Source organism: Mytilus galloprovincialis, chromosome 14 (assembly GCF_965363235.1).
Source record: "Mytilus galloprovincialis chromosome 14, xbMytGall1.hap1.1, whole genome shotgun sequence".
Classification (NCBI taxonomy): domain Eukaryota; kingdom Metazoa; phylum Mollusca; class Bivalvia; order Mytilida; family Mytilidae; genus Mytilus; species Mytilus galloprovincialis.
Window position 1 is genome coordinate 15,969,787 of NC_134851.1, and position 72,089 is coordinate 16,041,875.

Here is a 72,089-nt window from a genome sequence, read left to right on the forward strand (position 1 = left end):
GTTTCATGTCAAAGATCATATACATAATATTGTTATACATTTCATCTTAATTTTTCTTTGTAGTGCACACCTCATATACCCATCAATCTATTTAAAACTAGGGTTTTTGTGACTGACTAGACAAATTTTTTTCTAAAGATTTACTACTACTTTTTTCTAAGGTTATTATAATCGTCACACATTTTTTTCTCTGGTCAATTAAAAACCATGGTACTAGTAACAAATATACGGAAGCGTATTAGCGCCACACATTTTTTTTTATTTTTCTTCCTATGTTTGCGTTATAACGCAAACCTTTGCGTTATAACGCAAACATTTGTTTTATCTTATTTCTTATTTAAGATTCAAAGGAAACAGTAGTTTTTAATGGAGGAGGCTGGATATAATAAAATTGATCACCTTTGTAGTAATTGCAAAGTAAACTGCTTGAATAATTAGATCATATCAATGACTAATAATGAGCAGAATAATATAAGAAGATGTGGTATGAGTGCCAATAAGAAAACTCTCCATCTAAGTCACTATTCGTAAAAGTAAACCATCATAGGCCGAATTACGGTCTTCAACACGGAGCATTGGCTCACACTAAACAACAAACTATAAAGGTCCCCAAAAACGATATCCAAGTTACTACTAGTATATATATTACAAAGAAAATTGAGTAAATTGAGGTTATACCTAAGAAAAAAATCAACCCTGCTAATATAGCTATAACCGAATATAAATATACTTCCAAAGTAAGCTCTCGTTTGAGAACTGTGTAAAGTAGGTTACATTCAAACAAGCTACCCTTTGGCAATAAATGTATAGAATGAAGATGTTTTATTAATAAAATTATGTTCTCTCTATTCAAATTGCTACCCAAGCATCTTAAAAATACTTCATTATATTGAAATGAAAATTCAATGACTTTCTATCAAAGAATCTTGGTCATATTCTGAGATTTTAAAAAAAATGTTTCCTTATTAATAATTCATTTTAAAGCAGAAAGATCATTTTGTCTATTTAACTTGGAGGTTTCACAATTGTATGACATTATTTTTGATCTTTCAATTTTAATATGACTATATACTATATCTATTTTCTTGTTAAATTATATACTTTTCTGATGAACAAATCAGTCTTAATTTATGTATAATTGCACTTCAATTATTCCATTATTCCTATGCATATTTATTATAATGATTTGGCCTTGTATGTATGTTTCTTTTTTTATCTACTAGTAAATCACACCCGAAATGAATGACAGACGGACATATATACAAAACTTAATGAATAATTGAAATAAAGATGTTTGCGTTATAACGCAAAGGTTTGCGTTATATCGCAAAGGTTTGCGTTATAACGCAAAGGTTTGCGTTATAACGCAAAAGGTTTGCGTTATAACGCAAATGTTTACCTTTGCGTTATTTCGCAAAGGTTTGCGTTATAACGCAAACATAAGAAGAAGAAAAAAAAAAAAATGTGTGGCGCTAATACGCTTCCGACCAAATACGCCAATTGAAGTCTTTTTTGTGTGAAACGCTCCTGACTCAAAACTCGGGATGACAGAATATTTAAAATAAAAACAGTAAGGGAAAAAAGTGGTAATTGCCGTCGAAATTTGAATAAATGGAAATATCCTATTGTTGAAAATGAAGGAATAAGAAATAAAAGTATTTTTATGCATAATATCCTGGCTACTTTTAAAGATTGAGCAACATGCACGCAAAATGCTACGGAAAGGGGCATCAAATACTTCTCCATTGTATAAATAGTGACACGCGTTGTAATGTTAAAGCAGTTTGAATTGCATTTGATTTTGTCACATGATAGTTGCTACAATAGATGGAACATGTCAACAGTCATCTGCGACACAGATATGTCAAAGCGTTCGAAATTCCAATCATCAACTTAATTAATAATCCTTTATTAATAGATTCCATATAAGCTTCAGCTCCTTTTCACCGTAATTCGAATTGGAAACGCAAACCCTGGAATATCTTATAAATTAAGAACATATATAGTAAAGTAAGCTTAAGTCATTCCTCATAGACTGAAAGTAAGATTCTGACGTTATCATGTTACTAGAAATTTACAGCGCAAGCAAATAGTATCCGTATTTTAAAATTAAAATGTTGTTAATTTTTATGCCATTTATCATACGACTTGCAATGGACATTTTAAAAACTAATTATAGATACGATTCCCATGTATTTGTTCCGTTAACTATATATTCTCAACTAATAACATATGAATTATCTATTATGACATGTTTTTTTATTGTAATACAATTTAGGGAAAAGTTTTTTTTGGATGACCTGTTTGCATTTTACAATAAAGAGACTGTTTTTGGTAAAAAGCGCGTGAACTGTTTATGAAGATATAACATGTATAATGAGTTTTACATGTTTTATGCTCTTACACACACAACTCTCCTCCCCATTAAAACACACACAACAAACGTTGAAATAAAAACTATCGAAATTCATTAAGACGAACCGATTGATATTATAATATATTCTTTAATAGCTAATCAATCAAAATTGAAACATAGTTATTTCTAAAACTTAATAAGAAGAAAAGTTTATTGATTGACAGTGACAGTGACAGTAAACAAGTAACATCAAAAACCATAATACATCTTTTTTTTTTAAACCTACAGATAATGACATTGGACAAAACATCGAGTTACATGGAAGTCGACAAATGAGTAAAAATTGCTCAAACATCAATGACAGGACTTACAAAAAAATAATTACGTACTAAAAAAAATATTACTAAAATAGTCAACAAAAAACGGACGTTTTCGTAGCAACATTATACTATACCGAAACAAAGGAAATGAACTAGGATTGTGAAAACACTCAACTAAAACATGGTTGATAATCTAAGATGGTTTGGAAGAATAAGCAGGTAATTTTCCCATGAATAGATTACCTAAGCTAAACTGTATCTCTCCTCAATGCTCTTTAACATCATAATTTATTTGGCTTTTTTGACTTTTTTGATTCGAGCGTCACTAATGAGTACTCTTTAGACGAAACGCTAGTCCGGCGTACAGAACTTATATCCGACCTTCTATAATGACTTTTTGTCCCAATTTGACAGATACTACAGAGGTGTTGGTTTTATCAACTTATCGAGTATATTTAATGACTCTACTATTTAAAACTTTATACCTCCCTATTTTGATAATACAGTACCACCTATTATTCCGTACACATACAAAAAAACAAACAGAAGTTAAATTTTTGATTATACGTTAGTAACATCAGTCGTTAATGTAAAAAATAATTCGAAACTGTAAGTTGACGAATTTAGATATGATCCCTATGGCCATTGTATTACGGGGGACCTCAATATAGTCCAAGACAGAGAAGTTAAAAACGTTTTGAAAACAGGACCACAATATCGTCCTACCTCAAGACAATTTGCTTTCAGAACACCATACACATCTCTGAAACTTGATTTTAAACGAAAATGGATACTTTTAGGACTTCGTTTCGTCTAAGTCAATCTTCAGATATAACTCCGGTTATTTTGTTCCCGTCGAGGAGACCGATGGGGCCCTCGGATTACCTTGTTTTCCAACACCATAATAACATACTTTCCAGTGTCCTAATACTCCCTTTGTATTGGGTTGGTGACTATCCGTGGTGGTCGGTTGAATATGAGTAGTACAAATTTTCTACTAATCCTTATAGGGAGTATACACGGATTACACTGTACCCTGGTATTTCCCGATAGGACTATCAAAAAAACAGAAGCAGTCACGCTAAAAAAATGTACATTAAACAAGGCATTTCATGATGCAAATTATTGAACTTATTTGTTTTTATGTGACCAACATATGCTTTTTTTCATGAACATATAATTTATTTCATGAAAACGTATTTTGATTTGTTATGTACAAATTTTGTTTTTGTAAATACAAATATAATGTTTATGGACAACTACAGTAAAATCTGTTTAAACTAAACATGTTCTTAAGTCCAGTCATATCAAATTATATGCGTTGTGAACCTGATCAAACCGAACATATATTTATCTTTTATGCATTCATATTTCATTTTATGAACAAATTGTTTACTTAAGGGGGTTCGCGGGTCTAAATCATTTATATAGGATTTCTCTATATTTTTCAATAAATTAACTTTATCTTATAGTTAATAGAAAAATAAAATAAAATAATGGGGCCACCGTTCATTTGCGCTCACAATCTGCCTTCGAAAGAAACATACATCTTTGAAAAAGTTTTTTTTCTGTTGAACTTATAGGAGAAATAAAGGTATTATCGAAATAAAAAAAGAAATTTATTTCAGAAATCGCTCAAATTTTACAATAATTTAGTTTAAGTACAGCATATATCGAAATTATATTAAAAAATATAGGTCACCGATGAGTTAAAAGAGATATTTCAATTTTAAAGCCAAAAAAATGGCATTTTTCAACCAAAGGGAGATAATTTGGAACTTTTTCAATGATGTTTACATTTTAAAATTCATCTGGGGCCAACACAAATTAATTGTTTTGAATGTTTTTTGTACCATATGATTAAGTAACAACTACAAAAGGTAATTAATAAAATTTGTAATGAAAAACAAATGTTTAATTTTTTCTGAAATTTTTATACCCTCGAGCCTCCTTAATGAATATATCTATAGTTTATTTTTTGGAACACATATTTAATTTTTATGGAAATACATATTGTTTATGTACATATATGTCATTTTTTGGTGATATTACAATGTTTGACACGCCATACCTGACAATGTTGTTGAAGAAATATCTCATGTTATATTATTGTTGATAGTAATATAACGTTGTCTTAGCAACGTGTGTCTTTCTTCCTCATTTTCAAGAAAGACTGCACATGTTATATACAAAAATATACCACATTCTTATTCAGTTTACAATTATTTTTGATAATAATTGTATGATGTTTAATTCACCACATTGTGCCATTATTCGCATTGACAATTTGTTTGACCTCGAACGTCGCTGAAGAGACATGTATTGTCGAAATACGCATCAGGTGTAGTAAGTTTAAGTCAAATACATATTTGTTAAAATCGTTTCCTTATCATCTTTTTTACATACAATTTCAAGCACAAATACATTTATGTACATCCAGTATGGCCATGAGAGTAGGATATTTGTTCAGATTTAATATCTGTGTGATGTATCACTATAACTGTGACACAAAGGCCTTTTCCATTTTGATTGAGTGTAATTTTAATGAATCATTGATAATTATGCATCCTATTTGTCTTGCCTGTCAAAATATCTGTTAGAAACACAACCAGCATTCTTCAAATGCACATAGATCATTCATAAAAAAAACAAACTTTTTTCTAATCAAAAGAGATTTAATGAAATACAATTTTAAAGTAAGATATGAAAAGAAAGCTTTTATAATACACCAAAACTTATGTTTAGTATTAAATTTAAATTGAGATCCATTTTGTTACATCTTGTGATCAATTTTATTTGGCAATCGCCAATGGCAGTCAGCAGGGTAAAAGAACATCAGTTGTTCGACCTATTAGTCAAATGCGTTTTGTTTAAATATACTTTTTCATTTTTTTTATCTTTTGGAAAATGATGTTTGTGCTGTATTTAAACCCTTCTACAACGAAATTTGTTCTACATGCACACATATAAAAATTGCGGTTTTTATCCAACACAATCATAGGTTTGAACGTAGTTTTCAATTTAGACTTGTTATATTTTTTCGTTAGGGCTTGTATCATATTTTCCCTCCGGGTATATTATCCGTTCATCCTATATTGACTCTTAAAATTCAAGAGTCTATCTAAAATTGAGGGTAAATTATATGGCCTTCCAATAACCGTTTCGATCCCTAATATCACTGAAGAGACATGTATTGTCGAAATCCGGATCTGGTGTACAAAAAAGATATTGACATGTTTGCGGCATAACATAATGTTCAAACTTATGATTGCGTTGGATAAAAACCACAATTTTTATACGTGTACATGAACAAATTTCGTTGTAGAAGGGTCTACAGCACAAACAACATTTTCGAAAAGACCAGCACAAACATTATTTTCCAAAATATATTATATATATATATATATATATATATATAATATGTACGTCTGAGTCAGTGACAACCCTACAACAGATGTGTCCATCGGATCCCCATCAATGATGGTGATACATGGCTGTGTACATAATGTATATACAACTCGTCTAAACATCAACCCAACAATGTTAGATCTGTAAATTTGCTTTCGCAAATTTTTGGTTCTTCCCTCGCCGGGATTCGAACCCATGCTACTGTGATATCGTGACACCACATCGCCTGCACTGCAGCCGTCCCGCTAGACCACACGACCACCTGGGCTCTCATAATAAAGAGCTTTCGCTGGCCGTGTGTTACCTTTCCACGTCAGTTTTAATCTAGCGGCGTACTGCAGTACATGATATATAAGGCATGAAGATGTTATTGTTACAGATCAGCTAAATTATCTATAGTAAAGGATCCTACAAATTAATGTAAGATACAGTCACAGAAAATAATTATATTTATTCATTGATGGGGATCCGATGGACACATCTGTTGTAGGATTGTCACTGACTCAGACGTACTTATAAATATAATTATTTTCTGTGACGGTATCTTACATTAATTTGTAGGATCCTGAAACTCATTAGCCTGAACAACGCATTTGTTAGTTTACAAATGACGTCATTAAATACTCACTCACTAATTGAGATATACATGTATCAGTTGTGTAGATTGAGATTGAATATTATCACACAAAAAAATCAACGGAAAATTAATGGAAAAGGCGAAAACAACACATAATAGTTTAGTTACTTCTCAAGGTACTAAATATTAACACAATCATTGATTATTAGTTCAACTGTATTATTCTCCTGAAATTTTGACTGAAATAATGTGCTACTTACGTCTGTGCGATCCAGATTCTTACATAAGAATGTGTTGTATTCGATGTCTATATCTATCACAGTTTCATGTCAAGGATCATATACATTATATTCTTATACATTTCATCTTAGTTTTGCTTTGCAGTGCATACCTATTCATCAATCTATTTAAAACTAGGTTTTGTTTGTGACTGACTAGACAAACTTTTTTCTTTAAAGAATTACTACTGCTTTTTATTATAAAGGTATCTTAATCGTCACATATTGTTTCTCTAGAAAACCATTGTACTAGTGACAAATATGCCATTTTTAAGTGGTTTTGTGTACAATGCTAAGGACTAAAAACTCTGGATGACAGAATAATTAAGATAAAAACAGTAAGAAAAGAGAAATTTTAATAAAAGGAAATATCCAATTGTTTAAAAATAATGAAGAAAACGATATTTAGAATATGTTGGCTACTTATGATAATTAAGTAACATAAACTCAAAATGCTACGGAAAGGGGTATCAATTACTTCTCCCTTTTTTTTAGGAAGTGACACTATTTTAAACGAAAAATGAATACTTTGAGGACTTCGTGTCGTCTAGGTAGGGGCATAAAAATGCATACCGTATGAACGGCTATAACAGATCCAGACATGTAAGGTATATAACGATTCATTTTGGAAAATAACCCAATTCATAACAAAATAATCAACGAAAAATATTTATGACTGATATGACCCAACTTCCTCCACTGAACAGTAGCCCTGACCTTGGACAGGTAAATAAAGAGTATGGCTATATCTATCAGGTTTGTAAGCGCTTAATATGTTATTTACCTTTTCTTAAAAGCATAATTTTATAAATTATAAATGGAGATAAGTAAAAGAAACCGAAACACAAATCATTGAATTGGAATAATTATTACTGGAGTATGTAGTGATGACGAAGAATTGTAAACAAACTAACTTTATGTATTTGTAATGAGTCATTTATTAGAAAGTGATTGTTCATCTGTCTTTTTTTCAATGCGACCGGGACCATTCAGTCGATCCGTGTGATAGTTCAGTAACTAGGTACAATATATAAAGATTTCAGGAATAGTGTCAATGCCTTTTGTATGCGATTGTCATACAAGTAAGATATTTTGCTACTTATAAGATCAGCCGAATCATTATTATCTTAGGTGCGGGTGGTTTAAATTTTGGTCCTGCAGGGGTTTGGACGCCATTTTGGCATCCCTCCAAAACTCTGAGTGCCTACAGTCAAATCTGAAAATTGGTATTTTTGTCTCATGATAACTATGTGAGACAACGAAAAAGTGATCATAGACATAATTATACAGGTGATTCTGACACGTCATATGTTTCAGCATACCGCCAGACCAGAACAAAGCGAAGGTCAGAACCTAAGTACAACAGACATTGTGAGAATCAACAGCGTGTGAGGAGTTTTCCATTTCATCGTAGTCGTTCTAGTCATAGAAGGTCTAGACCGTCTAGTGACTCCCAATCAGAATCTGAAACAGATGGGCAAAGTTCTAAAAGCAGCCAGGAAAGTAAAAAAAAGGAGAAAATAGAGAAAAGACAATTTCTGTGCTCTATACCAAAAACGCTCCGATATAGTGGGAAAGGCAACTAGAAAGCCTTTATAACCAAGTTTTCTGGTTATGCTGAAATTGTTGAGTGGACAGATGAACAAACAAGGGAACAGCTCTGCTGGTGTTTAGATGAAGCAGCCAGTGAGTACTACACTTTATTCCTAGAAAATAACAAAACAGCAAGTTTTAATGATATCACATCCAATATAAACAAGAGATTAGGTTATCAAGAACTGCCAGAATCCTCACAACTTCAGTTTCAGACAAGTCCCAAGGCGTAAAAGAGACCTTAGAGGAATGGTCAGACAGAGTTTTGTCTCTCGCCACTAGAGCCTACAGCAGGTACAGCGAAAATTGATGAATGAACAGACAATCATGAGGTTTTGTCAGGGTTGTAATGATACAGTTGCTGGAACAAAAGCCTGTATCTCTAAACCAAAGTCCATGGATGCAGCCTTGGATATGATAAGATGGTGTCAGCACACTGGGAAAGCAGTCAGTGTCATTAAAAAAACTATCAAAAAGGCAGACAAGTCTCTTTTAGTTAACTCACCAGTAGTTCTTGATGTAGGTAGCACCAAGTCCAGTATGGATAATCGTTTCTCTCGCATTTAAGAATATAAAGAGAAAATAATTTCAACAGTAACCAGTTTGGTTCAGGAACAATCAGCCAAACATGGAACCAGTCCGAGTTCTAGGTCACCTAACCAAAACAACAGGTACTCTGATTATTCACCTAGCCGTAATAATGACAGAAGTCGTAGGCGAGAGAATAATTTAGATGACAGGAGATGAACCAAACGTGGTTATTATAATAACTATTGCTTTAATTGTCACAAGCAAGGTCATTATATCAAAGACTGTCCAGAACTATATGTGTATCTCTTTCAGTTACCTCAACAGTAGTTTTTGGTTTAGGTAGCACCAAGTCCAGTATGGATAATCGTCTCTCTCGCATTGTAGAATATATACAGAAAATGATTTCAGCAGTAACCAGTTTGGTTCAGGAATAATCAGTCAAACATGAAACTAGTTCGAGTTCTAGGTCATCTAACCAAAAAAACAGGTATTCTGATTATTCGACTAGACGTAATAATGACAGAAGTCGTGGGCGAGGGAATAATTTAGGCGACAAGAGATATACCAAACGTGGTTATTATAATAACAAATGCTTTAATTGTCACAAGCAAGGTCGTTATATCAAAGACTGTCCAGACCTATATATACAAGATACAAGACAGTCAGTACACAAAGAGCCAACATCTCAACAAGTAACTTTTAACGAGAATAACAAAGGTGATTTTAATGATTCTGAAGGAGTAGTATCTGGAATCGGCACAGTGAGATCACTAGGAGCAGCCAAACTCTTTAGAAATGAGGTAGAGATTGCAGAAAAGAAAGTACTGGCTCTAGTTGATTCTGGTTCTGAAGTAGCTATTCTAAAGGACACAATTGTTGACACATTTTTTAGCCTAAGCCTTATGTTATCAGGGAGAACACCATGTATGGTGCTGGCAACAACATGACAATGCCATGTAGGCTTACAAGTCCAATCAAGTTCAAGATTGGAGATATACAGTTCAATCAACAACTCTATGTAGCTCAAGTTTCATGTGATATGATACTGGGATGTGACTTTATCACAAATAATAAAGTTGTCATGACTATTGGAGAATTAACTGTACAGAACAGGAACATGCCACTAATGCTAGGAGGTGAAAATATGTCTCATGAACCTAATGTCAACGTTGTTCATGAACAGAACACTTCAGATTCATCATCAGATGAGAAAACCAGTACAGAAGGGTCAACACAGAGGTTTAAAGCCAGCAGACAAAGTGCTGAATTTCATTTTGAAACAATCATTTCTCAAATAGAGTCTAACCTAGGCATGATGGCCTCGACGTCTATCCAGGAATCTGAGGAAAGAGGAACACAGGAAGAGCCTGATCAATATAGAGACAATAAAGATCAGTGCTGTACTAACAAGGAAGAATCCAGAGAACACCTTGGGTGTTATACTTGTCCCAAAGTGGAAAAAGGGAGAGAACAAGTGTTCAAAGTCAAACAGACCGTAAATGTCCTGTAAAGAACTGACCAATAGTGGTAGATAGACGAGCCGTAAAACGACATTGTTTTGAAAAACATCTTTCTGAAATGTTTCAGACCTATCATTCCAAAAGACTGATGGAGGACAGTAGATTTCACCAACATAGAGCGTATGTGGTTACGCTCATAGAAAAATGGTTAACCGGGCAAGAAACAGTGACTGCCAAAGATTTGGCGAACTTCCTCAATAAGAAGTCTTTTGTGCCCCGTTCTACACATGTCACAGGGATACAGATTCAAATCCATCGCACAGTGTGTAAGGAGACGGGTGGACAGACTATTTAGATTTAGTTTGAGACCAGTAAACAGCCCTGCCTGTTTACTCAACGGGAGAAACCTTACTTCAGTTCTTCACTTTTTAACGCCTAAACAACAAGATATGGTAGCCGAAGGATTTAACAACAATCCTAGAAATCCTCTAGTCTTGTAGAAAATAAGAGCAAACAGAAAAAATAACAGTCCAGTATTGAGAACAATGACACAGATACACACCATACTTCGGAGAATGAAACTGCAATTCTCCAGGGACACCAAGTTTAACAACAAGCTGATTACCAGGTAGATCCTTCTTCTTCGCAGCTCAAGTCCAGTCAGGGCCCTCAAAATTCAACAATTGTGGTTATATAGTATAGGGTTTTGCAGTGTATGGCAAGGGTAAGTTCTATGACAGAACTGTACAAGGTAGTAACAGAATGTTTCACTGAAAGTGGTAATGTTTCACTGATCTGTGAAGGAACAGTCTTAGATGACAGTGTTTTTTTTTGGACCTGTAAGGTCACCATCCTAACATTGAGGTGAGGTGCCTTCGATAATAAAATTGTTATAGTTTTCCCAGTTTGGGATTTACCGCCATTGGTAATGTTTTGAGTGTGAATTATTGTTGTAATTTAAATGATTTTAATTTTTGCTTCACACACATATGCTTAATAGTTGCAACAGATATTAGAGTGGTGTCATGACCCTGATATTATTTTAATTGTAGTTTATACTAAATATAACAGTAGTAAAATGTATCTTTATATATAGGGGCACTATAAAGGTGGGATTTTTTACAAGAGTCAAATTAGTATTCGTCATGTTCATCCAGCCCATTTTTGGGATTATACACCTATACAGTATTTAGTCGGTTTTATTATGTATAAGGATATACATGTTAGTTAGTTACATTTAGAAATTCAGGGCGGTATTAATGAACTTGTCATTTGGACATTGAGATTATTTTATATTTTGAAGTATGTTTTCGTCAGTTCAGGTCAGAACAGTTGATACATGTACATGCATGTGAACATTACACAGAGTCAGGGATTTAAGCCGTGTTGAACACGTGGTTTATCGTCTTGTAGTGAGACCCGTGTCCAGGACTAAATAATTTGGAGAAGCATATGGCTCGATGTGGAGTTCGGCTGTTATTTGTCCTGAAGAACCTGTTAGGTTGGCACCCTGTAGCAACTCTGGTGTGTAAAATATTAGGAGTTTGGCACAGATAGATCGCTGTGGTGTAGTGTAATTGCCCCGTAGTTCTAGGGGGTTTCCCAAACCTGTCACAAGGGTACTGGTACATCACCGAGGGATCCGAAGGGACACATAACGCAAGGGTAACAGTTGAGTACTTCCAGGCTCTTCTTCGAGTACATCCCTCTCTTACCGCGGAACGAGCAAGGCATGGCTCCTGATATCTAGGACCCGACGAGGTTAACTGGGACTGACACCTTGTAGGAAGGTAAGGGCACTCTAACACTAAGAATATCTTGCATTAGCCCATTGGGTAACCATAGAGCTCAGCGAGACAGGCCAAATAACATTTTAGAATGTTGCATCATGTGGAGTAGGATCTGGCTTATCAAAGCACTTGCTATCAACCTGTTTTCACAATGGCATCTAGTAAACCCATCTGTCTTTAATTAGGGGTACAGTACATTACCGAAATTCAAATTAATGAAGACTATACCAGGTGAGGGAATCGTATGAACCAAATATGAGCAGGCTGGGATTAACGACAAGGTTGGCGTAACCTGATTTGAATGATTAACCTGTAATGCAAAGTCACATTCAGAACATGCAGAAACAATAGAACAATCAGGAATATTGTGTCATCGGTTTATAAAAATATGTTATTACTGTATTGGTCACTCAAGAACTAAGATCGCTAAAGCAATTTGATGGAGACATGCAATGCAAACTCATAGTGTGGTAAATGTTTTGGTAATGCTGATTGTGACATGTTAGACGAACCAGAGAGTATATTACTGGAAATACATGGTGTAACATTGGGGTCAATGACGGATGTCAAATGTATTAAACAATATCAATTTTGTTTTTTTGATAATGAAATTCGCAACAAATTATTGTTTTTTATTGTGTTTTGTGTACTGATGTTTGTCTTTTTATTTTTTTCCGTAATTCGCCATGGTATCGTCCGTTAATATTCGACTCATGAGTCTTAATGTCTCCTTGGTATCGTTGCTTCTCTACTGAATATATCATGTGAATTTTAATAAAAGCTTTGATTAAGCAGTGGGTGATGCATGATATAGAACAAGCCACACAGACTCTATATAAGAAACATATATTTCGCACGGCATTATAATGTTCACGTGAAATATCATGTCTGTATATTTCTTTGAATATGCATGTTTGTAAATTACTGATATGCTGTTCATTTCTAATAAATCGGTTTGAATGTCCTTTGGTATGTTTTGCTGTTTTATGATAATAATTCATTTTACTGAAAATGTTACTTTTAAATTGTCGTTTTCTTTGATATTTTACTTATCGACTGTAAAAAATTGGTGGTAGCTAATCGCAAGTAGTACATCGAGTCCATTTAATTATATTGCCTTAGAAAAGGTCAGAATAATGATGTCCATAGTCGTCAATATTGTTCCAAAAGGGATCACAAAAAGAATGGACACATAATAGTCCTATTACCCATAATGTGTTTTTTATGCAAATAGATGCATGAAGATACTGTATGTTTTCCCATTTCCCATTGGTATGTTTTGCTGTTTTATGATAATAATTCATTTTACTGAAAATGTTATTTTTAAATTGTCGTTTTCTTTGATATTTTACTTATCGACTGTAAAAAATTGGTGGTAGCTAATCGCAAGTAGTACATCGAGTCCATTTAATTATATTGCCTTAGAAAAGGTCAGAATAATGATGTCCATAGTCGTCAATATTGTTCCAAAAGGGATCACAAAAAGAATGGACACATAATAGTCCTATTACCCATAATGTGTTTTTTATGCAAACAGATGCATGAAGATACTGTATGTTTTCCCATTAAAAATATTAATTCAATCCAATATACTTGAAAAATTGCAGTGAAACTTTAAACTGAGTGACTGTATAAAGTTATATTGATAATGAAAACGAAGTTATTTAACTTCTTATAACAACTAATCAATCAATCAAAGAATAGGATAAAAAAAAACACCAAATTACATCAGATACCTTTTTACAACTAGATTTGCATTGAAAGAAAAACGTCTGTCAAATTTAATTATGTAATAATTATAAATTATGCGTCATGTGGCTAGCTAACTGTTTAAAGATGTACGATGACCTATAGCCATTTGGTCTTTTGTGGATATTTGTCTCATGGGCAACTATAATTTCTTATTATTATCATATATAGTATAATATGTATTTGAATTAGATCAACACAAAAACTCAATACATAAGACACTAATTGTTTATTGAATGAAGTTGACTGTATTCATTTTTTGCAGATGAAACCTATGGAGAGGGCGTCACAATTATCACTTCGGAAATTATAACTGCGACCACCATTGATTAACAAACAGTCTTGTGGACCCGCAAACGACCCGTTTGGTTCACTTGGATCAAAGTCAAAATATGCCATCTTTGTCATCTTCCCTTGCTTTATCCATCTCCAATCTCCACCAGAAATATATCTATTAATTTTACGTCCACCAATGAAAAAACTGGAACCTTTTATAAAGAAATATTAAATTGTAAAATTGCAGGTCACTGAAATAACACATTACATATATCCCGATTGACTAAGGCGATATGGCACAATTTGTTTGATTTATTTTTTAATTTTCAGTGATCATCAACTTCATATCTAATTTGGCTTGCCAACTGTTTGAATTAGAGCCCCATTAATGACTTTAATCTTTTCATTGTTAGGCAGATAGCTGAAGTGCAGAAACAATTATCTGAGTTCCGAAATGAACATAGTTGGCACCTGTAGGATTTTGAGGTGTATACTTCGCACTGTGTTCGATTAGGTTTGACTCTCAGTAAAATACAAAGTATGGTTCAATATTCATTCAAATATACACATAATCATAGTTACAATATAGATAGAAACGCGACGTCACATCGTAAGTGGCAACGGCACATAAGAGAACGCATAACGTTCCCACAATCCTTAACATCCTGGGGGCCACCGAAAAGGAAATTACTAAGAAAAATGATAAAATTCACAATCACAAAGAATAAAAAAGTTTGTACTGTGTTTGTCTCTGTAATATACGAAACTTGAAAATTACTTAAACTAAATCACAATTGTCTTTTAATTTGACCCTCCATCACTGAATTCAGTTGTTGGTGAACACGTAAAAGTCTTTTTGTATTTACTTGGCGGGAACGAAGTGAATAGTGCATTTTACAATTTTCACTATTTGGTCCTTGTAATTCCAACGGATATGATTCAACAATTGGTCGGTTTGTTATAACAATATCTGTTTTGATGATAGCTGTGCGTATAAATCCATCTTTACCACGAATCAACTCCTTCACGACGGCTAACATCCACATAAGTATGTTTGAATCGTTGTGAACTTGAACGATTTCCTTTTCCTCGAATGTTTGAACGTTGTTACCAGTTGCACGGTGGAATTCTCTTAAAGATGTTAAATATTCATTCCTCCAACGTGTATGGAAATGTTCAATCAGTTGTTGTTGTCTATGAAGTTTTTTCTTACAAGACAAATGGTTAGTGAAAGATTTCAATATCATCCATTTGATGTGGTAGCGAATCCAATCTCATCCCGTTTAGTAAGTGTGATAGCGTTAGTGGCTGTGGGTCGGTTATGTCTGTTGATATATACGTAATCGGACGATTATTCAGCATACTTTCAATTTCAGTCACTATTGTTCGAAGCATGTCTATAGTAACAAATGATCGACCTAATACTTTTTTTAAATGCCTTTTTCGTGAGTCCTATAGTCTTTCCCACCATCCACCAAACCATGGGGGTCTATTTGGGATAAATTTCCATTTGGTTCCGCGATCCACCACTTTTTGTTGAATTAATTCGGCTACAGTTTTAAATGTATTTGCGTTATCTGTCATCATAATTCTTTGAAGTGAACGACGTGCAACAAATCTCCTAAAAGCTAACATAAATGACTACTCTTTCATATCCGGTACAATTTCTAGATGCACTGCTCGTGTTGCTGCACGTGTAAACAGTTAAATATAAGTTTTCCAGTCAATGTTATATTGTCCTTTTGTACACAAAGCGCTTGTCGCAAAAAAAGGATATTCATCGTTGAGTCTATCTTTCGGAAACGGCGGTAGCTTAGGTGGCGATAAGGTTTTCCTGTTACTTTATTGCTCTGTGAGCATTTTCTAAGGTGGTATTTCACACATTGACGAATCCTCGGATTCCAAAACTTGTGCTGAATATGCGCAATTGTGTTATTTAGTCCAGAGTGTAGATTTTTGTGATGCATGTCTCAATCAGGAACGAGATAAAATGGTGTTTCGTAGGTAACAAAATTGCATACCCTGTTTTATAATCTAATGTTGCGTTGTTAAGTCTTCCTCCGCAGCACAATAATCCCTTGTCGTCCAAATAAAGTCTAAGTTTTCTATCTATATCAACTGAATGTTTCGATGATGGGTTCAAACTATCAATCTCGAGTTCAAAGGTCGTCCGCTGAACATTACGAATAAGTATATTTTCGGCTTCTCCGATTTCTTGAATGCTCAGTATTCCAATCGTTTTCTCGCTTTTACATGTCTTCAAATTACGAATAAATCTTAATACGTCTAATATTATTCTCACCAATTTACTAAACGAGCTATATTTTTTCAATTTGATTACAACTTATCTTTGGTACATGTATCTCGGCGTCCATAGATTCCTCTGTAATATATAGATAGTATGGTCCCTGCGTGGTTTTTCTACTCTTGCTCTGAAGCGGTGATACTAGGGTGGGTACTCTTAGTATTTTTATAGGTATAATCTCTCCATTATTGGCTTTCAACTGTATCGTGGTTTTGCCTCAATTTCTAATACCGCTAGTTTTATTCCCGAAAGAAGCAGTATTCAGATTTTCGGATCCCTCTTTCTGTACATTTAATTTAGTAGCTAAGTCTGCAGTAATAAAAGACCGTTGTACACTCTCATCGAAAAGTATTTTGCCTCTGCTGTATTATTCACCGATATTACCTGAGCTACTGCTGTTTGCAGCCAAACGGTTGAAGTTTCTTGACTTACCGATATGTACAACATTGACGTTTCTGTGTTGTCCTTATCTTCTGATTGGTATTTTCCCTGCAAATTGATGTATGATGTTTACGATGGCAAAGTCTACAGTCGTATTTAGAGTGACAATCTAATACGTTGTGGGTACCAAAACAATTAAAACACAATTTCTTCTCTTTAATAATGGCTATTTTTTTTTATGTTCGGCGACATCCGTGTAGTCATTGGAAAAGTGGACCCCTCACAAAATGTTCATGCTTTTCTTTTTCTTTCCAACTGCTTCCAATAATGTACATATTTCCTCCGGCTCTAAAGGCGTATCAACGATGACGTCCTCAAGTTTGTTTAAAACTTTCGTCATCGATGCTTTGTTCCCCGCTCTCAACGATTTCAATCTGCTTATGTCCATTCTCTCTCTTCTTTAGTCATGGGACCAACGTAGGGTTCTGAGGTGTATACTTCGCGTTGTGTTCGATTTGGTTTGAATCTCAAAATACAAGTGTATGGTTCAATATACATTCAAACATAAACATAATCATAGTTACAATATACACAGAAACAGGAGGTCACATCGTAATTGGCGACGGCACATAAGGAAACGCATAACGTTCCCGGATCCTCGACAGTACCATTTACGTCTTCCGGCCCTCTGAAGGAAAGTTATACCATTTCCAATCATACTCTGTTTCATATTTAAATATTGGAGGCAATTAGCATGATTAACTTGGACTCATTATTTGTTTTGTTTGTTACACGTCATGCACACGAGAAAAGTGGAGTAATCTGAACTATTGAAGATTAAACCCACTTTTTAGTTGGTAAACCTACATGTAGGGTTGTAATCAACAAATAGATTTGCATGCATAAAGGGAAGTAAGTAGAAGACGACGTGAAACTGAAGTGCTATAACAATCTAGGAAAAAGAAGTTGATTAACAACATGACAAAACCGAGAACTTCCAAATGTATAAATTTCAAACAGGGCATTTATTTTTGTTTTAATTTATACTGTTCCAACAAAAAAGTTTTATTTTACTCTTCCATGTTAAATGTATGTTTTATTCTAGAACGTTTCGTATTCATGTCTCTCTCTGCCTTTGAACCAAATGTTATTTTTAGCAACAAACAATATCTTATCATTTATTGGTATAGATATTATAGAATATATTTTTTTTTGTACACGTTTATTAGTTGCAATAGAAATATTGTAAAATATCCAAATTTTAAATGAAGATGTGACTAAAAATTTCGAAAATAAAAAAAACACCAACAAATGGTCATTTATCTGGTATTTTTTTATTTGAGGTTTCATAATCAAAGTGGTATTATATTTTTTGCATACAAATGATAATATGTCATTACTATAGTTATGATATTGATTCCTATAGTGATCAAAAATCCAATATGTTTAAAATATGATATTGAAGAATGGATTATGTTGTCATTTTTATAAATTTCCTATTTACAAAACCTTGAATCTTTTAAATCTAAGTATTTTCTTATCCTAGGCATATATTACCTTAGCTGTATTTGGCACAACTCTTTGGAATTTTGGATCCTCAATGCCCTTCAACTTTGTACTTGTTTAGCTTTATGACCTTTTTGATATGAGCGTCACTAATGAGTCTTATGAAGACGAAACGCGCGTCTGGCGTTCTAAAATATAATCATAGTACCTTTGATAACTCTTAATAAAGGTTTTAAAGAAACAAATTAAGTAGACCATTCCGAAACGGCATATTCGAGAAGTTGTGTTAAACAGATGTGGATACTGAGAAATTCAAAAGAGTTATTGGTGAATTTATAATCTCAATAATTAAAACATTGTACCAACATTTAAACCTTTGATTTTTCAACTCTTTATACCAATACTCTACAAACTAAACGAAAAGCTCGACTGAAAGAACTCGTCAGCTTATGTTTCTTCAACAAAAAGTGCGCTAAACGTTTTAAATATCTAGTTTGGGGCAGAAATTCAGCAAAAATCATACAGAGTCAAGGAAAAAAAAATCCGAAGACGATACCACTGCAATGCTGGACTTTTAAATTGACAACTTATTTGGTGAATTTGTAGGTTTGGTCTTCCAACAGATTATTGGAATCCCAATGGGTACCAACTGCGCTCCTCTACTTGCAGATTCGTTTTTGTATTCCTATGAAGCAGAATTTATCCAAGGGCTTGTACAGAAAGGAGAAAAAAATTAGCCCAGTCTTTTAATTTTACCTGTTCGGTATATTGATGATGTTCTGTCTCTTGATAATAATAATAATAATAATAATAGATTCAGTAATCACTTACATGTAATATACCCAAGAGAACTTGCAATTAAAGATACTACCGACACAGATAAATCTGCTTCATATTTAGACCTTTTTTTTTTCTAGAAATGACTACTGATGGTAGGTTGAATACCAAATACCTATAGTCAACTTTCCATTTCTGTGTAGCAACATCCCAGCGGCACCAGTATATGGAGTATATGTGTGTCAATTGATACGTTACTCTAGAACTAGTTCAAAGTACGTTGATTTTGTTGAACGAGAAATACTGCTTTCTCAAAAGTGGCTAAGACAGGGCTATAAATCAATCAAATTTAGGTCATCACTCAAGAAACTTTACGGTCGCCATCATGAACTGATTAGCCATTATGACAAAAGTGTGTCAGAAATCATATCTGATATTCTTCCATCATTTTCAGACTGACCAAAGAAATAACACTAAGGGTGCTGTATACGGTGCAGGAAATGCTTACCCTTACGGGGCACCTGATTTCACTCCCGGTTTTTAGTTGAGTTGGTGTTGTTTATTATTTATTATTTATAGCTGTTGATGTAAATGTCCGTTGGTTATTTGAGTCTTTGTTTACTCCTTGGTTTTGATTGTTATTGTCGTTGAACATATTATAACGAAATTAAACTTAAATACCAGTATATTTTCTTCAATTCGTATTTCATCAACAGCAATTCTTCTAACGTCTCAAAATTGGCTAAGTATGCACCATGTCTTATGCATATTGCCTAGAATATCAAATTTAATTTTACCAATTATTTTCAAATAGCAGATGCATTATAACATGTATAAATACTCTAAATTACTACAAAGTAACTGTACATTTATTGTTATGTTATTCATATAAACTCCGTTCTCTTCATTTAAGATATGTTGAGGATTGTATTTTTTTTGTCTTGCTCATTTTTCTTCAACTTGTGGGTTTTGAAAGTTTTTTTGTATCCTCACCCTCTGTTCAAATATTTGTTAGACAAGCAATGCTTCTTGCGGAATATATATAATTTTCATAAATATGTTAGTTTGTTAAGGTACTCAGATATGATCTATGTTTCATCTAATAGAGACATTATATCATTCATTGAAAATGTATTTTGAAATGGATAAGTAGAATTTTTTAAATATATACTAGACCACACCCGTAAATTTGCGGGTCCGTGACTGAATTAAAGTATATAACTATGCGTAAGCCTTATTTTAGTATTTGAATTGTCATCTGATAAAATCATGCCGATTATAAGACGCACAGTTTTCTCTGGTTTCAAAATCTTTCTGTTTGAACCCGTCGACCTGGAACTGTTTATATTGATTATTTTGAAAACAAAAGGTCATGGAATGGAGTTTTTTTTAATCAACAGCATTTAGTTATGAATAAAGTTGAATTCTTTGAATCGCTGGTTTATATCATGCCCGTTAACATATTGAAAACTGTACCTATACGCCTTTTTTTTAGTCCAGATTTTAAGTATTCGTATTGTCATCTTAGAAAGTCTTATTGAATCAAATACTACAATAAGGGAATAGCTTGACAATGATTGAATTTAGTAGTGTCAACCCTGTGATAAATACCATTATCCTATATCGGCTATATAGAAAATTGAATTCTTTTTTTTGTCGTTTTTACCCCATGACGGCTGACAAATTGGACCTTGTTATTTTAGTATTGCAGATAGTAAAAACCAGTTCATTTAATTGATATTTTAATATTAATCTGCTACACGCTTAGATTTAACATACAAATGCAGTATCTGCTGTCACTTTTTCTTGATTTATAAGGTAACAATTCTTTCCAACTTTACGGTAAGGATAACTGCATGCTTCTGTTGGTAAAAAAATAACTATATTAGAAGTTGTTTCAATACAATATGTCAAATGACCTGCATACAATGAAGATAATAACTGGAAAGAAAACAAATTAAAACAGTTTTTATATAGATTAGAACGTTGGTTTCCCCGTTTGAATGGTTTTACACTAGTAACCATTTGGGGTCTTTTAAAGCTTATGTGTGAGCTTAGGGTCCGTGTTGAAGACCGTACCTTGACCTATAATGGTTTATCTTTATAAATCTCGACTTGGATGGAGAGTTGTCTCATTGGCACTAATTGCACATCTTCCTATATCTATATTATATTATATAATATTTATATTACATGTATTATGCTGAAATAAAACCACATTAAGAGAGGGACGAAAGATACCAGAGGGACAGTCAAACTCATAAATCGAAAATAAACTGACAATGCCATGGCTAAAAATGAAAAAAGGCAAACAGACAAACAATAGTGCACATGACACAACAAAAAAAACAAAAAAACTAAAGAAATAAACAACACGAACCCCACTAAGAAAGCAAATATGACAATATTAGTATAAACAATTACACTTCTACACAAGAATTGAAAAGAAAACAGAAACTGAGAATGTGTCAAGGAGACACACCTAAAAGCAAATCTAGAACACACCAGAGGGCGCCGACTCCCAATGCAGCGAAAAAATGCAGCACCTGAAGGCGGGTTTTTAGCTATCCCACAAACATAAAGTATAGTACTTCAGCAAAATGGATCCGCACTTATTTCTGAAATAAATTGATTGACTAAAATAAACAAAAGCTACAGGTTCCTGACTTGAGACATGCGCAACAATATACCAGGGGTAAAGATGTTTGTGTCGAAATACATGACGAAAAGAATACCCAAAGTAAACAAAACAATAAGAAATCTAAAATATATAGATTCGCAAAAGGAAACGGCTTTGCTTAACGAGAAGATACATAACACATACCTGCATGACTGTAGACCACAGGTATTCCACAAACCATCAAATAACATAAAGAAAAAGCAAACATCCTGAACAAAGGGAATGTCGAGATATGGAATGATTTTTGCATGTAGATAGACGTTAATATGAGTGTAAATTGTCTGATATCAAATTTGTTTTTAATTATTGTAAACAGATGTTTTTCATCGATCTCTTTGTATGTGATTCTCAGAATCATTGTGTATATGCGCCAGAATTTATAATGTTATATCAACTTTTACCTTTTTTTAACAGTTCACTTTAGTCTCTCGAAAGATTTGTACAATAAATGTAATGTAATTATATGCAAAAAATGTTGATGCAACTTAGTGATATGGTTACATCTACTATCCCTACTGCTTTTTCTAACATTAAGAAAGCTGAAGAAGGACAGCAAAATATTACGTAATGTATCTAGATAACTTCAGATTTCTAACGAAAAAGAGAACGCAAAATATACATCAAGATATTTAACAAGCTGTATTGCTCCTGACCTTTATAATGTAATTCATATTAAATGACTCCTCATCAATGTACAACACAATTTACAGAAAAATTACATTTTTTTTATCAAACCTTTGTTCGGCTAAAGTGATACCAGAATACAAAGATATATTACAAATCCCAATTTTGAAGAAAATTTAAGAAATTTTAATTATTACCGATGTCTAGCTAACAAGGTTGATTAATTTCCTCATTTTAGACGCTACAATTTAACAAAGTGCTGTTTTCATCAATAAATATCTTCATTTGTATGGATAGAATAGTTCATTTGCATTTGCACCAGATATTCTTTCTTTGATAAACATATAACGTGACTTTTGAATTCAGCAATATCTCTCTCTCTCTCTCTATATATATATATATATATATATACATAAGAATATGTGGCATGGTTGTCAATGATATAAATATCCAACAAAATTCAAATGACAAATAAATAAACAATTATACAAGTTATAGAAAAGCGCATTTATAGAACACTTTATAAAAAGACAAATTAAATATAAGCAATTAGAACCTCACGAAAAATCTAGGAGTGATCTCATGACAGGTTGAGCAAATTTATTCGTTCAATGAATGTTCAATTGTTTGTATGTCTTTTGATTGAGTTAAGCCATTTCATTTGATATTTAATAGGGTGTACTCAACATATCGGCTCCAAACATTTTGCTTATTTGTAATATTAGTCATATTCATTAATAATACAATATAGGAAAAGTGGATGGCATTGACATTACAACAGTTGAAACAAAGCCTTCGTCATCTGTGTCACAAATACTTCATAACGACCAACCGACTCATGATGTCATCGATCAAACCATCAAAGGCATGAATTCACCTCTACCGTTTCGAATCCTTGTTTCTTTATAACGAATGAGAGATATGTTTGAGGTAATATTTTCAATACCATATACAGGGTGAAGGTTTGTAACCAGTAACGCTGCATTTGTTTGCACCTGTGCTTATGTAGGAATCTGATGTTCAGTAATTGTCGTTTGTTGATATGGTTCATAAATGTTTCTCGTTTTTATATAGATAAGACCGTGGATCCCCGTTTGAATGGTTTTACACTAGTTATTTTTCAAACCCGTTATAGCTTGCTGTTCAGTGAGCCAAGACGCCGTGTTGGAGACCGTACTTTGACCTAGAATGGGCCCTGTTGGGTCTACAAGGTCCAAATTTGCAATGAAAATTAAAGGTTAAATCGACTTACTTCACACTAAAAAATGACAAACTTCCAATTTAATTCCCATATGTTAACAGTAAAAATTAAAATAACAAAAAATCAAAACAGAAAGTGCCAGAATAAATGTCAAAATTAAATGTTCAAACACTCAAAAGATAAAATGACAAAATACCGAACTCCGGGGAAAATTCTAAACGGAATGTATTCAAGTAATTGCTAAGACATATCAAACCAATAGATAACAACTGTCAAATTGCAGACTTGGCACAGACATTTTCTTATGCGAAAAATTGTGAATTAAGCCTGTATTTATAGCAAGCTAAAACTGTCATTTATATGAGATCAGCATACACTCTGTCCTATTGTATTGTCTTTTTATATTTCAGTTGATATGTTATGATCATGCATCTTCACACTATACGTGCTTATATACATGCAGAAACGGTTCCCACATAGTTGTAGGCAGGACATATTAAAAATAACTGTTACCAAATTGTATGGACACCTTATGTGCCTGTGTTTGTGTCCAAACTAACTTACTACAGTTTTATAACGTCCTGTCGTCTTGTAAATACCGAACGTAACTTATCTCCGAATATTACTTTTTTGCTGAGTATTAATTCGCATTGCTTTACGTCGTGTGTCAGTATCTAAACATCCAACATTCATGCATTTAGTTATGATATTTCTTTTGTAAGTCATTTTGTTCTGAATAAATGGATGAGTATGACAGTTGTTATCAAATAGTTCGTCTAAATAAATGTTGGCGTTTGTTGCAATTCAATGTTCAGTTGTTCAATTGTTTTTCCTTTTATAGTTTATGTATTTTTCTCGGTTTTGGTTTGTGACCCTGAGTTTTTTGCCTTAATCAATTGATGACTATTGATCTTCTGTATACCACTTTTGCTCTTTTTACTACGTGTTATATATACTAATTTATATCTATTCTAGGATTTTTCTGAAGTGTCTAAACATGGAATCATAAAACGATCGACACTTTTAAAACAAACAATATAATTGTTCATATTTGTGAACGTCTACTTCGTTTTGTATCTGAATGAAAAAAGTACCATTGACCCCAAAACTTCATCTGCTTTTTATTTTCCTACTTACAAACCTTCGCTTGCATAGCATTCTAGTTATCCTTTTTGGATATTCAAATCAAATAATAAAACCGGTAATGACGAATAAAAAGTAAATAATTTGAGAATTATTGTATTAAATATGAACATTCGACTTTAAGCAAAACACACTAAGAAAGGTTACAACGTTTTTAATAAAATTACTATTCACAGGTATAACCTGCAACGGTATAGTCGCAATCAGCGTCATGGAGGTTGTATCGATTACGAGCATAGAAAACGTACAGTCTTGTGGGTAACTAAAAGTTCCGCTTGGTTGTCCATCACCGAATGCAAAATAACTCATCTTTGTCATCTTTCCATTCCAAATCCATCTCCAATCTCCTCCAGAAATATATCTGTTGATGTTTCGTCCACCGATGTGGAAATTTGAACCTATTTTTGTAAAGTTAAGAATGATATTAAGTTTCATATATTTATAAGAATGTAATACACAATCAAATTCACATAACTTTCGCGGTGTATTCCTTTATTGCCACAAAGTTGTTATTCAGAAAAAAGTCCTGGTTTCTATGATAAGCTTATTTACAACCACTGGGTCGATGGCACTGTAGGTGGGGTTTTAATTCCCAAAGGGTATCACAAGGTCAGAATTCAGCACTTCTATGCTGATATGAATAATCATTGATATGGTCATATTTATAAATTGACTGTTTACAAAACTTTTGAATTTTTGAAATACTAAGGCTTTTCTACCTCAGAAATAGATTGCCTTAGCTGTTTTTGGCAAACTTTTAAAGAATTCTGGTCCTCAATGCTGTTAAACTTCGTACTTTATTTGGGTCTGTAAACTTTTTTTTGGATTCGAGCGTCACTGATGATTCTTTTGTAGACGAAACGAGCGTTTGGTGTTAATACTAAATTAAATTTTGGTATTTATGTTGAGTTTATTTAGAAAGAATAGAGTTGAATAAATTCACGAATAAAAGAAAAAAAAAAAACAGAACAATTAAAGTCCTGGCAAAAAATCCTACAACTAGGATATTTATGATGCTACTAAATGTCACTTGTTTCATAGTGATAAAGCTAGCTATGAAACTAGGTTAAAACAAACCGTTTTACACAAGAAAATACCAGTAACAGGCAAGGAATATTATAAGGCATTCAGTATAGTAAAATGCATTCAACCCTTTGATGATGGTGTTAGTGTTATGTACACCCTCGCTAAACAAAATATAAACTCCGACTTCTTCTTTGTTGATATGTTTCCCCTCGTGTTTTAATCAACCCTCAAACCTTCATTCAAGTCAGTGTGCTTGTATCTACTACATTTATGATACATATGAATTTACTAGTATTCATCTTTTTTAGTTCACGTTTCATCAATAGCATTTCTTCTAAGGTCTCAAATACTGCCAAGTTTGCACCATGACTTACACAAGTATCCTTAAAAAAAAGGAAGAAATGTTCGTACTAACTATACTTATCATGTTCAATATTTGACGATGTTTGAATGTAGAAAAGTAAAACGATCAAAAGTAAATATAGAGACTTAAAACTTGTACAAAGAAAGAGTATTCAAAATGTACACATGTATCATGAAATATTGTTCCCCAAGAAATATTGTCTATCAGACGAAATTCCAAATGAAATACTGTCCGCGGACACTGTTTCATAACGAAATACTGTCAATAATGTATTTGTTTTTTAAATTTTGTCACGTCCTTTATAATATTTCAGCATGAAATTCTGTCCATGACAATATTTCACTATAAGATTCTGTCCATGAAAGCATTTCTGAACCGAATCATTACAAATTTAAAAACCTTACACACAGATGCCCATTTTAAAATTCATATAACTGTGAAATTATTTTGTAAAGCAAGTATGCAGAACTATTTCAAGTTTATCATCCTGAATTACAAACTTTATGTTGTGTATCATCATTTGGTTTCTTGCCAAAACATTTGGAATATGAATAAAATGAATTTACTTTTCTTCTTTTTTGATTTACAGAAGTTCCCTCTGTTACAATTTTTAAAATAATTGAGATATATAAGTGTTTTGTATTCCTTGCTATCTATAATGAGTAAAAATAATTTTCTGTTTATACCTGTATCTATTTATTAATATGTTATCAACCAAATCATTGAAATGATATCCTTATCTAAAATCATATATTTGTTGATAAAATCCACTTCATCAGACAAAATGACAATCTGTCTATGACAAATTGTATTTATACAAAAAACGAATACCCATTAAGCTTTAAAAGGACAACATTTCATAGTATTCCTCTGTGAAATATTGTAAGACAACATTTCACAATGTAAATTTGTCCTTCTCTGGATATTTTGTCATAGATAAGGACAATATTCATGATAAATTATAATGACATTTTGTCTTGGTGCACAATATTTCATAAAACACTATTTTGCTTTACAAACACAAATTCAATATAAACATACAAATGCAGTATCCCATGTCACTTTTTCCTTATTTATAAAGTAGCAACTCTTTCCAATTTTCCGGTAGGGATAACTGCACGCATCTGTTGGTAAAAAGCATAGACAAAAAATAGGACTAAAAATGTTTCGGACAGGCATGCGTTTGTCTACAAAAGACCACAGAATAAATCAAGTTAACACGTTAAAAAAAACCCAGTTGAAGAGCTTTAACATTTGTTTACATATGTGTCAAAAGACCTTTCTACCTTCAATTAACAAAGAAAATTAAATCGGTTAAGAGATAATAATATAACAAAAGAAACATTTAACAAACAGAATAAACCTTTTTTGGGAAGAAAATTTAAAAGAAATTATGAATATGATACAAAATATATGCAACATCACTTTGATCGACTTAACTAAAATTCGTGCGAATAAGCGAAAACTAAATGATATTCACAATATAGAGGAATATTTTAATGTAAAGATGTGTTAAAACAGGAAAACAAAGTTAATTTGTCTTAATGCTTTTCTTCAAAATGTTTTCACAAAACAAATTTATTATAAAAGTACACAATTTAGTAAAACAGCAAATCAACAAAAAAAAAAAAATAGTTTGTCGTTTAAAGATTATTTTATAAACTTTAATCAGTGTAACATGACCAGATGGAACGAAAAAACCTACCTGCTTTAATGTAGACTAAATGTAACCAACAGAAGACAAAAAACGCAAAATGAATTAACAAATATACTGAAGAGGATGTACGCCTAGATAGAAATCAAATCAAACTTCGCAGATACATATACATTTATGTTGATACGAATGTATCAATGTTGTTATCAAATTTCATTTGTTGTGGAAACAGATGTATAAAATCAATTTAATGATAGATGATTCTTGGAATCATCTTGGTTATTCACAGCTGATTCACTAAAGTCGTTTGACAACTTGTTATTGATATGGTACCAATTATTCATATTCTATTTGTTTTATAACATCAAACATTGTTAAAATGTGTCTTTACTTACAGTTGTACGTTATCATGTTAATGCTGAAACAATATGCTAAGTTTTACATCTGAAATAGTCGTGTAATTGCATCGATATAATAAAAAATTATATTTTGCTATAATATGGATCTTGCTTCGCGTACTTACATGAATAAAAGTTATTGATTATTTAAAAATCTCAATATTTTACGGTAAATTAAATAAATAAAGTAAACAAAGGTATTACCGGGTAACCTTTCAATATTTCATAAATATGGCGACTTTGTAAAGTTTAAACCAAACGAAAATCTATAAAAGAAGGATAGTGGTCTTTATTTAGAAATATATCTTGATCTTTTTATATTTTGTTGTGTATTTGTCTGTTCTTTGTTGTCGGATTTTCTCAACTCTTCACATTTTAGCACCATAATATTCTCTTCTTTGTAAAGTATAAGTATTCCTTTCTTATCTACTTTTCATTTGTTGTGTTTTCTCTCTTCTATCAATTGTTTTTACTTTTTATCATCTATATTGTGTCTATAACTTGCTTTTTTCGAAACTAAACCAGACACTTCTGCATTACCGCCGGTTATGACTTAATGTCACAGGAGTAGTACAACGATTGACCGGTGTATCGGACATTTATATTCATCTGAGCCTTTTCTTCGGTTCGAGTTTTAACTGTTTCTGAACGTTTAAGTTACTGTTTTTTTTTTACTTTACAATCGTTTCTGTTTGTACATGTTGTAGACTGTTTTTTGTTTCGGGCCTTCTTTTTCTTTTATCTTGTGGTATTAACATCAATATTGTACCACACAATAAATGTACAGTAGGAAAACAATAATTACTTCAAAAAATGTACAATACAATATATTATTCATTATTACAAAAGTTAAAAATACCAGATCCGAATATGTGAATGTAATTGAGTAGAAAAATAAGGGAAATAATGTCACAAGATTTATTTGAGAGCAATATTTTTCGTAAGTTAAAAAAACAAAATTTTGTTACAGCGAGTTTTAAAATCCCTATTGAAGACACTTTATTTAAGAATGTATAACGATTTCAGAAGTAAATACATAAAGTGTTATCACTCTGTGAGACCATTTGTTTACATTATCTGGGTCAAATAGCTAATCAACCTTGAAAAATAATTATCTTCTGCAGGAAAGTGACGTAATGGTAAATTATTCTTATGGTGTTGTTAATTGAATATGCATATATGCCATGTTCCGCGTTATTCCTAGATTTGTGTATCAGTATAATATTACGATGTATATTGTCTAATGGATATTTATATTGTGAAAACCAAATAAGCCGTATTTTCCCACGGAAATATACTATTATTTTGTAATATACAGTTTGCACATTGTTGAAAATCGGACGTCCACAAAAATTCTATTAAGACAAAAAAATGCACCAATATAAGGTTAAATCTTTTCCCAACAATCTGTCCAACCTTCTGTTTTTTTATTCGGTTTGTGTTGATCAGACATAGTTTTCTATGTACTGTTATCTATCTCCATGAATTTTTTTGCCATGGCGTTTTCAGTTTTTTTTCTCAATTTCTGAGTTTCTTAGTATCTATCGCCTCTGTTTTTTTGGCATTTTTAACTTTTTTGGATTCGAGCGTCACTGGTGAGTCTTTTGTAGACGAAACGCGCGTCTGGCGTTTATACTTAATTTAGTCCTGGTATCTACGATGAGTTTATTTACAACCACTGGGTCGATGCCAGTGCTGGTGGAAATTTATTTCCCCGAGGGTATCACAAGCCCAGTAGTGAATTGTTATTGATATGGTTATATTTATAAATTTACTGTTTACAAATTTTTGAATTTTTTGAAATACTAAGGCTTTTCTAGCTCAGGCATAGATTTCTTTAGCTGTCTTTGGCAAAACTTTTAGGAATTATGGTTCTCAATGCTCGTCAACTTCGTACTTTATTTTGCCTGTTGAACTTTTTTAGATACGAGCTTCATTGATGAATCTTTTGTAGACGAAATGCGAGTCTGGCGTTTATACTAAATTTAGTCCTGGTATCTATGATGAGCTTATTTATCACCAATGTTAACACAATTTTTAGTTTTTGAAATCTTTATTTGCGCAATAGATTTATATATATTTGAAAGATGACAATGATTTCTTACACGGATTTTGTTTCACATTTATTCCTGATTCTAGTTCATTCTGTAGATTCTATTTTTATACCGGTGTTTTACAGTTGTTGCAAATTAATCCATCGTCGATTGTTGGTTCAGAAGCGGTACAGGGTTCATCATTTAACACATCTTTTATAGCACACAATGGTGGTATGTTGCATCCTAAGGCTGAAATAGAATCAGACAATACAAAACAATGTATTTTTATATGAACAACGGTAAATTAAAATGAAATAGCCATTAAAATGTTTACAAATGGATAAAGAAAGACCAGCCATTCAATATGGCAAACCAGTTTCTTTGATTAATAACAGTCATAGTTTGTCGGTGAATTCAAAATAAATATATAACCACTGTATGCATAGAGCATTTTGTTTTATCAAAACAGGCAGCACTAGTTCAGATAACATTCCTGCTGTTTTAACTTGTTTTGAAAATAGAAAAAAAAACACAAAATCAACCTGATAGACATATCAGCATACAAGATCAATCTGAAACGATAAATAAATAAGTGATCATGACGTAGGTTCAAACATTCTAATATATCATACCGTATAACTTGCTATTGTGTCAAAAATATTCGCAAATCGTAAGATTCACGACTGGTCGTAGGAAGACTTATCGAACAAGTTTCGGGATATAACAACCAAAATCGGGATTTTCCATCTTAATACCATAATTTTATGTTTCACGCACAATCGTACGACTAATCTGACGGTGAATTATACATGTTATACTGAAATATTCATGATTTACGAGTTTCTTTCATTCAAAAGATTTTATTGTGAATGGTCATTCGAACTTTTGAGAATAGAATAATCGTCAAAGTTCAAACATATACATTATATGTAAGGGCTGCGAATTTATACATCCACAACTGAACGGGTGCTCCATTAAAATTGAGAATGGAAATGGGGAATGTGTCAAAGAGACAACAACCCGCCCAAATAAAAAACAACAGCAGAGGGTCACCAACAGGTCTTCAATGTAGCGAGAAATTCCCGCACCCGGAGGCGTCCTTCAGCTGGCCCCTAAACAAATATATACTAGTCCAGTGATAATGAACGCCATTAACCTTCATCTGTTTGACAGTACGACGAGGAAAATAGGAAACAAGTATTTTTATGATAATAACGAGTAAGTGTTATTTAAAAAATGTAAATATTAGCATTCAATAATTAAAAGGAATCGGTTCACATATGACAAAATAAAAACATACTATGAAGTATATGTAACTTACGTGCCGAGATCGCTGTTTAAAAAGACATATACTAAGATTAAACTTTAAAGTAATGCATAACATTGATATCGTTTCTATGATATAATTACATCGAAGTTGATATTATAGAACAGCAATTTCCTCTCGCGGCGAAGGGGAAAGGGGAGTCATTAATATTTACGTAATTAAACATAAAAAATGGTGCTACTCACAAATTAATTTTCAACGTTAGGTTGTATTTATTGATGGCTAAAGTATATTACATTGTATTATTATATGACAATATGTTTTCTCACTGGCTAAAAGCATAGAAAATCCTCTTTAATAAAACATTATATTTACAGTGGCAAATACTAGGAGAGGTAAATATAAGATTTGGAAAAGCGTCCGTGCACCTAAATATAGATATTCCAAGGCAACATCAATGACGTAGAATATCATATCTGTACGGTTAGTTTATCATTGTACCAACCTTATCAAAAGTCAAAATACGGTGTATATTTGTATGGTCATGCAATCAAGCTATGGTAATCATTTATCAAACAAACAACGCAAGGTTTATGACGAAGGGAATATTATCCTAATTCTGTAAAAAAAATACTTTTGTAATACAGTATGCCCTTGTCAATTTGAGATCACTTTCTGTTGAAAATACTTTCTTTTTCAAGATAACATTGTTTGTCTGATTGATTTCCTACTGATGTTTGTACTAACCTTGTCTTGCACGCTCGTCTGAAAAACAAATTGTGTTGCTTTATTTTTTATTTTACTTGCAAACGGGGCAATATATTATTATAATATATACAGGATTAATTTATTTATATTGGGTCAAAATAGACCACCACCAAAATAAAAACTGAACGAAGTTATAAAGTTTGTACAAATAAACATTCTCTCCGAACATATTTATAAAGAACTTTCATAATACACCAAAAATCATTTGAAGTATTTCGGGATTATGATTATCTTGATCAACCTGCAAAGGAACACTTGTAAATAAGGTTCATTTTTTTTTATATAAATAAGGCCGTTAGTTTTCTCGTTTGAATTGCCTTACATTGTCTTATCAGGGCCATTTATAGCTGACTATGCGGTATGGGCTTTGCTCATTGTTGAATGTCGTACGGTGACCTATAGTTGTTAATGTCTGTGTCATTTTGGTCTCTTGTGGACAGTTGTATTATTGGCAATCATACCACATCTTCTATTTTTATATTTATATAACGAGAATAGAGAGACAATATGAAATTTTAATACAATATGTATTGATAATTACTAGGAAATTTGGACAAACGGATGATACTATATAAACTTAAGTATACTTAATTATGAATTACCACTTTCTTACCCTATATGATATAGATGTATTAAGAATGGTCTTGCGACATTAAATTACACAAAATATATACAAATTTTATGTAAATGGTTCCGTTAAATATATGTATCATGTGTACGGAGACCCGCTAGGGACATGCAAAGAAAAAAAAATATATTGTGCGCATAACTTGATTATATTGTGTGCACAAAATAATATATTGTGCGCACAACTTAAATATATTGTGCGCACAACTTAAATATATTGTGCGCACAAAATAATATATTGTGCGCACGAAATAATATATTGTGCGCACAATTTAAATATATTGTGCGCACAATTTAAATATATTGTCCACACAATTTAAATATATTGTCCGCACAATTTGAATATATTATGCGCACAACTTAAACATATTGTGCGCAGAATATGATATGGTGTGCGCCCAAAATTAGGAAAACAGTTTTCACTTGACCATATTGACCATGAACTCATTTTATTGATCATTCAGCAAGGTTAATTGTACGTGGTTTAGACAAAATCTCAGATACCAAATGCAATAGTTCTTCTATATTTGGTTGTATGAAACGATTTTAATGTCTAAATGTCAACTTGACAGGTGTCATCTGACCTTGACCTCATTTTCAGGGTTAAGTGGTCCGGCAAAGTAATGTTTTGTGTTTTGGTGTATTTCTCGGATACTATAAGCATTTAGCTAGATATATTTGGTGTACGGAATGTTTGTATGGTGTAATTGTCTATCTTGCAGTAATATTAATCTAACTTTGACTTATATTCATGGTTCGTGTTATTTGATTCTTGTTTGGTCTGTTTTTCAGATACTATAAGGAATAAGTGAACTTTATTTGTTTTATGGAATGATCGTAATGTATATATCTTTATCTGACCTTGATATTATTTTCATGGTTTATAATTGGTCAATTTTAAATATATCAGAATTGGTCTATTTTTTAGATACGATAATAAAGGTATAGTTTAACTGTATTTAATGTTCAAAATAATTATAAGGCGCGCATGTTTTATAAGATTTGTTTCTCAGATACTTTTGGTTCTTCAATACAGCAAGAAAATCTCGCACCCAAAGGCGCGCTTCAGCTGGCCCATAAACAAAAATATGTACTAGTTATGCGATAATGGACGTCATACTAAATTTCTTAAGTGTTTCTCGTTTCTCGTTTTTCATATAGATTAGGCCGTTGGTTTTCCGGATTGAATGGTTTTACACTAGTAATTTTGGGGACCCTTTATAGCTTGCTGTTTGTTGTGAGCCTAAGCTATAATGGTTTACTTTTATAAATTGTGACTTGGATGGAGAGTTGTCTAATTGGCACTCATACCACATATTCTTTTATATATCCAAAATATATAAAAGAAACTAAAATTAAAATTCATAGAAGACCAACACAAAGGCCAAAGGCTCCTGACCTTGGACGGACACAAAAATGCGGCGGAGTTAAACATGTTTTGTGAGATCTCAACCCTCCTTTTGTACCTCTAGCCATTGCAGATAAAAAAAACCAGCAATACCGACAGTAAAACTCAGTTTAAAAGAAGTCCGTGTCCGATGTCAGAATAGGTAACAAATGAAACTTAACAAAATGACAATGATACATAAATGAACAAAGAACTTCTAGCAGTTACTGACATGACAGCTCCACACCTCAATTAAACTGATTGAAAGATTATGACTGTCTTAATTATTTGAATATCAAGCACAATCCCTCCCGTTAGGGGTTGCGTATCATAGCATCATAAAATATATGAGAAGAGTATAACCCGTATTTGTATGAGCTATGGGGTATATGTATGATGTTGTTTCATTGGTACTCGCATCGATCGCAATCATTCGGGCCACCAGTTTTTGAATAAATGATGCCCAAAAACGGACCATATTTGGAAAAATTGAATCATAATTGTTTCGTTTGTTTTCAAAATATACCACTGAGGAATACTTTTTCATTGACTATTCCTAAATTGCTTCGTAACATTTCAGTTTCATAATGAATACGAACAATATTCTGTAAAATTGTATATTAATGAAATCGATCAAAAATAGATACTATCAGTGACCTCTTGCCCCCTCTTCTTTTAAATGAATCTATAACTTGGCCTGAAAGATTTGTACACAACTTTAAAAAAAAAATCTAATTCATAATTAGCGTACTGTTCTACGTCGGAAACTTGTTATTCAGTGGTAGTCGTTTATTGGTGTGGTTCATATATGTTTATCGTTTTGTTACAGTCATTTTGGACCTTTTATAGTTTGCTGTAATGTGTGAGCCAACGCTCCGTAATGAAGACCGTACTATAACCAATAATTATTAACTTTTGATAAATTATGATTTGGATGGAGAGCTGTCTCATTGGCACTCATATTGCATCTTTTGATTTATATATGTACTCAGTTTTTCACTATTTGATCACAACTTCATGTCGATTTCTTAGACTGAACAAACCGTCACATTTCAATAACGAACAGTACATTTTGGGTCAAAACCGTACTTAACCATGAACAAACATGGTCATCTTTAATGATAAAAAAAAAACTTGTGCACGTGTATTCAGTTTTCAGTGGATTTGAATTACTCTACACTTTTACAATGATATGTTTAGAGAAACCACATTATTCATTTAAGTTGATGACACTAAAACTTCATCATAAACTATAACCGAATCATTTACCATAAACAGAGACGGACTGATGAACGGACGTAAAGACTTTTAAATATAATGGCCATCTCTATCGTCGACGGAGCATAACAAAATCAAAGTCGTGAATTTAGGAACATGTCAGTCTTGTGTCAATCAAAACAAAATCTTGAGATTTTCAGAAATAAAGTATAATGCATAAGTGCAAATAGTAGTTGTATATTTGTTACAAGAAAGTCTACATAGGTTCGATAGTGTCCTCGCTCTATTGCCAAGTCTGTTTTAAACCGTTCCAATAAACTCTGAAATAAAGTGGAGGCTTCCGACACATCTGTTGGTAAACCAAGTTTCAGACGAAATAAACATAATTTATTCAGTATTATGTCAGGAGTCGATACAAATGCACTGATGACTTTTTGCAAGAGTATTTCCAGGTAATCTAACCCCATTTCAAAAGAAAACCTTATGCATTTCTCCATTCTGTCACTTTAAAAAGGAGACATTGAAGCCCCGTAATACGTGTAAGGTCAAAGAATTTAACGCACACTATATTATGTTGTGCGCACTATATATTCAATTGTGCGCACAATATGTTTAAGTTGTGCGCACAATATATTAAAGTTGTGCGCACAATATATTTAAGTTGTGCGCACAATATATTTAAGTTGTGCGCACAATATATTTAAAATGTGCGCACACTATATTATTTTGTGCGCACACTATATTAGTTTGTGCGCACAACGTATTTAAGTTGAGCGCACAATATATTTTTTTTTCTTTGCATGTCCTTAGCGGGGCTCCGTACATGTGCAACTGGGAGGAAATGTTAAAAAACAAAGACAATGGAATTCAAAAGAGCATAATTTTAAATAGAACAAATATTATGTACATTAATCCTTTTCTCACCTTTATTGTGGCATCACTAGGTACCATAGTCAATCCTAGCTTTTTATTAGGATCGTGTTGCTCAATCTTTACTTTTGTACATGTCGTATGAAATGTTAAGGGGGCTCGCGGGTCTAAATCAAATTGTTTATTTATTATATGATTTCGCTATATTTTTCTATAAATGAACTTTATCTTATAATTTAGATAGAAAAATAAAATAAAAAAATGGGGTCACCGTTCATTTACGCTCACAATATACCTTCGGAAGAAGCATACATTTTTGTAAAGGTACCTTTTTTTCCGTTGAACTAATAGGAGGAATAGAGGTAATATCGAAATTAAAAAAAGAACTTAATTGGAGAAATCGCTCAAATTTTACAATAGTTTAGTTTAAGTACAGCTTTTTTGAAAATTATAATAAAAATATAGTTCACCGTTGAGTGAAAAAAAAAAGATATTTCAATTTTAATGCCGAAAAATGGCATTTTTGCATCAAAGGGAGATAATTTGGCGCTTTTTCAATATCTACATTTTAAAAGTCATCTGAGGCCAACACGAATTGATTTTTTTTTGGAATGATGTTTGTACCATATGATAAAGTAACAACTACTTAAGAGTATTCTCAGCCTCTTGACGTTCTTTTCACGGTGATACAGAGATTATATTATATTCGTAGGATCATAATTTTCATAACAATTTAAGTTTTAACATATAAGATATCATAGTATTATCATACGCCTGAAATAAGAACAAAGCACACAATTTATTTGGCGTCATTACTATGTGTAAAAAACATTGAAGCTGTTTATAAAGAGAACAATGGACTAGATATTCCTTAGAAAGTAAAATAACAAAAAAACAGAAATCCAAAGGAATGTCAAAACGGTAAGTTATTAACCAAATGGCGAAGTCAAAAGCTGGAAATAAAAAAATGGATAACAAATGTCAATTTCCTGATTTGGTATAGTCAGTTTTTATGCAGAAAATAGTGGATTAAACCTGGTTTTAAAGCTAGCTTCACCTCTCATTTGTAAAAAAGTGACACATCATTCCATTTTATTGACAACGATGTGTGAACAAAACAAACAGAAATTAAAACAAAAAGGCATATCGACAACGCAAATGATCAAAACCAAAGACAACAGTGAGAAAATTTAATATAGCACAATAACGCATAGGTACCGAGCCATGTTAAATGGATATTACAAAGTATAGACTAAATAGCAAAAGCAAAATTATACAAAGACAAACGAACACTACAACACGTTATTAAGACGAAAAACGACGCTTAGTCTAATATATCGTGGCATATTTTCAAGGAATTATATACAAGTACTTATGTATTCAGCCATCAATATTTGCCACAAAGGAAAAAAAATACTGATCTTCGAGGAAAATTCAAAACAGAAAGTCCCTAATCAAATGGCAAAATCATAAGCTCAAACACATCAAACGAAAGGATAACAACTGTCCTATTCGTGACTTGGTACATACATTTTCTTTAGTAGAAAATTATGGATTGAACCTGGTTTTATAGCTAGCTAAACCTCTAACTTGTATGACAGTCGCATCAAACTCCATTATATTGACAACTATGTGTGAACAAAACAAACAGGCAGAAAACCGTGAAATATTTTGTGAGAAATGTTTTAAGTTCGATTACTTTTTAATGATTATGTCCTAGTTTTGTAATGCAACAAAGAACTGTTAAAGGTACTTACAATTTTGACCTTTTGCTATATAATAATAAAAAATAGAAAAATAAAACTATGGTATATTCAATATTAAAATCGACAAAATGTAAATTGAGTTCTACAACTATTTCTGTTAATTATAATGAAGGTATTGTTAACCGTACTGCGAATAGACAATAACAAGTAAGTTATACAAAAGAGGACAAAAATTAGGTAATAGTTAATATTTAATGAACAATGCAGTTTTTACGTTAATTTGAGAAAAATTTATTTTTATATTAACAACGTTGGAATCATAATCTTTTCTAGATAAAAACTAGTAGTGTTGTGTGCAGTTTTCAATGAATAGTTTAACCTTTTCAGCCCTTTTCTTATTTTGTTAAAATCATCAGGACTTTAAATTAAACATGTTGGGCTTTAATTCTGTTTTGGTATAGCTATGAGTATTTATGACAACAGAAAATACGTTCAAATATAAATTATTATGAATAAAGAATACTTACCAACTAAAATGGATGGTGCATATCTTCCTGAACAAACGTCACATATTGATGGCTCTGTATCAAATGTCTCTGAAAGCAATTTATACTTTACACCACATGCTTACAAAGCAACACATTTCTACAGAAAGGTGAGATGTTAATCAAATAAGTTAATTCCTATATTTAAAAAAAACTGTATAAGAAAGATTGGTTTCATAAGCCGTGCAAGCAGTACTTCTATACTGAATTAAAAAGTATGGTTATTGATTTATTCAAATTGCAACATGTATGAAGTGTGTGAATTCCTCTTTCATAACTCTACTTCGTTGTCGGAATTTGAATTCATGTTCACTTTGAATCTCATGTGTTTGTATCAGTTTTTCAATATTTGTATTAGGTTTAGGATTTGTAAATGACTAATGAACCTTAAATTGATAAAATAAGCCCCGGAATAGTAGAATTGGTACAGTTCATGATATTGGAAAGTAATCACAAAAATCTTGATAATTTAATTGAAAGATACGTTAAATTAAACCAATACTTGACTTTAAATTTCATATTTCATCGAAAACATATATTTCTAAATTTCTTCGATGATATATACATGCACATAAAAACATTGTTAAACTAAAAGCCATCTCTTGCAGGCACGGCTGTCCTTAGAATCAATAATTATTTGTTATTGTTGTGAAAGTTATACCAGTAACACATGCCGTGTATACTTTTTTATTTGGATACGTGGTAATCCCCCCAAATAAAACCTGTTTACAAACTGCGCAGTTGCCCAGGATGCTCTTTACACTTAGAAGTTAGCCACATATTTTTGTTAACAAAAAGGTATTGTTAGCATGTTATCCATTTAGGCATCGCATGCAACGCCTGACTGATTTTCGCCACAAAGTAAGGACAGACCCAATTTGTTAATTCAAAAAATCAGAAATATATTAGTAACTGTTTTTACTTGCCCCTTTGATTAATTACGGTTAATAATAGATTAGGGTAAACAGATCCCGCTATACAAATATCATACGATTACTCACTTTCTTTTGTAGCATAGACGAGGGATATTTTGGCTGTAATTTTATGAGCAATATTTTTTATGCAAGTGTATGTATTTCCCGATCTGTAAAACATAAAAAATACCAAAAAATACAAAGGTCAAACTATATCTATTAAATACATTATAAAATACAGAATTAGGCAATTTATTGTAACAGTTGTGATTTGAGGCAGATCGATAAATCCGTAACTCCGACTGAAAATATCTAGTATGAAGTTAAAAATGTGAGCCGTGAAGTATGTTCAATTTTGATTTGGGAGCCTTTCTTGATTAGTTAATCAAATTTTGAATTATGGGTTTTCTCTGCACTTCGAATAATACGCCTTATATCTTCAATGATTTTTTGCTGGTAGAAGTTATCATATATCAGTGGCTTGATTATACATATGATTTGATCTGGTTGAAATCACAAACAGACGTGTTAAAAAAAGAAACGATAAGAAATCGAAAAGAAATCTAATCTTGATCTGCTAATCGAATTTGCAAAAAATCAATATCGTACCTTGATACAAAAAATGGTTCACGTCTTTCGTAACACACCTTTTCATCCACACCATTTACTGTTACTATTGACGTATTTGAACACGAAAAGACAAAGGTATATTTGTCATTAACCCAAGTTCCTACATCAAAGCGGAAACATGGGTAATTGCATATTGCACTCGCTAAAAAAATAGAAAAAAATAAAAAAATAATTAAAGATCAGCAAATGATTTTCCAAGAATGTTTACACAAGATGACATTTAACAATCTAACATTGTATTTCTGTTGTGCCCTTTACGACCTTTTACCTGATGACTAGTATATATATCATGTTATAGTATACGTTATCTTCTAGGTGTTGGTCAATATTTTACAGATATTGTTTTCACATGTTTGATTGCAGCTCAGTGTTTGAAAACACAAACGGAATTATACAAATTAACACCCTTATCATTAAGACTAATACACATTTCAACGTTAACACACATGTACAAAAGGATTAATACAAACCCTTACTCAGCAGCATAAAGACCAGTGACCAGTGAATAATTCATAAGCATTTTTTCTTTGCTGATTTTGACAAAACTGAAGCAAACTGGCTTTTAAAAGCGAATTTTTATTTCACTATTTGACTTTTATGAATGATCGAAAAAAAAAATCATATTGCAGTTTTTTTCTAGATCTCGTAGCTAGTGCTCCTCTAAGACGAGTACGCATTTAAACGTTTATACTGACACACAAAGGGAATTTTAGAAGCCCACACTAATCATTAAGACTAGTACTACACATTTCAGCGTTAACACTCATACACAAACGGAACTAACAAACCGACGCTAATCATTAATTAGATATAAGAAGATGTGGTAGGAGTGCCAATGACATGAATGAGACAACTCTCATTCAAGTCACAATTTGTAAAAATATACCATCATAGGTCAAAGTACGGCCTTCAATACAGAGCCTTGGCTAACACCGAACAGCAAGCTAAAACGGCCCCAAAAATAACTAGTGTAAAACTATTTAAATAGGAAAACCAACGGTCTTATCTATTGCAAAACGAAAAACGATAACCAATTATGACCCATATCAACAACAGAAAACCACTGAACATCAGGTTTCTGACTTTAGACAGTACGCATTTCAACGTTTAAACTAATTCAAAAACGGAATGACAGAAACCCACGCTTATCATTAAGACTAGTACACATTTCAACACTGACACTGATATTATTAATCGCGATGAGTGCTTTAGCGGTAATAACTATATATAGCTAATGCAATCCATAATAACTATACAGAACTTGAAATTTCTTTTTTTACAAACGGATCAAATGTATTGACATTAGGATTTTTCTGAACCAACTTTTAACAAATAAACTCATCATAGATACCAGGACGAAATTTTGTATATACGCCAGATGCGCGTTTTGTCTACAAAAGACCCATCAGTGACGATCGAATCCGAAAAAGTGTGTTCCTTTCTTTTTTTTCCTTCTGATTACGTCGTCAATTAAATGTTATCAGAAGTTACTTTAATGACCCCGCGGAAAATAGGGACAAGTGCGAAATTTAGAAACTAGTCAGCAGTTATAAGAAACATATCTTGTTTTGTTTGTTTATTTTAAAGAATATGTTTTCCTGTTTCAAAACTAAATAGTCTCTGCAATAGACTTAAGGGCGTAACTTTCACAACTTACTTTATTTAGTTATTTTCGTCAGTAATTTATGTTTTTAAAAATTATTAAATTACTCAATACAGTTTTTTAAATTCTGATAGAATGGACTTAATATAGTTTTTATGAAAGTTTACATCAAATAGAGTTAATAATTTGTTCAATTTTAAAGAGTATATAAATGCAAGGTAACTTTATAAATTAGGATAATAAGTTATTTTATACATCTCTGAAAGAATTAGTAAATTACAATTATTTAAAGTATGTATGTTATTGATTTAGATTAAAACTATAAATAACTTATACATGTTAAAGTCTTAATCGAATCAAAAGTATCTATTTATTTATATCTATCTACCGCAAGATTTTCAAGGAAATTGAGACTTTGATAGTCCGAAGAAATCAATCTTTGACCCAGAAGCGGCTATATGACAGATAACTGCGTCAGAAAGGTAATTTTTGTCAATATTCCAAATGTTAGAACCTAACATCACTATACCCCTCTCTGAAACGTTATCATTGTTTAATTTTATGTGAAAAATTGGTGTTAATTTCAAAAAATCTTCATAAGATCGATGCTCCCAGTGAAAGTTAAAATAACTGTACTGGGTATTTCTATAATAATAGATTTTTTTACCGATATAAGTAACTAACATAAATTGTTTAAGTAACGCCCCTGATCAACGTTTAGACTTGATATGATTTCGACTTCTTTTCGTAGAATAATAAGTAGAAACTAAACGAAACTCTGGACCACGGCTCCCGTACATATAACTCAACAGGGCGCAAAAAAAACAAGAGTTGACGATAAAATAAAATATAAAGTTAAAGGACATTAAAAACAAACAATTCGAACAGTTGTGTCACATACTTCATATTTTATTTTCCTTAAAAATACCTTATTCTTTGATAAGAAAAAAAAATCAATATCTAGATAAAAGGCTATTTAAAGAAAATGTACTTATCAAAGGTTCGTCGTGTCAATACAAATGTTGAGACGACTGGGCCAATGATAACATCACAACAAAACGTCTAACAGTAATGGTATCGTAAGGCACATAGTAACAATTTGGAACGTCGTACACGTTTTACGTGTACATAAGTCTCATTGATACTGCTCGAATTTTTCAATGATGACTATGTTTGATGAAATGTCCTTTGCTACATGTATACTTGCTACATTGAAGACCCATTGGTTGCCTTCGGCTGTTGTTTGCTCTATGGTCGGGTGGTTGTCGCTTTGACATATTCACCATTTCCTTTCTCAATTTTATTGATATACTTTGCACATTTCAGTTTATCTATATCATATTGAAATTCATAATGGAGCATGACAAATACAAAGGAAATAACAAACCTGCCATGAAACATACGAACAGAAGCAGGATACTTGTTATCGTCTTTACCATGATTCCTTAAATTCTGGAAAGAAAATAATACAATTAATCATAATCAATTAATAAATTATCATTGATTTCTTGTTTTAAAACTTATATCATGTACTGTGTTAGAGTGGTTTAGAGCGCTAGACACAGTGCAGGTGGTGTTGTCACGATATCCCAATATCATGAGTTTGAATCCCGGCCAGGGAGGAACAAAAATTTGCTTCCGCAAATTTGCAGATTTAACATAGTTATGCTGATATAATATAAACGAAACAGTATTTCAAACGCTGTTCAAAATTCAGAAATCGATAGAGAAAAAACAAATCAGGGTTACAAACTAAAACTTAGGGAAACGTATTGAATATAAGAAAACTACGACACAATGAGACACAACACCGAAATGTAACACATACAGAAACAAACTATAAACTCAATGGCCATTTTCCTGACTTGGTACAGGGTATTTTATGAAAAAAATGATTGGTTGAACCTGGTTTTGTTGCATGCCAAAACTCCCGCTTTAATGGCAGTGTTAATTATAACATTAAAATGACAACATTACACGACAGGGCTACAATACAATAACGGAAGAAAACATAGAACAGAGAAACAAACGAATAAAGCCATCAAAAGGTAGCAGGTTAACAAATATTTTTATACGCCAGACGGTCGCTACGTCCACACAAAACTATGCTCAGATGAAATAAGTTTGGAAGCCATAACAGCTAAAAAGTTGAAGATCGCCTAGAAGCAAAAGTTCCAAAAACTTGTGAGGCCAGGGTTATCCGGACGGGACAAAAATATTATTATCAATTATTATACATAGTTTTGCAAACAGTAAATTTTATGAAATGACTATATAATAGATATACATGATTAAACTGAAGTGGTGACTAGCTATAAAATAAAAACGAATACATTACAAAATCTCAGCCGTGTTAGCCATGCATAGTCATTTCAACGCCCAAAATGACGTCACATTTAAATTTCTAAACCTGTTCTGAAAATTAAGATTTTTGTTTTTATGAAATTCAAGATTAGATTTGTATGACTTATCTAACTTATATTAATAACAGTGAAAATTATAATACTAATTAATATTTAATTGCAGTAGTAATAAGATAATTAATTGTATTATCTAGCTTTGTCGGTGTTTCTTCTGATCAAATTGCAAACCATATTATATATGTGTATTGCAAAAATTTCAATAACATATATCATTGGTTTGCATTTCGTCGAGGGAAAACAAACATAACGTAGCACAAATTTGCAGGCAACAATATTGGGCTAAATTGAAGTCCAACTATATATAAATTATGGTGTTAGCTTTGTATAACCACCATTCGTAAAGAAAAATTAAGTACAAAACACAACATAGAAAACTAAAGACTAACAACAAGAACCCGACCAAAAACCGAGGGTGATCTCATGTTCTCTGGAAAGGTAAGCAGATCCAGTTTAAGTGACCCACGTCGTGTTACTCTTGAAAAAAACATTTTCGAACTTAAACTGCTAAACTGCATTATAGTTATTGTCATAAAAATATAGTTTCTCCATATTATAATTTGATAGAAATCATATGACTTGCAATAATTGTTCATCAATACATTTGATTCATTTATTCAAATTTCAAACTAGAGAGAAATCCTGTTACAACATTTTATATTATGAAAGACTTTTTACAAGCATGTCTTTAATTCGAGATCTATGCATTACCTTTTTTTGTTTATTCCTTTGAGTACTTATGGTATGTGTGTTCAATGGTCATTCTAATATCCCGTTTCTATTATGAAATTATAATCAAGCATCTTTTTTTATTTAAGTATGTTTCATTAAGTTTTGATTACATCCTAAAAATATTAAATTGTTGAAAACTGCAATAGATAAATATAGTTGATTCTCAAGCTTCTAACTATTAACACAAAAATTGATCAAAAGTATTACTATATTATTCGTCTGAAATTTTAACAGAAATAATGTGTTACTTACGCCTGTACAATTCAGATTCTAACATTAGAACATGTTGTTTCCGACGTCTATAGTTATTATATTTTTATGTCTAAGATCATATAACTTGTACATGAAGTTATATAAAAGCTTATTTCGAATTATAAACACGATTTCCATGTCAGTTTTATTTCGTTAGACTATATATTTTAAACTTATTACTTATGAATTATTTTTCATGACATTTTAACAAAAAGTAAACAAGTATTTTGATTTTTATATAATGTAGGGGAAATATTTGTTTTTGGTAAAAAGCGCGTGATGTTATTACCCCACCCCTCCCCTTTTTCCCATTTAAACTTACACAACAGAAGTTTGAAATAAAACTATTGATATTAATAGATATGTGTCCTAACTAAGGTAAACATAGTACATAAAACAAGGCATCCCATGCTGCAAATAAACAAACGTATTTTATTATATAACCATCAGATGCATTTGTTATGTACATATTTTGTTTTTGTTAATACACATCTAATATTCATGGACAATTATTTGGTTTAATGAACATATATATTTTTTTTCTATAAACAAATATTTTTGTTTTGCATATATATTCATCTTACGCATTTATATATCATTTCATGAACAAGTTATTAATTTCATATATATATATATATATATTTTTGGAACACAAATTTGGTTTTTATGGAAACTGACACACCATACCTGACAATGTTTTTTGGGACATATTTAATGTTGTATTATATTTGATAGTTCTAAAACGTTGACTCAGCAACGTTTGTCTTTCTTCCCCATTTTCAAGAAAGATATATATAATCATTTAACCAATTGTATGATGATTTATTCATTACTTTACACATGACCACCGTGTGCCATTATCCGCATTTACACATTTTGTGACCACGATTGTCAATGCCTCTGCTGGTGGACTATTAGTCCCCGAAGGTATCATCATCCCAGTAGCCAGTACTTCGGTACTGGCATGAAAATACGGATTTTTTTGTTATTAAAATTTGCTGTTACAAAATGATAGAAATGATTATAAATGAAGGAATGTATCTCCCTCATACAAAGCTCTGATTCATTTCACGGATTTGACTATACGTTTTGGAACTTTTTGATTATAGCTCTTTATCTTTTATATAAGCTTTGGATTTCAAATATTTTGGCCACGAGCATCACTGAAGAGACATGTATTGTCGAAATGTGCATCTGGCGCAGTCAATTTTAGTCAAACACATATTTGTTAAAAATCGTTTCCTCATCAACTTTATTTTTTACACTTATTTTCTAACAAACCACTGGCCGTTAAGCAACCAACAATCAGGCAATCAATCAAGCAAAAAATGCATTTATATACATTCAGTATGGTCATGTAAGTAACACATTTTTCAGATTTAATATCTGTATGACGAATCACTATTATTATATCTCTCTTTTAACAGGTGCTTGTTTTTGCATATTGTGTCAGTTAAGAAATATGAGACTTTTTATTCACTATATATTATACTTAATCACTGACATAAAACACTGACTATAGTTAATTTCATTATAAATATTTGTATCCACGTAAGGTTCATAGTTGTTACCAAAGACATATAATACAATGTGCTATATGTCTCTGTGCAAAAATGTGGATATCGTTTGATCCGAGCTATCTGTAGACCGAATTACTCATTAAAATTTACTAGTGTTGTCAACGGTTAACCGGTTAACCGGTTAATCGGTCGAATGACCGAATACCGAATACCAAAAACGTTAACCGGTTAACCGGACTTTTTTCAATTTCGATAGATTTGATATAAATTTGTGTTGAAAATCAAATCATTAAATAGTTATGTTTTACTTAAAAATTGTCGTCGTGATAATTACTTTGACAGATCAATTGTCCAGTATATTGATTGCTATTGTTAATCCTAAAAACATAAAACTAATTAGAGTTCGGGGCAGGATCTTTAAGAAACATAATTAGTAAACATGTTTTTTAACAGTAACTTTAAATTAGTAATGAGATTTAATTTTACTTATTACTTTATTATTTCGTTTTCGATCTAATATTGTGTAAAACTACATTTTAATGTGCAACCTCCGTAGTGCAAGGGTTAGTCTTACTTTAAATTAAAAAAATTGTGAAATGCAAAGCAATGTAAATGAACTCAATGTATACGTGAAAGTACAATTAACATGCTTAAAGAAAAAAGCAAACAAGTAAAGAAACAGGTCGTACAGCATGTACAATGACCTATAGTTGTTAACTTCTGTGTCATTTTGGTCTCTTGTGACGACTTGTCTCATTGGCAATCATACCACATCTTCTTTTCTATAATTAATCATTTCAAATTGAAACACACCCCATTATTGACGGAGACAACAAGACAAAAGGAAAGAATAATCGGTTTCAGACATATGACATATTCAATTCTACGAGATTAAGATTATTTTTGGATTTTTTAATCTAAAGTTGGTACAAACGCTATAGTTGATACGGTGTATTTGATTATTAAAAGTCAAACTTCGCCAGGAATCCTCACAGACAAGCCTTAAAATTCTATAGGAAAAACTATAATTCTAAAAGCGTATTCATGACATTGATGAAAGGTTGTCAAATTGACACTCATACCACATCTTGTATCTATGTGTAGGGTTCTATTGATAAGGCTTTCAAACACCAACTTAAATTACCGGTAAACCAGTTAATCGGTCGAACGATTATCCGAGTAACCGGTTAGGCAAAAGTGTACGATTTAACAACACTAAAATTTTCCTTTGTAAGCAGTAATGTGATGGACGCTACAAAATGTGCTAATATTTGAACTACGATTATTAGTAAAAAGAAAATTAGTTGCTTTGGAAATCCATTATGGCTTGTACATTAATGCTATGGTTACCTTTACCATCTAAAAAAGCATGTTCATAATAATTTGTTGAATGAATCCACAAAAATAATGAATCCGTCTTAATGATAAAAAAAAAACTGCTCGTAAAGCGGTAACATACAATACCAAAAACTTGCCAAAATGTGCAATTTCGTTCTGTTTTCAAAAGACAAATGTATGTATCCGTCCGATATTTCGCCTTATTTTGTCTAATCCCTCTCCAATGCATGTTTTATTTTTCAGTATTTCAAATAAACAGTCAGTCGAGGCTTATAATTCGGTGGTTGTCGTTTGTTGTAGGTGAATTATATTCATATTTTACAGCGGTATACTACTATTGCCTTTTTTCGTTGTTTTGTACATAAACAGGCCGTTATTTTTCTGGTTTGAATTTTGTTTTGACTTTGTCCTTCTGGAGCATTTTTTAGCTGACTATGTGGTATTATTTTTGCTTACTAGTGGAGGATGTGTGGTGAAATATAGATGCTTACTTCTATGTCGTTAAGTTACTTGTGGAGAGTTGTCTCATGGCAGCAATCATACCATATCTTTTAAAATTTTTATATAAACACATTATTTGCCAATCTCTCTCATAATTCTCCCTTAGACATATTCTGTTTCTGTGCAATCTGCGTCATCGTTAATCAATTTTTAGTCGGTGGATAAAATATACAAAACATCAATTAGATTGTAAAATGTAACCGAAATTTGACGAAACTAAGAAAGAATCTCTACATAATCAAACCACTGAATCTCGAGGATAATTTTAAAAATACTCTATTTTGATAAATGGGTATTTCATAGAATCTTTCTACAACTAGTATTTCACGATTCCAGAGTGATTAAGATCAGCTCTAGTTCTGGGTTCGGTTCTCAATGGTCTTTGGTACACGAAATGTGCGTCTGGCGTACATAGTTTTAGTACTGGTATCTATGCTTAGTTATTTCGTAATGATCAGTTCTTTTTTTCTATGTACTAATTTTTATTTTTTTTTCGATATAGTGTTGTCAATCAATCTGAAGTAATGAGTATGTGAATATCCCCTTGGTATTTTCCGGTTGTTTATGGACATAAGCTTTACAATCATTAGATCATAACGTCTGTAACAAAGTTTTGGAAATATATTTTATCAGCGTTGTCGTATTTTTATGATAAAAGGACACCCCTCAATATCTTAAATCCTCACTGATTTTGCTAAACAGAACATTCTTCCTTCAGAAGAAATGTCATGTATGTTGTAGTCCTTTCTTTTTTTCTGTATTTTAGTGACAAATGAACTTAGTTATTGGCATTCACAATAAACTTTTACATTAAGAGCTGCAAGCGCGTGCAAAAACAGGTTATATGAATCCATTATTATTTTTTATGTAAGTAATTGTAACTAAGCATTAAATACTTCTTTGATTGCACATGGCACGTGTTTCAGGTATAAGCCTCGATATCGAAAGTGCATAAAATACAATATGAAAAACTTGTTTATCAAATACGAAAATCTATTTCTGATCCCGAAAATAAAACAGAGATTTATATGAGGGTAATTTAATTATTTTCTAACTTTTGTAACAGCAATTTTTTAAACTTAATGTACAATATATATGTTGCCCCATGTTGAAGTGAGGACGATGACTTATGATTTTAATTATCCTGTTATTTGGTTTCTTTGCATTGTATTATTGGCAACAAAACGGTATCTTCTTAGGGTTATATGTATCCCCTTTGAAATGTTTTAATGTTGAAAGAACATTCAATTTAAACAATACAATGCAAATTTCATACAAGTATCAGCCTTTTCCCAACGATTTGCTTACCCTTTCGGAGTACCTGAGCTTGTGTTGCTATAGTTTAATACGCTGTTTATCTATTTGCCGTTTTTCGTTTTATTTTGTCATGGCATTTCAGTTTGATTTCGATTTATGAGTTTGAATATCTCTTTTTTATCATCATGTAAAAACATTTTGTAGTTTTTGAATATATATATTTCTTAGGTAACTATACTATTGTACAAAGATGTTGTTTCACACTTATTGCTAAATTGCAGTTCATTTTGTAGATTCTGTCTTAATATCTGATACAGCTATCCAGGTGTGTTGATAAGTCGTTATCCTAAGGCTATTTGTTTTTAATTTTTATGTAGACTTAGCTTTCATTTTTTATTACCATGCACTGTCAAGCTTGGTAACTCACAATTGTTTCTTAGTAACTCAATGTACGATGTTGTCGATGATACTGAACCTTCTGACCTTGTTTGTTTACAATCAAATTTCAATGGCGTCAAAATCACGTGATGTCAATTCGTTCTACCCAATGAAATTACTCTACTGTCAATTAGGGGATTTTTCAGTCTACGGCAATTACGTTATTTCTTTCTGGGATATTGCTTTAAAATAGTTTGCTATTCATCAGGAAACCTCATTTTTTGCCATCCCTTTCGACATCAATGGAATTTTGTATGAATATTTACCTACAGTCATGATGGTCAGTATATAGATCTTTTTATAATGAATAAAAAAAAAAAAAATATATGAAAAATAAATGTAAATTGTTTTTTATTAACCTTTTCTATACAATGCTATATTCCTGTACAAAATTATGGCATGGACATCGTTTTTTCATATAGCTTTCCTTTCATTTTGGTTGGGTTTTTTTCGCGGGAAAATCGCGAAAGACGTAAGAGGCATGTCATTTTAAAATTCCTAAAAATATGATTTGCTTGACCTGTATTGCCTGCCACAAGACTGATGACGCTGAATGGAATGTACACACAGCAATGGAGGCCGGAAGTGGGATTTTGTGAAGTTCTAGAATGTTTTTAGACGTTCGGAAGTCAGGATTGAAACAGGCATTAGAAAATTGGCATTTTTTAGCAATAATTGAGAACAACAATGAAAACTTACCTTTAGAAATGTTTTTTTTATTCAAAAGTGCAGAAAAAACTGTTTTTCTACGCCGGAAGTAGAGTAGTGACGTCAATGCGTAGTTTCCCCGTGTGTTAAGTTCAAACACAAATACCTAACGAACTGACAAGATGACCGATTTTAGACTACGGTAGGATATTACACATGAATCCATCGTCAATGATTGGTTTTGAATCGACGCAGGGTTTGTCATGAAACCAATCTTTTATAGGACACAGTGGTGGTCTGTTACACCCTACGGCTGAAATAGAATCATATAATACAAAGCAATGCACTTATATTAAACACCGTTAAATACATAAGATGGACCTATCAAAATTTTTAAGAAGTGTTAATTAAAGAAAAACTGGTCATTAAATATGGAAAAACCGTTCCTTGGATTAATAGATGTTATAACTTGTCGGTGAAATCAATTTAAATGTATAGCCACTGTATGAATAGAAAAAAAATAACACCAAAAACAAGCAGCACTTATTCAGATAGGCATTCCAGTATGAATTGTTAAAGCTTTATTTGAAAATAAAAATAAAACACAAAAAAACAGACTAATAGACATATCAGCATATAGGATAAATCTAAAACGCAAAATAAATCGTTGATCCTTATGTAGGTTCACATTTCCTCACTTCATTACCTAACATATAATTTACTATCGTTTCAAAAAGATTCGTACATTGTACAATTCACGACTGGTCGTAGGATAACTTACCAAATAAGTTTATGACTGTTTCATAAAGGTGTTGGAATCAATCTGTATCAACATCCGATTTTGTGTTTTACATGTACGTGAAGTATCAAAATAGAGTCAGCGCGAAATACTGAAAGTTTGTATATACACAGTTTGGACATTAAAATGGTTTATGTATATATGATAAAAGCGGGACGAGCGTATTGTGAAGGGAAAAAAAATAGAAAACGAAAGCTTCAATGGTAGATGATTGTGATGTCTCCTTTGAAAAGGGGCTTAAAACATGTGAAAAACTAATCCCGCGAAACTGAGTGGTACAATAAATCTGGATGACACGTTTTAACTCCGATGTGCACCAAATCAATAAGTACAAAGATACATGATCAAACCTAACTTTTCAGACAGATGACGAAAACACATAAATTTTAAAATTAAGCGTTTATAATTTTTCGATATGCTGCAAGCATCTCTCAAATAATGGGTTATCTGTTTTAAATAGTTCATTCATTCATTTATATTATGACAAATTACTTCAACAGGTACTAACGTCATGGTTATAAAAATTAATGTTTTGGTCCAAGTTTTTTTAAAAAAATAATACTGCTTGACTTTATTAAATAAATGAATGAGCAAAAAAATGTTTGTCGAATTCAATTATGATCTAAAAGTTAGAAAATTCCGCTGTTTAACTTTTTTTTCTATTAAAGGTTTTTCGGGTACACCAACTCCCATTTGAAAAAGTTCTACTCTTATATTTAGTCTAATATTTTAAATATAGTAAATAGAAATACATAAGGTTTTGTTTCATTCTTTTTCATGACTACTACCTTTCGAGTGTAAAACATTTCACTAATTGCGCTGCAGATGTACTGATTCATAAAATATTTTTTTGGGAATGAGGGTTTATTTACTATTTAGCAAAATTTGAGAATGGAAGTTAGGAATTTGTCAGAGACAACCAACCTATCAAAAAAGCAGAAAACAGCCGACGGACACATTAAAATAGCTTTCATTAACAGTAAGTACTCTATGATCGGTACTTTTGTGTCTTATATCTTTTTGTGTTCTTCGAGCCCAATCATAAAACGGCTGCGAATTTATACATGCACAGCTGAACGGATGCACAATTTACATGCATATGTTTTACCTAAAGACGAGGTAACCATAATTTATAGGAAAAACATGTAAATATTATCACTGCATTATTTTAAGGTATCAATTTAATTTAAATGTCTCTGTGGTATTTTTCGCCCCTCTTTTACATGAAAAAATAAAATAAAATATGAAGTGTATATAACTTACGTGCCCAGATCACTGTTAAAAAAGACATATATTATGATTTAAGTAATGTAAAATAAGCACAAAGCACGATATTTGATATGATTCCGATATGTAAAAAGGTTTAAAACGGTTTATAATGGATGCCGAAAAAACCAAAATCGGGGTAACAAACTAAAACTGAGAGAAACGCATGAAATATAAGAGGAGAACAACGACACACACACACACACACACACACACACACACACACACACACACACACACACACACACACACACACACACACACACACACCAATACACACACACACACACACACACGGACTAAGCATTAGACAAATCCTATGAGAATAACAAATATAACATCAAAACCAAATACATGAATTTTGGAGAGATAAGTACCGTGACACGTCTCATAGTAATGTGAATTCACACTCAAAAACAAGAGAAAACAAATGAAACAACGGAAACACAACGTTACAATGTAACACACACAGAAACAAACTATAATAAAAAAATGGCCATATTCCTGACTTGGTACAGGACATTTTTAAAGGAAAAAAATGGTGGGTTGAACCTGGTTTTGTGGCATGCCAAACAATATATGTCTGGAAAAAAGCATGTTTGTAGTTCACTTATATGCTGTCCTTTTCTTAACAGGTCAGTTTTATTTCCAAGATATACCATCTATATAGTGTATACAATAGAATCGATGTATTTCACCCCGTACTGAAAGGTAAAGTACGTTTTGAATAGCCCTTTTCTCCTATTGACACGGTAAATGACATTGGATACAGTGATCTTCCCCGAAGTCCGATATGAATGGAGAAATAAAACAAGGGTCGAAATTGAAATGCTATGGAATACTTTTTATAACTAAGATTTTCAAATTAGATGAAAGGCCAATAATAGCTATAATATTCAGTAGAACACGTTGGCAGAAAACACAAAGATTTACTAAAATTTGAAAGTAAATTAAATAGAAATGATTACCACACATAAATCCAACTGATTTGTTCAGTACTTGTGGGTGAGTAAATGTATGCGTGCATTTCGATAATTACCCTATTATTTTTATAACCACATCTGGTCTTTTTCCGACTTTAATCAAATACACGATGTTTCTAGCAAGGAGTTCATAAAATTATTCGAAACATTATTTGGTTTTTGTGGTGGACTGTAACAAAAAATTGGATAAACGACTGTACAAAATTTAGAGTAAATCAGTAATTTACACATTGCGCTCAACACCAAAAGAGAACTGGCACGAAATTCGAATTTTCGAGATGATATTCACCAACTGAAAGTTGGAAATCGTTTATAAGCAATTATTTAATAACTTTGTCTTTAGTTTTCTGTGTTGTGTTTTGTGTACTTTTGTTTGTCTGTTGGACTTTTTTAGCCATGATGTTGTCAGCTTATTCTCGTTTGAATGTACCTTTGGTATCTTTCGCCACTCTTGATGATAATTTATCCTATTGGAAATGGAACTTTAATAGCTGTGTACAGCATTGTACTTTTTTATACAACTTACTATAGATTGTAAAACATTAATGGTAGGCAAGGTAAGCTAAAGTAGCACACCGAATGTTTTTAATTCTTCTGCTACAGAAAAGGGTCAGAATAATGATATCCCTTTAAACCGCTTGATTTTGATGCGAACAATCGGGATTCACGAGATTTTAACTCTAATACATCAGTAAGACATAGTTCATATTTGTGCCAAAATATTTTTCGTGTAATGTTAATCTGTGCGAAGAAAAAAGCAATTTAAAACTACACTAATTTAATGAATTAAATTTAATTTCTTTTAAGTCTTTGGTACGATTATAAATTATGACGGAAACAATATCCGGACACCTTTTTCTTCTTTTCTCTAAATATAACCCGACTGAATAATCATAAAAATAGATGCCAAATGCGATTATGCATGGTACATATAGGGCACAGAGGCATGATGATTAATATATTCGGTGAGGAAGAGAAGCGACACACAAATTGAGGTTTTCTCGTTTAAAAGTATAGATATGTCAAGGTACGGCCTTCAACACGGAGCCTTAGCTGACACCGAACAGCAACATATACAGGGCCCCACAATTACTAGTATAAATTCATTCAAATGGGAAAACCAACGGTTTAATCTATGTAAAAAAGAGACATATTTAAGGCTATTCAGATTACTGTAGGCCTAATTATATAGGTGATCAGGCACGATTAAGGACAACATATGTATATGAATCTATATTGTATAGAGCAGGTCGGAAAACTTAAATACTATTAAGTACAGTAGAACTAACAGAACTAACAGAATGCCAATTTGGTTGTTTTGGACCATTCAGGAGTCAATATTTTATAAATCCATCTTAAAATAAACTGTTTCTTTGCTTAAAAATGTTAAATCTAATTCAATGTACTGACTGCACAAAAAATTACTTGCAAAGATCAAACACATTTTTTTAAAGTGGCTGGGACAAGAAAATACGTTTTTATTGAAAAACGCCCATATACAAATAATTAAAACGTTATGCACATGTTCAGATTCGGAAGCCACAAAGAGTCACCACAACATATTAAAGTGATGCATATACATTAAATGTATAAAATGTATGTTTTAAGACCTTTCTTAAATTCAAAATTTAAAATTTCTGAAACTCAAAATTTCGACTTTTCCTCAGTTTTATACGTTTGCCATCATCTCATTCACAGTTATTTATATCAGCCAGCGGAGAACCATATACATCATAAACTTGATAAGCATATTTTTATAAACTAAACAATTTTTAAGAGGTTATTTTAGATATAAAATCTTGTTTTTGCGGACGAATAAATGGAATATATTTCCCGTACAAATATATATTTCTAGTCTGGACTTCAGATACGTGTATCAAGACAACCCCGTTATTCCGACACACCTATGTTACGCCATACTTTTATTCAACAGTCTAATATATAAAGACAAGGGTTAATAGTTGTGTCATAAGAATGTAAACTTGTAGAGTTTAATCAATGTTATAGAAAAACGACCAACATTTCAAAATTCCAAAACTAGAAAACTGAGCATCTCCCGAATGAAGCTCTTCAATATCTAATGCTAATCCATTTTTTAATTTAAGATTAAAACCAATTTCTTATTATAAATTGGCCAAATGTGTGCATGACGCTTTAATAATTTGCGTCCATGTCTACTCCTTCTAAAATTGTAATAACTGTTTGAATACTAACAGCAAACTTTTAAAAATACTTAGAAAATTCTAAATTGCAAGATTTCAAAAGTCAAAATTTTAACTTTAAAATAAAAATTCCGAGATTAAAAAAAACCCAACTAGATGTGCATGCATTGTTAAATGTTCAAACAGGGTCAGTAAAGACTTATTAAACGATGTAGTTGTTTCTACTTTAGTAGCGTTTAGAAAAAAACAGCAAACGCCACACAAAATTTACAAAAAATTATTTTGAAAGAAATGCACCCCAAAATATAAAGAAAGTTTTTCTTAATACAAAATTGTTTAAAGCTATATTGATATCTTTGAACATCTATATTGTAGATCATTATAGTATTTCCTTACAAGTTTAAAACGTTCTGATATTCTGTAAAATAGTTTGAAAGTAAAAAATCTTCGACATATGCACATGTAGTGAGTAATGATGAAAAAAACCAGTTTTTTTAGTATTATTTGTTCTTTCATTATTATATTGATTAAATAAATTTGATATAAAAAAAATATGCTTTTTGTGCTTCTTAGTTTGCTTTTGTTCTGATTGAGATTGTGACACAGTGATGACTGCTACACCCCTATTTTGGGAGTTTTACCTATTATAAAATAAAGGAGAGAATACAAATGGTGAATGTGTGAAAGAATCATCAACCCGATCATAGAACAGACAATGTTTGTTTTGTCCATACATCGCTGCAAATATAATGGAATTTGATAAGACTGCCATACATGTGACAGGTATAGTGCTATAACACCAGTTTCAATCCGCCATTTCTACATTTAAAAATGCCTGCACTAAGTCAGGAATTTAACATTTGTTGTGTAATCGTTTGATGTGTTTTATTATTTGAATTTGCCATTTGATAAGAGACTATCGGTTTCGAATTTTTCTCGAAGTTCAGTTTGTTTTGGTCATTTTCCTTTTTTCTGGTAAAACAATGTATAATACTTACGCTGTCTTGCACGCTCATCTGAAAAAAAACAAGTTGTGTTTTTATTCTTATTTTTTGACAGACTGGACAATTCATTATACTCATATATTAATGTTAAATTTATTTTTTTTTTCTTCAAAAAAGACCTCCACTTGAATATCTAGTTAAAAATTTGCATAGAAAATATTTTTTTCCGAACATATTTTCAAATAAAGGAGTAGGTTCATTAAGACCCCTTTGGCCCCAAAATATAGCAGTTTTAGAAAATTGTGAAAATGTAACCTTTCAGCTATTTATTTCAAAGTAGAATGTTTCTCCTACATAAATATGGGCTGTTTTTTTCACAATGCAATGCACATATATCGGAAACTAGCACCATTAAGCCATGCTTAATTACTGAAATCTTCACAATTTTAGCATTTTAATTAAATTTTAGACGGCGTTGGTCTTGAATGAAAGTGGCCGCATTCGTGTTCATTTATCATATTGAAATGTAAGTTGTATTTGATGATAATACCTAACATATATAAAGGTTGAGGATGAACACGCATGCGGTCACTTTCATCTTTGGCAAAAACCATCTGAAAAGTGACGTTTTTGGGCATATTTGATAGATTTTTCATATTTAAGCTTCAGTCGGAGCGTTTTTAATGACTAAATCAGTAACAATCTTTCACACAAACTTATCGAATCAATTGAAATAGACACTCAAGTGTTTAAAAAGTGTCCAAAATCTTAGATGAAGCTGAAATCTGAGGCCAAAATCGGCCCTTACCGGACCTACTCTTTTAAAAATACATCAACAATCATGCATTTGTTTCGTAATTCGAGATTATTGTTTTCTGTATTAACCTGGGAAAGAACACTTGCTCAATACCGAAGGTCAATATTACAAGGAAAGAAAGACAGTACATTGCAGAAAGGAAGAAAATTTGAATGAAACCAAATCGACAGTTTTCTTCTCAATACCACAGAAAAGTCGAAGCCTCTGGAAGATAATTTACAGTAAAAATTATAGCAAAATATATCAATATACATTTTGACTAATTATATCATTCAGACGAATTTGAATTAAAAACGAGTTCACTTATTTCAAAATGACATTAGGTTTGATTACATATTAGAATTAATTGTACTGAATTTATCGAATGGTTTTTGTTTTTGAATTAGAAAAATACACAGCAAAATAATTGTTATACAAGATCAGATAAAAATTTAAGGAAAAAAAAAATAATTGAAAGGTGTTACACCTTTTCTGTATCTTTTGACACAAAAAGTCGAGATTGAATAAATGTCGATCTTATTTCTTATCTTTTTGTAGCACATTAATGTATTCTTTTTTAAACACATTTGAATTGCTTATGTGTAAAAAAATGTTCGTAAAATATCATCATGAGAGCGAAACTATATCGTATGTCCCTATTTAGAGGTGCACCCGGATCACCTGAATTTTGCGATCACAAAACTGGTATACCAGTTAACAATACTGGAAGAAAATTTTATTGTAGTATTGTTTTTTTTCCAAAAATATTACAATACTGGAATAGCAGCGTATACCAGTATTGTTAGAAGCAATGTTATTATTATCATATGTAATTATTATGAATGATTTTTTATAATTTGTAATAAACTGTTTATATTTTATTCAATTTTGTTTATTTATATCTGACATACATGAATGTCAAAAAGTCATGTCAACACATATATCTCTATATCTTAATGATAATACAACACAAAACAAAACAAAACCCCAAAAACAGTCGGGGCACTTAGCGAACTCCATAATATTATGGAATTCCGTAATTTTTGTGGAAAATTAAAGTTGTCTCCCTTTGACTAACAGGCTAAATTTAAGATGGGAGATAACTATATTTTGAAACTGATTCTCTAAAAAAAAAACAAGGGAGACAAATGAAATCTATTTATTGTTTTCTTAACTACAATGGAAAAAAATATATAATAACATGAAGGGATGTTACCTCGGTGAAAAGTACTCGCTCGGTAAAACATTTACAAAATGGAAACACAAAATTATATCCATTTTATGTATTGTGGGTCGTTGTCTTTTCATTGTTTTATATATATGTAAACTGTATATTATGTATAATGTTTTAAGCTCATACTGAGGGCTCATATGGGCGTAAAGTGCTTTTCAATAAAGAATTTAAGGACTTATAAACGTAGAACCCTCAACATTATAACAATGGACTAGATAATATGAATTATATACCATATAAATCATAATTAAAAGCTTATTTAATACATGACATACATGTTCTTATTTTATTATGTAAACTGACAATTATCTAATCCAGTAATAAAGTGATATCTATAGAAAAATTATTACTCAAACAACAGTATTAAGGGACCGTAAAAAACACATTTTTAAAATAATCAACAAAGGGGTGATGTTTGAACTAACTGATGATCACTGATGACTTTAATAATTTTCTGAGGATCGACATAAGGTGCATTGAATTTGTCTGATCTAAAAGTAGTATCTTGACAACTGTGCCTGGGATGAGGCTAATTCTCAACTTTATTTGTAACTAACAGTCCTGCTGATGAAAATATATGCTCTGACGGTATAAATGGAGAGGGAATGACTTAGATTAGCTTAAAGTGTAAGATTTTGAAAACTGATATTGTTCATGGCATACCTCTGTTTGGGAGAATTTTAAATGAGAGCTAAGCGGAAATATTCGATTCGTATTTTAATTATCGAAAAATATTAGATAGTATAATTGCAGGACATACAAATACAACTATTGACAAATTGTTGATGCAATCACATTGACGTATGCGTATCTGTTTCCATATGTGTGCTATAAATACATTATGATCTGCAGAGATATATAAACTGTGTAATTATAAATCGTCTAAGCTACAAAATATTGTGTTTTATCAATGAAGTGAAATACGATACTAATACATCTGTGTACTGTAAGCTACAGTAACAAGGTATTTGATTTTTAATGGCTCAAGTGCATCAGGAAACCCCATTATAACTAATGATAGTTCAACGATTAGACATTTCTCTTAAGCTAGAGGTCACATTGGTACGCTGATCCCTCAAATTGCACTTGCCACTTTAATATATAATATTTTGTGATAAAAGTTTAGAGATTTATAATCGCCAATTTTGAAAACAGACAACGCAGCGTAGATATTAGTTATAAATTATTATTTTTGTTTTAACTTTAATTGTTAATATGCTTCTGAAGGAAAACAAACTAATCGACGACACAAAATAAAATAAAACTAAATTAATCATTTGAAAAAGTCTATATAATAGAAAAACACTCGCAACAAATTTATGAGTTTGTTTGAATGTTAAATTCGTTTGATTTTCTTTTTTCGTATGTTCTAACTTTCACGGACTTCAACGTGAAAGATTGCTGGAATTTAAATTAAATTTATAATCAATGCTAAAAGCTTGTGAAATACTAGAACTCTTTTCTTCTCGTGTTTGTTTGAATTATATGACTAATGTTATGGCATATTCAACTAAACTGGGAAGCAGCGCTGTATTTTGTTTACGTGCTAATGTACATGTAGATTTAAATAGTCAACAAAACTTAATATGACTCCGCGAGCACCACAGTCTTTCCTCTGACATATAATACAGGGGCGGATCTAGCCATATTAAAAGCTTTAAGGGGGGTCCCAACTCAGGACAAAAAAAGGGGGGGTCCAACTATATGTTCCCATTCAAATGCATTGATCGGCCAAAAAAAGGAGGGTTCAAACACTCGGACCCCTCCCCCTGGATCCGCTAATGTAATAGTTCTTATTAATTGCCTCGAAAAATATCACTCATACGAAAGATGTCTATGCCAGCACGAAACTGACGGGTCGGTTTGAACATGACATGACACATTTAATTATATTGCAATACATGTATTGTAATCTTTCTTTTAACATAAGCAGTATTGTTCATATGTTCAATTAATTTATTAAACTTTTCTAGGAGTTTTTGCTTAATTTCATTCTAATAATACGGTAGAGAATTAATATTTCCTGCAGGAAAAAAATGAGTAACAAGTCGACCTTCAATATTATTGCATTCATCACACAAAAGAACTACAAACAAGCTGTCCCAAGTCAGGATCATGTAATTCAGTGGTTGTCGTTTGTTGATGTATTACATATTTGTTTTTCGTTCATTTTTGTACGTAATTTAGGTTTGCATTGTTTTATATTTGTCATTTCGGAACCTATTATAGCTGACTATGTGGTATGGGTTTTGCTCATTGTTGAAGACCGTACGGTGACCTATAATTGTTAGTTTCTATGTCATTTGGTCTCTTGTGGAGAGTTGTCTCATTGGCAATCATACAACATATTTTTTATAAGATAAAGTTTAGTTCATGATTTCTGAAATCTTTCAACATCAAGAATCACTTACACAGTGAAAATTGTTTTTCTTGAACTTGAGGTGAGTGATATTTTCCCCATATCGAAGTCCTAACTAATATTTCATGTCGAGTTTTTAGCATTGCATACTGAAAGAGGAAAAAAGGAATATTGCAGCTAGACAAAGTCTTTCAATTTTATTTATTCATTCATTGTCTGCACTGTAATGAAAGATTCGAATTACCTCTATTTTCACTACTGTCCCGGAATATTGTGCGAGTTAAAACAACACAAAAAAACGCCAGTTTAATAATAACAGGATGCTCAAAATAGCCTGTGTTGCTCATCTTGGTCTATATCATATGAGACAAAGACACACTTCAACATTGTAGACGAGAAAAGTATTATTAAATGACAAAAACAGATATGTTTTTTTTTTATCTTATATTGGCGGTCATTTAAGTCTGTTCAGTTTCTCTCATTTATATCTTATTTAGGACTAAATGCTTAAGTTTCAGAGATATAAATCAAACACTGCATCCCCGCTTATTTACTATTTAGCCATTCTGCCATCTTGGTTAATGTTTGGTCAATGAATACATTTTTTTGAACTAGATACCCTAGGGATTGTTTATGCAAAGTTTGTTTTAATTTGGACAAGTAGTTTCAGAGGAGAATTTTTTGGCAAAGGATTACCGAAATGTAAGACAAATTGTGGGAAATTAACTGTAAAAGGCAATAACTACTTTTTGTAGACCTTGTTTTGCTGAAAAAGTTTGCTGTCAACAGTTTTTCTTCATGCATGGTAATATTCAGGATGATAGCCAAAAACTGCAAAATTTTCTTTCAACTATCAGTTCAAGGGGAAACAACACAACAACGGGTTGTCTACTGCATTGGCAGATAACTTTTGACTGAACGAACATAAGATTTGCTATAAATGCTTTAGTTTCAGAGATGTATACGCCAAAAACTGCATTTTACCCCGATGTTCTGTTTTAGCGATGACTGCCATCTCGGTGCACAAGCGTGGTCATATGCATCGGAATGAATTTTTTATCTACATACCCTAATAATGATTTAGGCCGAAATTGGTTTTATTTGGCCCAGCAGATTCAGAGTGGAATATCTTTGTAAAAGCTATCAGACGACAACGACGGACGAAGGACGACAATTGATGAGAAAAGTTTAATAAATAATCGCACTTTGTCACTTTTGGCCTGGTGAGCTTAAAAGGAGATATTGGCAATTTGTAAATTTTATATACACAGTTATACACATTTTCTTGGATTGAAAAAAAAAAAACAAACTAATCATAATGCGTCTCGTTTGAATTGTTTTATCATTTGTAATTTCGGGGCCTTTTATATAGCAGACTATGCTGCACGAATTTTACTCATAGTTGAAAGTCGTATCATGATCTTTATAGATATAAGGAGATAACATATGATTGCCAATGAGACAACTCTCCATTAAAGTCATAATTTTTAAAGATAAACCATTGAAGGTCAAAGTACAGTCTTATATGTACCATTTACTAGTTTTCTGGATCTTGAGTTGATTAAGAGAGCATGAAACTAAAAAGACTCAATGTGTCAGTGGCAACTCAGGTGCGGATCCAGAGGGGGGAGGGGGTCCGGGGGTTTGTTGGACGAACAATGCATTTGAATGGGGACATGTAATTGGACCCCCCCCTTTTTGTCCTGGGTTAGGACCCCCTCCCCCTTTTTTAAAATGGCTGGATCCGCCCCTGCAACTATTTGATACCCTTTGATAATTTGATTCACTTCATGTCAAACCACCTTTTAAAAAGTCACACTTACAATTTTGTAAATATACACGTGGCTTAAGCATAGTTTCATCAAATTTATACCGTTGGTTTTTCCGTTTGAATGGTTTTACACTAGTAATTTTGGAGCCCTTTATAGCTTGTTGATCGGTGTGAGCCAAGGCTCCGTTTTGAAGGCCGTACATTGACCTATAATGGTTTACTTTTTTTTAAATTGTTATTTGGATGGAGAGTTGTCTCATTGGCACTGCACACCACATCTTCCTATATCTAAGAGCTGGTCTTGAGAGACTTCCCCTGGAACTACATATTAAATTTCAATCTATATTGTATGGTATACGTTTATATTCTCATGCCATTTATCCTCTTGTAAAGGAATTATTTTTTTTTGTCTCAAAGCTTAGACTCTGTGCGAATTTATTCTTCAGTTGGTTCTCATTTGTAAAACATGTATCAGAAGAAACTGGTATGGATTTAGACACTTTCAAGAAATATTCCTCTCATAAGATAAATAAAACTATTAGAGAACAAATAAAATTAAAATTGAAGGATTTTTATGAAAAGAGAGTAAATGATAAGATATGAAGGATAACAGCAAACTCACTATTTATAATCTTGTAAGACTAAATAATACAAATGAAAAATATTTAACTTACTCAAAATTTTAATTTAGAAAACTAATAACAAAACTAGAATAAGAGATCATAATTTATTAATAGAAAAAGGAAGATATCTTAGAAATGTAGAATGCCAATATATATAAAAGAAAGATTAACTGCAACCAATTTGAAGATGAAATTCATTTCTTTTCTATTTTGTAATAGTAACAGTAATAATAGAAAAGTGTCTTTTTATTTAAAACCCAATCCAAGATCACACATTCAGGTAAATATAACAGGTGTTTTCGTCTTTCCTGTTATTTTTAGATTTCGGAGATAAAGCCACTGGCTAAAATCAAAACAGCTATAAGCATGATAAGTTAAGCTTTACGATGTTTTATATTATATAACTTCCTCAATAGTGCAAAAGAATTACAATGAAAGTTCAATGGTAATGTTCCAAAAAGACAGAATAGATAGTTATTTCAGTAAATGGTCAATACTAAATATACAATGTATACATGTATCAATGTAAATGCACGGCATCTCTTCAGCTTGCCCGCTATTATTTTATGAACAAGTCACACTAGACCACGATCGCACCACGCTCAGCACGATCTAAAAAGTATTCAGATCATGTTGAGGTCGCGGTATGGGCGGCATTAAAATGTAAATTTTGGATGAGTTCACGATGCTACTACGACCTCATTACTTTTCTATAACGATTCCGCCAAGAGTATACCCCGTTTTCACCACGCTTGTTCTGCGACCTCACTACGATAATCATGATCTTGCTACGCTCATCACGTTCTTACTACGATTATATCACACTTTATCCGATTAAAAAACGATCTTAGCACGTTTCTTCTGCGATTAAAGAACGATTTTATCACGATCATTCTACGATCTTACCATGTTCATATGGCGATTTTACTACGCTCTCGGTAATATAATAACGTCAATATTATGTTGTCGGAGTCAATATAAATACTGTTCCATTCCTCCTTATTTTCATTTATACGTAAAATTCTCGATAACAACACAGACAGGCCACCAAAATCTACAATATTTTGTATTTGTGCATGATATGGATAGAGGTAGAGTCAGTGGGGCCTCTGATACGAATCCTGATCCAGATGAGATGTCGGATTAACCTATCACAACGTATATTGCTGATCTATCAAGATCAAATGAAGATATTTTATTGAACAATTAATAGTGGGATGATACAAATGTGTCAAGCATGGCATGTTGGAGACTAGCGACATTAGGTCCAAATTATATACAGACGAATAAAACCTGGAGAGCTTTTACATGCTTTATTTGACAATGAGAATGAGCCCGAGCATGGCTATAAGTAAAAATGGTCGTAATATGAACGTAGTAAGGTCGTAAGACGTGCGTGATTAGGACGGCATGAGCGTGCTAGAATCGTTCTATGATCTTTAAAGCGGGGTTTACACAGGGCGATTATTGCTCCCGTTTGAGATCAGACTGCGCTTAGACTCGAAAAGTTAAAAAGTCGGATTACTATCCTCAATGATATGGAATGTCCTGTTATTGCCTGAACGCTGTAGTATACGTTCGTAACACTCGGACTCCTACGGATCGGAGAGTTTGGACAAGCACCCCGACAGTAAGGTGCGTCCCTTAACATTCGGGAAGTCTCAATCAATTTTGTCTAGTCGAATTACAATCGTTATTATGTCGTGACAAATTCTCTAGTATCGCGATGATCAAAATCGTAACATTGATCTGTGACTAAGAATTTCATTATCCCAGGAATTGATCACCTTAGCCGTATTTGGCACAACTTTTTGGAATTGTTGGTCCTCAATGCTCTTCTTCTTTGTACTTGTTTGGCTTAATAACTATTTTGGAACTTAACGTCACTGATCAGTCTTATGTAGACGAAACGCGCGTCTGCCTTTAAAAACTATAATCCTTGTGTCTTTGATAACTATTTTCTGGACAGTGTCATGTGGAACGGGCATGATCTAGAAAAAATTTACCATTGCTGTTTTTTTGCCGATTGAGTCCAGATTGCATCCCGAATGCGAACAGTCCAAGATACGACTGAGTCCAGCATGCCGTCTTATGACGGAAATTGATATATGAGGTTTGAAAATTTTCAAAACTTTGTACTACAATGACGCACTGGGTCAGTTTATTAAGCGTGCTAGTTCACAAGGCAAATATAGAAAAAAGAAGAAATGGTATGATTGCCAATGCATCAACTCTTCACAAACGACCAAAAATGGCACAGAAATTAATAACTATAGGTCAACATACCGCAAAGTCAGCTATAAAAGACCCCAAAATGATAATATAAAACAATTTAAACGAGAAAAATAACGGCCTAATTTATGTACCAAAAAATGAACGAAAAACAAATATGTAACAGAAACAAACGACAGCCACTGAATTACAGGCTCCAGATTTGGGAGAGACACATACATACTGGATGTGGCGGGGTCAAACATGTTTGCGTGATCGCAACCCACTCCCTTACATGAAACTGTGGTGTAATAGTACAACATAAGAACGATCTATAAAAATCAGTTGAAAGTCTTAACTCGACAGATGATTAAAGATACAAATACTACATGAAATTACACGTGGACGTGTCCGGGTACTTGTACATCCCAAACAAAACCAAATAGACACTAAGTACAAATATGAGAGTACTCACAGTAAGCCTAATAAACTCATCGTAGATACAAGGATTTAAATTTTGTATTTGAGCCAGACGCGCGTTTCGTCTACAAAAGGCTCATCAGTGACGATCGAATAAAGTTCGAAATTGCAGAGTTTCTACTCGAATACATTATTCTGACTCCTGGCAGACAAGATTTTCTTTTACACCTGTCAAGCAGCAAATACTGATTTTAAATTTATATGTTTGATCAGGCACAAGTCTTAATCCACGATCTTTTTCCCCCAAAAAAATCTATAACTTTCAGAATAAATCATGGTAGAGCTAAACAATTAATTTTTTGTGAGAGATGCATTCATCTGTTTACTTTTCTGTTGTTTGTTTTGTAGGTGTTTTGTTACTCAGTATTTAATGTTGTTTTGTGTACTCTTTGTCTTTTTGTAGTTTTGCAACATTTCAGTACTAGGGTTTATTTCCGTTGGGCAGCCTCTTCGTGGGTGTGTTACATGCGATACGTTTTTCGTGCAGTTTTGCAACATTCAGACATTTGAATGTGTCCCTGTCGAGCTGACACAATCACAATAGCCGCCTTTCGAACGTGTCTTAAAATATTCTTGTGCCGGACTTCTTTTTACTTTGCATATTGCTGTGTGTTTGTTGATTCCACATAGGATAGATGTATACATGGGGGGGGGGGGGTAAGATTTCACTAAACAAGTTATATATAAATTGAGGTCTAGCAGGACGGCAACAGTGCAGGCGATTGGGTGTCCCGGCGAGGGAAGAACAAAAAATTTGCGAAAGCAAGTTTACAGATCTAACATTGTTGGGTTGATGTTAAGACGAGTTTTATATATATAAATATATATATTTATACGAGTCTAAATTGAAAACTACGTTCAAACCTATGATTGCGTTGGATAAAAACCGCAATTATTATACTCGTGCATGTAAACCAAATTTCGTTGTAGAAGGGTCTAAAAACAGCACAAACAACATTTTCCAAAAGACCAAAATAGTGAAAAAGTATATTTAAACAAAACGCATTTGACTAACAGGTCGAACAACTAATGTTCTTTAACCCTGCTGACTGCCATTATATAGCTGACTGCCATTATGTATATACATGCCGCATTTGTGCGGCTATTCTAAGTCGGGATTCTCTGGCCTATGTTAGTTTAGTATGGGTTTTTTTTACTACTTATTTTGGTTCCTTTATATGTTTCGGAGATTTTTTTTTTTTTTTAAATTTCATATTTGCTGAACTTGGATACAAACATACTGTTTAGATGCAAGCAAAACCTCACTTGTGGGATTTCCTCACTGTGTCGAACAATTGGTGGCCCTGTGCTTTTTTCTGCTCTTTGGACGGGTTACTGTCTCTTTGACACATTCCCAATTTTCATTCCCAATTTTAAGTTCTAAAGTTTCCAATGAGAATAATGTCATGCTTTATACTATTCTAATATTGATATACATTATATTTGTCAATATCTAAATGGTCAGAGTCAACAATTAAAATCGTGATGTTTAAACTCCATACAGTTGCATAAAGGACCTACATGTTGTACTTATGATTTATCTGTTCTTGTCTTGAACATGTTCGAAATATTTGTGACTGGACGTAAAGAAAATAACAATCAATTACAGCGAATCAGTTAAAAGTAATATGTAGTAATATAATAATGTTTTAGAAAAAAAATGTATAAAGCTAGTTCTTTATACAGCCTCACCCTACACCTGGCTACACTAGTATTATAATACTAAAATGAAACTCGCATGTTATAACGTCCAACACATGCATTTCTTCTTTATATAGCGGATAATTATTTCGACAGGAAATCTCAATTGTTGAGTTTAGTTGGAGCGTTTGTCTGAGATTTATTATCGGAACTCCCAGCCTGTTTATTCTAATTAGCAACAAGCCTAACTTTAACATTCCTATCTTGTTTGATAATCACATTTGATTGTTTCAACAACGCGCCTTTTTCTATCTGCGGTAAATATTGGTGAACTTTGATATATATTTCCAAGGTTGTATAAAATATGTTGTTTTAAAATGCTACACAATAAATTTGCAATGAAACCTAACATAACGTATACTTGAGAGGCGGATCCAGCCATTTAAAAAAAGGGGGGTCCAACATATGTCCCAATTCAAATGCAATAATAGTTAAGAAAAAAAGGGGGGTTCAACCCCTAGAACCTCACCCACCTCCACTCCGGAATCCCCAAACTGTAGTAAAATTTTAATTTACAAATCTACAAAAGTTACTTGCATGAAAATTGTTTCCCATTTTGTTTATAAAACTTGAGGAAGTCATAAAATTGAGAAAGGAAATGGGGAATTTGTCAAAGAGACAACTACCCGACCATAGAAAAGACAACAGCAGATCTTCAACGTAGCGAGAAATTCCCGCACCTGGTCCTGGTCCTGGTCCCTATTAAATAAATATATACTAGTTCAGTGATAATGAACACCATACTAAACTCCAAATTGTACACAAGAAACTAAAATTAAAAATAATACAAGACTAACAAAGGCCAGAGGCAGCTGACTTGGGACAGGCGCAAAAATGTTTATGTTTATAACATACATGTATGTACATGTTTATATAAAATCTGCTATTTTCGGTCGTTAAATTATTTATAAAAAATACGTTTGGCGTTACAGAAAAGAGGGATGATTCCTACTTTCAATTTTCTTAACCCCTATACGAAAATCCGTCAAATCATTTTCACCAGAATATCACATCTTTTACCTCTTCTCTTCATCCAGTTCCTAATCCCTTGACCCCAACTGCCCGCCCGCTAACCCCCGCTTCCCTTCCCATGTTCCTTTATCTCTGTCCGTCTCTCAGGAAATAACGGGTTATGTGGGATCGCTTCATTTTTAAGTGATACATGTATGTGTTTACCATAAATATGTGTCTTTTAAAAGGTGTGTGGGTTCCCTAGATAATTATTTACCAAACTGTAACTTGTACAATGTAAATGTGTTCTTAGTGTAATATTTCTATGTTCCCCTAACAGAACACTTCAATGGTGAAAATTGGCATATTTCACTTGAAGACCATTTAATATAAAATCCTCAAAGAAACATTGTATTCAATGTTAAGTTGATGTGTTTTCCTATATGCAAATTTATATATGTTCCTCCCAATATTGTTTCGCTAAATAATAATTTTATTAGGTGTTCCACATGGAATATTTCACTAAATGATGTATTTGTAATTCTTGTTTGATATTTTTTATTCATCTTGTTTTTGGTAATCAGTTTTTCTATTTATATAGTATACATATATATAGGAGGATGTGGCATGTACTAGTGCCAATGAGACAACTCTCTATCCAAGTATCAATTTATAAAAGTAAACCATTATAGGTCAAGGTACGACCTTCAACACGGAGCCTTAGCTAACAACAAGCTATAAAGTGTCTTAAAAATTACTAGTGTTAAACCATATACAAACAGGAACGGTCTTGTTTTTTTTTTTGGGTGGGTGGGGGGGGGGGGGGGGGGGGGATTGACAGTCAAATGATAAAATCTGAGTCAAAACGTAGCGGAACTTTAGCCGTGTTTTTATTTACTTGATGTATAGTCAACCCATTGTCCTTTAAACTATCGATTTTCTAGACGAAAAGGTAACATTAAAAAAAAATTGTCACTCTCTCGGCCATGTGATAGAGTAAATTAACACCCTCGTATCAGCCATCAAAATATTGCATTTTCATATGAAGTATAATTCATTTTTTGTCGTTCACCAATTAAACCATAAGTCAGGCTGTTTGTTAACTTGTTTGTATTGTTTTACCTATCATTTCGAGTCTTTGTAACTGATTTTGCAGTTTGGTATTTTTTTTATTAGTGAAGGTCGTACGGTGACCTTAAGTTGTTAATTTTTGTGTCACTTGGTCTGTTGTGAAAAATTGACTCATTGATTACAATATCACATCTTTCTTTAAATTATGTTAATTACGCGAGCAAAAATTTAATGCATTACACGACGGTTCCCCAATGAATAGCCTTCATCTATAGATATATATATATGGTTAGGAATCTGATATGCTACTGTGTAACAGTAATTGTAATATTTTCAAAACTACACAAAGTCATCATGGTCACATGCAGTTGTGATAATACTAATTTGATTGAAAACCTAATACATATTTTTTCTTAAAAAAATTACAAGTTGAGAAAATTTAAATAAAAGATGATCTAGTCTTAAGGTGGTATTAGTATCTTCCTCCATCTTGGATTGTAAAAAACAGAGAACCAAAGATCTAGATTTTCCATCAAGATAGCAAAATTTGATGCAGGAATGCAGATATTTAATGTGAATTTTCATTTATAAGAGCCAATTTATAAGAATAGAACTTATAAATATTAATATTATTGCAAATGTTAACTATTTTGGCTTGTTTTTAGGTTTTTTAATTGGCATTTTAGGGGGAGGTATCTCTAAAACAGTGCATTTTCTGAAGGATTCATGGAATTTTCCTATTTTGTATTTTAGACGGAAAAAGTACGGTGACCCTATCTTTTCTTTTGATATTCTCAAAGCAGTGTCTGAAATCTATATGTTCCTGAAGTATTTAATAATTCTATCATTTTGTTTAGTTTCTAATCACAAAATGGTGTTTTTTCCTGTATAATCCATACAAAATGTGTCATTTTGTCCCGTCCTGTAGCTTGAGAAAATGCGCGTTATTATATTTTTCGACATGTATCAATAGATACTACGTTTTGGCAAAGTAACGAACAAATTCTATCATTTTTATTTAGACTCCCATACCACCTTAAGTATTTTCTAGACTGATTTAACTCATTTCTGTACAATAGTTAGTACAATCAGGGAGAATCCATGAAATGTGAAAAGGGAGTGTAAATCCCAAAAAGGCAATTCATACTGGCGAGAGGAGCTAGGTGAAGGACTACTTTATCCTTTAGATACATATAACTGTGAGAGCCATACTATTTTCTGTCTATTTCGATGAAAGGAGGGGGTGAACATCTTGCACACGCCCTATCATAGATCGCCACTGGCAATGACAAGTCGCGATTCTTTTATGATTAAGTGGTAAAGTTGTTAAAAAAAACCTTAAAACATCAATTCTTAAATTTCTACACAAATATATTTGAACAAAAATTTGAAAAAATAAATAAAAAAAGTAAATTGTATTTATATAAAAGTTTAAAGCAAAATTTAGAAATGGAAAACTACTTAAACTGTAAATCTTTTGAAAAGAGAAGTAACATAACAAAAATGAGAATTAGCGATCATAATTTAATGATAGAAAAAGGCAGACATTTAAAAATACCTAGAGAAAAAAGACTATGCACATCCTGTAATACAATGGAGGATGAAGCCCATTTTATTTTATACTGCAAAAAAATTGCTAAACTAAGAGAGAACTTTATAGGAAA

At 32.2% G+C, this 72,089-nt stretch overlaps 1 protein-coding gene and 2 long non-coding RNA genes across 3 annotated transcripts; all 3 read right to left on the reverse strand.

Annotated features, from left to right (window-relative positions):
* Positions 1-19,917: 19,917 nt before the first annotated feature.
* On the reverse strand, positions 19,918-22,248 carry LOC143058879 (uncharacterized). The gene is made up of 3 exons (XR_012973273.1): positions 22,132-22,248; positions 21,087-21,169; positions 19,918-20,080 (listed from the first exon to the last, which is right to left on the reverse strand). It is a non-coding gene; the product is annotated as an uncharacterized LOC143058879 (long non-coding RNA).
* Positions 22,249-25,093: 2,845 nt separating this feature from the next.
* On the reverse strand, positions 25,094-28,150 carry LOC143059412 (uncharacterized). The gene is made up of 2 exons (XR_012973480.1): positions 28,051-28,150; positions 25,094-26,364 (listed from the first exon to the last, which is right to left on the reverse strand). It is a non-coding gene; the product is annotated as an uncharacterized LOC143059412 (long non-coding RNA).
* Positions 28,151-30,431: 2,281 nt separating this feature from the next.
* On the reverse strand, positions 30,432-45,459 carry LOC143058028 (uncharacterized). Its single transcript, XM_076231491.1, has 9 exons — positions 45,373-45,459; positions 43,356-43,420; positions 40,345-40,507; positions 39,823-39,905; positions 38,804-38,872; positions 38,328-38,342; positions 32,448-32,465; positions 31,755-31,766; positions 30,432-30,682 (listed from the first exon to the last, which is right to left on the reverse strand). Exons 2-9 carry the CDS (start codon positions 43,405-43,407, stop codon positions 30,558-30,560), a joined length of 537 nt encoding a protein of 178 aa, XP_076087606.1. The 5' UTR covers positions 43,408-43,420; positions 45,373-45,459; the 3' UTR covers positions 30,432-30,557.
* Between the last annotated feature and the right edge of the window lie 26,630 nt (positions 45,460-72,089).

Bases quoted from the DNA above. Each gene is read 5' to 3' on its own strand.
- LOC143058028 (XM_076231491.1), bottom strand. From the start codon at position 43,407: ATGGTAAAGACGATAACAAGTATCCTGCTTCTGTTCGTATGTTTCATG. The intron at 40,508-43,355 runs GTTTGTTATTTC...CTATTTTTTTAG, and splicing joins GTTCGTATGTTTCATGGCAG to CGAGTGCAATATGCAATTAC. The intron at 38,873-39,822 runs GTGAGTAATCGT...AATTGCTTTCAG, and splicing joins CGTCTATGCTACAAAAGAAA to AGACATTTGATACAGAGCCA.